The sequence below is a fragment of the Neofelis nebulosa genome, chromosome 1 (genome assembly GCF_028018385.1).
Source record: "Neofelis nebulosa isolate mNeoNeb1 chromosome 1, mNeoNeb1.pri, whole genome shotgun sequence".
Taxonomy (NCBI): Eukaryota; Metazoa; Chordata; class Mammalia; order Carnivora; family Felidae; genus Neofelis; species Neofelis nebulosa.
The window spans coordinates 85,010,389-85,061,094 of NC_080782.1; the positions used below are offsets into that span (position 1 = coordinate 85,010,389).

At 35.5% G+C, this 50,706-nt stretch overlaps 1 long non-coding RNA gene across 1 annotated transcript; it reads left to right on the forward strand.

Moving 5' to 3' along the window:
* Positions 1-1,669: 1,669 nt before the first annotated feature.
* Positions 1,670-27,347, forward strand: LOC131511091 (uncharacterized). Its single transcript, XR_009261341.1, has 4 exons — positions 1,670-1,875; positions 3,378-3,461; positions 26,515-26,626; positions 27,212-27,347. It is a non-coding gene; the product is annotated as an uncharacterized LOC131511091 (long non-coding RNA).
* Positions 27,348-50,706: the final 23,359 nt, after the last annotated feature.

Below are 50,706 nucleotides of genomic sequence, written 5' to 3' on the forward strand. Positions count from 1 at the left end.
TAAAAAAAAAAATGTTTACTTGTTTTTCTTTGAGAGAGAGAGAGACAGAGACAGAGAGACAGAGCACAAGCAGGGCAGAGGCAGAGAGAGAGGAAGACACAGAACTCAAAGCAGGCTCCAGGCTCTGAACTGTCAGCATAGAGCCCTACACGGGTCTCGAACTCATAGACCATGAGATCATGAACTGAGCCAAAGTCAGATGCTCAACCGACTGAGCCACCCAGTTGCCCCATGATTGTACCATTTAAATTCCCTCCAATAGTGCATGAGAATTCCAGTTCCTACAAATGATAGCTAACACTCAATGTTCATTTTTAAACCTTTTTTCATCTCTGTAAGTTTGAGTCAGGTATTTTGATATCTTTATATCCCTACCTAGCTTTTTAAACATATGTTATGATAAACTGTGTTAATTTTAGCATCTGTATCCGCTCAGGGTTGATTTCAATTGTTTATTTTTCCTCTTTATGGGTCTTATTTTCTTCCTTGTTTGCATGACTGGTATTTTTCATTAGATGCCAGACATAATTTAACTTTGCTCTGTGCTGGATATTTTTGAATTCCTATAAATATTCTTGTGTCTGGTTCCGTAATGCAGCTACGTTACTTAGAAACAGTTTGGTCCTTTGATGTTTTTCATTTAAGACTTATTAGCCCAGATAATTCTCAGTAAAAGGAACCCTACTACTGAGGTAAGATCCTTCTAGCTATTCTACTCAGTTCCCTGTGAATCTTGTTTTTTCTAGCCTGGCCCTGTGGTCATGCTGGGCACTGTTACCTCTACTCCTCTCAGATGCCTCTTTCCTCAGCCTTGTGTGGTTTCCTCAGAGCATGAATTGCTCAGCACCCAAGAGAATACTTTATGCAGACCCTCTGCAGATCTCCAGGCTCTCTCTCTGTTCAGTTCCCTTTGAAAGAGAACTGGTTCTGTGATACTCTGTCTTGTGAACTTTAGCTGCCCTCATCTCCCTGGTGTCTCCCCTCCATCTTCTTAACTCAGAGAATTTACTGACTTCCTCTGGGCTCCCCATATCTGCACCAAAGGCCAGAAACTCTCTCACAGCCATGACTGGGGCAAAAGTTTTGTCTCATTTGTTTCCTGTCACAGAGATCACTTGAAAACAACTGTCCATTTCTTTGTTTATCTCATATAGAAGGATAATTCTGGCCCTGTAACTTAATCTTACCCAGAAGATGAAGTTATCTATTATTATAGATGATTTTTTTTAATGTAAGTATATTGAAATTTCTAGAAAGATTGCTTCATGTGTCAGGAAAAGAAATTTCATTGTGAAGCATATCTACAACTCTAAGCTTAATTTCACAAAACATTAGAGATGATATTGAAGTTAAGATATTGAAGAAAACTTCAGATATATTCTCTGAAATGTTCTTTTTATTTCTTGTTTCCAAAAACTCTGTCACTAATATGAGTAACATATACTTAAATAAGAGCTGTCTATACTGTAATCATCTGCATGACCATGTTGAATTTAAATATAAAACATTTATTATTGAAATACATACCTGTCCTTGGTACTGTTATATTTTAGAATATGATACAACAGAATCACCATTTCTCGCTCTGAAAGAGTCATCTGTGTCTCTTGACGTGTAAATAGAACTGTGCCCACAAAGAAAGGTTCTTAGGGACATCAAATAGTCCAAGCAGGCATAATGCACTAGTTAGTCTATGTGAAGCACTTTATCTCTCTGAGATCATTTTGAGTAAAGTTTATAAATGGCATCTTGTTAAGGTCCTCATTACTCTGGTCTGGTTAATATACTCCTGTGAATCACTTACTAGCCATTGTTATTAACTGCCAACGTTCAAATCCCAGTTCTGCTCTTTATCAGTTGTGTGATTCTGGACAGGTAACGTATCCTCTCTGTGGCTTATATATCCATCTATAAAATAGAGTTTGTAATAGTAGTATTTAGAACAAAGAATAAGTGCCATATAAACTTTTGTTAAAATACATAATTAATTAATGCAGTTGATACTGAAGGAGGCTTGTTGGAAGAGGGGCATTGGATGATAATAACACTTGGAGGGTTTGCCAGTCTTCGATAGCAGAGGAAACTCACAGTTTTCTCCTAAAAAAGAACCCTGGGGTGGCAAAAAGCCTGCTGTAGAGGTCCTCTAAAGTAGTGCAGGACAGCAATGAGACATTACTTCTTAAGAAAGAAGGTTCAAGACAATGAAAGGGCTCTCAACCCTCCTGTAGCCCTGGGGAGCACAAGAGGACATCTTATAATTGTGTTGTTTCTGAGAGGTCCAGAGAAATGGCTAAAAGTTGGGTTGGGACCAAAGGGACACAAAGGATGGACTATGTGACCACAGAAGAGCTTCGTAAGTAAGCAGTCAATGCCGTGTAGACCAAGGCCAATGTCTAAATCCCAGGCTGGCTAAGTCATATCTCCCTGATGCCAATGTGAGCAGGTACCAATGACCCTGGGCCAAATGTCTGCACTTTATGTCAGGAGGGCACATGGGCCACCAGGCCAAGGAAGAAAAGTAAAAGAAGGAGAGGCCCAGAGTAGAAAGAGAGTCAGTCAAAGGTGTTTACTCATAAAATGTTTTCTGAGTAATCAGGGATTTACCTATATTTCCCTGTGTGACTATGTTGTTTCTACTCTCAGGCAGAAATAAGGTTTTAAGGAAGAAATTAAGTCCAATTAGGAGAAAAAGAAAGAGTTTGAGCCCTTAAACTTCTTGACTATGAAATGTGTACTAACAACTTCTAAACTACAATTATAGGTCTACATAATAATATGTGAATCTATAAGTTTGGAGCTCTGGAGGTGGAGAAGAATACATAAAGTCTAGTCATGATTTTGTTGCTTATAATTGTAATGATGTGAGCAATCCTTTAACCTAAGGACTTGTTTTTTTTCATGGTAAATGCATAACACCTGTCCAGCGTTCCTCAGGTTTCCCATGAGTATCAAATGGAATCATTTATGTAAAAGTGCTCTGAGAAACTATAAAGCATAATGTGATCACAAGAAATTATTATGAATTAGAACGTGAGCAATGATGAGTTTTGGAGGCATCATAGAATGCAGATTTATGTCAAAATGAGTTCCCTAAAATGAGGCTATAGAAGTCAATACATAGGGAAGAAAGCCAATCTGTTGGAGATATGAGGGAATATATTACAGTCTTCAGAGTCAGAATGACCTGATAAAGAATTCAAGAATTCGTAGCTCAGGTATTTATTATCTTTCTGGAGTAAGTAAAGTTAGTTTACCCTTTTGTCTCAACTTTGTCATTTGCAAAAATGAGTTTGTGGTGACGAATGGAAATCATCTGTGTTAGGGGCTTTGGTCATAGCAGGCCTTCACCAATAAAAGATAATTACTTGTTCTCCAAGGGTGTCACCAGTTTACATTAACAAGACAGAGCGAGGAGGTGGGGTTAGATGAGAATGTGGAAGAAATCACGAGCATAACCAGAGGTAAGTCCTATATAAGACTGTAATTTTCATTGATTAAACACTGTGTATAATGTATGAGATTGCCTTTGGAAGACAGGGAAGTCTCAAGAATCATTTTGGAGGAGGAGAGTGAATTAGCTCCTCTCCATGTACCCTGAGAAAGCATGTGGGAAGTTGAGAGTGATCTTTAAATACATTGTAAATACAGAGACTGCGTATATCCCATGATGATAAAGCTGGGATTGGTTAATTGTGGCATTTGTAGTACTAAGCTCACTGCCTGAACAGAACACACTCTTCTTCTTTTATGCTTACAATCTAGTGGGACAGGCCAGAAACATATTTCAAATACCTTAGTGATTCTGAACGTGATCAGAAAAAAAGTAATAATTGATTCATTACTATGAAATAAAAGGGTTCAGATTGAAGGGAAGCTAAAAATGTGGTTTGGGACAGAGTAGAGATCATAATTTTGTTTTATTTTGTTTTGTTTTTTGTTTTGTTTTGTTTTGTTTTAAAGCCGTGAACAGAGTGTTGACTCAAAGGGAAAAATACAGGATCTCCCTCTTCAGTTAGGTTGTTGTGAAGGATGCCATGTTAATTATGTGGAGATGAACCCCATGGAGAGTAAGGTTTGGAGAAAAGACCAGGGAGGATGACCTTGACTTAGGAATCATCTAATTAAAGATGGTTTTGGCACATGATAGAAAATCTGTTTCCGGGAAACTTGGAGCCAGGGAAAAGGTAAAAGAGAGCTAGAAAGCCATAACTGGCCCAAAGGTTAGCAAGAGGAATTTTGTTCATTTTAGGCACATTAACTTTTAGTGGCAAACTGATAATAGTTGGGTCTGTCTGTCTGTCTATCTATCATGTTCATAATTTTCCAATTAACTCTCATATGAATTAGGTCATGTAATCTGAGAATAATCCTGAGAAATAGACAAAGCATATGTCAGCCTTAATTTGCCTATTAGAAATAAAAAGTTCAAAGAGAGAGAGTGACTAGCTCAAGGTTATACCATAAATATTGGAGTCAGGACTAGAACCCATGCCTTCTGATGCCAGTCTTTCTACAACATCACTGTGGTATATTGCATCTTTACTCAGATACAAATCTTCATTTTAAATAAGATAATCGCCCCAAACCTATAGATAAAAACTAAAAACATCATGCCAAATCCAGATACTATGACTAGATCTCGTGTTTGGATGTTGGAGTATATCCCAGCTTCAGATCTGTTGCTGGTATTTTCATCTACAGGTCTGATAGGATGGAGATTTCCCCTGCGTTGTTCTCACATTCCCTATCCTGGGATTTCCTGAAGTCCTAAGAAATATTTTTGTGAACAATTTCAGTTCTCACCATCTCTCCCCCTTTTAACGAGAAAATGGAGCTGTTTGCATTGGCATTTCAAATCAAGAGGTACTTAATTAAGCAGAAAGGCTTCTACTTTGGTAAAGCATATTCTTGGCATAGGTCTATGGGGGCAAACACAGCATATCAGTAGGTCAACACTACCTCTCATCTCTGCAACGTTAGGCTGATTCATTTGGGACATTAGAGAAATTTCCTCTTTGCAAATTTCATTTATGAGACAAACTTAAAATGAGCTGATTATGAAATTGAGAGATCATGGCCTTTTGTTAAGGTCATTTTGTCCTGAGGCAACCTACACAGGCAAAGGAAACAAACCTATTTTATAAACGGATACTCTTGATGTAGACATTTTGCCATTCTAATTAAAGGCCCCCAACCAGTTCATTTTTGTGTTACAGGCTGTAGATTTTTAAAAATTTTCTTTCTTTCCTTTTTACTTTTTTGTTCCCGAACGATCAGATTAATGATCTTAAACTTATGGAGACAGCCAGAGGGTATGAGAAAGATAGAGGGTTTCTAGATCCACATAGGCTGAGTCAGTAGTTATTACTGTTTCCAAAAATTAAAAGGAGGGGATATTATTCTAGTTTAGAGGTAACTGAATCACTGCTAGATACCTGATCACTGCTAGAGCCATAAGATTCTATGAAATTCTGGCCAAAGTGTTTATCCTGGTTTTGTGCAATTTTGACCGGGCCTGACTACCTCTGGCTAGATTGTGGATGATGCCATTTCTTCAGGAGGAGGGTCATTCCCTGCTTTTATTTATGTTCCATTTTATTTAGTATGCAAAGTGGGCATGATGCCACTCTGACTTTTAACCCTAATGGAGAGAGCACACAAGTTGACTGGGAACCTCTAGGGAAAATCAAGCTGTAATGACAATTTGAGTGTGAAATCTGGTCTCTGGAAGAAAGGTCACCACATCTGCATAGCCCCTGGAGTCAGGCTTAGAGCCCGGTCTGCCTTCAAATAAAGAAGCATTTTCCTGTGTCTTAAGGCTGCTTTAGTGTGAGGTACAAGGAGCACATGACAGAATCAAGGGAACTGAGTGATGTTTGTGCATGTTTGACTGCACTCTGCATCCTAAGAGAAGACTTTGGAGATACCCAATCAATACTACAAGCATGTCCTGGACAGCAGCAATGCTGTTTTCATTCTGTTACAATAATGAATTGAAGTCTCCCAACAGCAGCTATAATAAGCACTACTCAACCCTTGATATTCAATCACCTTTAACTGGTTATATCTATCTAAAATTCACTGTTAACTGTGGTTTTACAATACCCCACTGGCAACCTTTTACGGCTCTCCCTGCACAAAAATGCAAAAACATCAAAAATGCCTCTCAGTGCCATATACTCAGGGCTTCCCTATATTTGCTAAAATGTTTTCCATTTTTTATTTAAAGTCCAGGGGAAGGCATTCAGACATTGTGCACAAAACGAAGTGGTTTTGCCTTCAGTTTGAAATTATTTTTCCCATTACTGTTAGCCTAGAGTTCATATCTTCGTCGTTTCTGGTTGTGAAGTGATTCTGTGTTATTTAGATCGCCTAAAGCCAGCTAATCTTTTACAAATAAAAATGACAAGAACCCAATTTTTTTTCCGTAAGACTCACTTGCATTTTGTTGTTGTTGTTGTTGTTGTTGTTGTTTTGTTTTGTTTTGTTTTTGTTTTTTTTGGTATATAATTACTTCTTATTTATTTAAAGCTTTTTTTTTTTTTTTTTGCTATAAAATGAGAAGCAGGAAAATAACCAATGTGGCTTTTGCTCAGTAGAAGTAAGCAAGTGCTTCTACCTTATTAACACAGATGCGACAAGAAATTAAGGGCTTGTGAAAAATCCTGGTAAAACTCACATCCCGGAGAGAATTCAGGTTTAGAATGCACAGTATGAATATAAGTAACTGTATCTTGACATAGTTTACTCAAGTTTCATTTGGTTTTCAATTAAATTTTAAATTAAAAATTTAAATACAAATAATTTACTGTTTTAGGGTTAATTCAACATTTGTACAAAAATAACTAGTCAATTTGAACTATGTTACAAGGTCATTGTTAGATTTTAAGATTTAATTTTGGTCAGTTCAGACTGCTTCATGTAAATGTGATAAATTTGACCAAATATTTTGATCTAAATATTAGGGAAAAAATCACAATATTTAAGAAAGATAATAATGGAAGCCATTCTTGTGATGAAATTTACAAATTTCTTAAATCTTAATGTTAAAAATGCTAATATCAAAATAGTTTAATAATATAACAATGTAGTTTACATATATATATGTGTGTGTGTATAAATATGTATATATTTATATACTTACCAATATGTATATTAGATTTTGTGGATAAGATTTAAAATAATAGGTTTTATATGTCTTTGTCTTATATACAGAATAGGCAAACTTCTACTTTCCAAAAAATAAAAAGCTAAAAGATTTCATCAAAGCAAGGGTGGTAAAACTAAACTTAGCTTTTATAATAAAAATAGTGTCAAATTCAATTTCCCTCTCTACTACCAAGTAATTCTGAAATGTTTTGAAGTAGCACCAGCCTACAGAGTAATGCAATCTGCAAAATATCACCAATATTTTCAAACATGTGGTAATGATTTTCCTCACACTTAAAAGTGGCCCCAATTCTAACAATAAGCACAGTTGCTTTAGAAAAAATGCCCACTTTGACAGGTTTGCTGGCCATTTTTTTTATTACATTTAATGAAAGATCACTAACGTCTTCTAATACTTCAAAAGATCACCACGTTTTTGAGAGGAAAGGTGCTGTAATCACCATAAATCCTTATTGCCTAAGCAAACCATGCATACACTAGACCAATACACTGATGAATTAGGTTACCTGTATTTAAGATTATAATTTCAACAATTACTAACTCAAAAACTGTGAAACTATATAATCTACTTTATAAGGCATATTATTAAAAAAATATCCTGTTCTCACCCTGTCTACAAGATGAAATACAGACTTTCACGTTACAAAAAATTGCTCCAAATTAAGAACCTGTACAGTACTGGTAACATGAATTATTCTAGAGAAATCTAAATTCGATCTGAATTTGGAAATGCAGTACAGTTGATATCAAAGTATTATAAAACAGACGAGTTTGCATGATGACGTTTGCAGTAGTGAAATAAGAGGAGTGGGGAGAACAATAAGTCAGGTCCGGTATCATGACCAAATTCTTTACTTTGTTTACACAGAGATTTAAAATAATATGTATTTTATATAATTAATGACCGGAGCATAAAAAAAGTTGTGAAAAACCTTAATTTTGAAGTGACAAATATTTGTCTTTTTGATATACTTTCATTTGAGAGGTGAAATTAAATTTACTGAATCCAGCCACTATAGAAAAATGTTTCATAGCTAGAACACAGAAATGATTTAATAAGTTCTACGAAAAGTCAATTTGCATGAGATCAGCACCTAGCCTATAACGGGTGGTAATGGATTGTTGGCTTGATTTTATACCACTTGACATCAGATTACAATACACTGAATAAATGTTAACCTATAATCCCTTTAGTAAAAGCGAGCATTGTTTGTCTTTCCTTGTAGAGACCACATTGATTTTCTTTTATTGGATGCTCAACCACTGCACCTTAGATTGATTACTTTGAATTAAATGTGCAGAGAACATTTTTATTATTCTAAAACAGCAGTCTTAACGTGAGGGAGATGCACTTCGTCCTATCCCTTCCCTACTACAGAATGTATACTCAGCCATATCATTTAGATTTCTTTAGTTTTCCCATTTTGTTTCAGGGCTGCTGTGATGCTGACCCCTACTCTGCCCCTGTGACCCTTGACCCAGACACATCTGACCAGTCAAGGCTCTGGAGGTGGCAAATTAATAGAAGCCCTGCTTGTTAATTGCATAAAAGAAAAGCCAAAGAATTCATCACCTCAGTCATGGCCATTGCTTCCCTTTGACCTCCTTCTCCCACAAGGCTTTTGCTGGTGGTCACATCTGTGGTTTTCCTATAGCCTACATATTTGCCATATAATTATTCAGCATCAAACCTTATTAATCAAATCGATGCTGTGTTTTAAATGGAAATTGCAGGATTAATACAAGCATTCATTTCATCCTGAAAATCTTGATGGCTTTAGCACATGAAATCCAATTGGAATATAAAAGAAGGGATGTAGAGACCTGATTGAATTAGGGGAGGCATGGTGCACATTAAATTACATATGCCAGCAGGGTTCCATGCTTTTATCGTAAAATACTGCTTTGGAGTCCATACGTCATATACCTCTTGTGATTTTCTGTTATTCACTAGCACTCTGAAGATAAGCAAATACATAAAAGGTTTCTGTATTTTTAGAGATGATTTTCAAATATCCAATATTTCCCATAGAAAACATAATTTTCTACATCTATATCATTGAGTGTGAGAGATTATCATAAGAAAATAGAGCTGAAACTAAGTATATTGGTGTTAGACATCTCTTCATGTGATAGGGAAGGATAGGTAAATCTATAAAATCAACTCTTAATAAAACCATTTTTTTTTTTTACTCCAAATGTCTTTACATAGTAGGTGGTCAATAAAAATTTAATTAACTTTCAAAAAGTACTTTATACAGGGCCTGGTAACTACCCATGTTTATTTTACTGTATTTATTACAAAAACAGTATTGGAGATTGGGACTGGGAAACCAGAATCACAGCCACACTATTATTGACAAGGACCACAAAGATATTACAAAGCTCAATAGCTTATTCTTTGGGGTTAACCCTGACCTAGTGCAAGATTAGCACTAATACATCAATAACGTAAGGAAGTAGGCAAAGCATGTTCTTCAATGCTTCATTTTGAAATTTTTGGCAAATTCTAGAAATTCTCTTCTCCCACAGAGGTTTTCTTAGTTCAGTTTTATTTTTAATCTTTGTGACAATGAGAGAAGAAGTAAGTGACTTTGTATCAGAAGCCCAAGTATGGATGAGGAGAAGCTATTAACTCATTTATACGTGAACATTTGGAAAGAATTTAAATATAACACAAATACTATTATCATAAAAAGGCAAAGAGTTGCAAAATAGTAAAACCATTTTGGTTAAGAGGCCTTGGTAAGGGGAAATGGCATTGGCTCATCATTATAAGTTAGGCAGTTATGGAAGACATTCCTTCCAAAATTTCCTAGTTCTATGTAACTTAAAGGTGAGGCTTTCCCCTTACTTCAAACAAGTTTAAACTCGCTTTTGAGATTGGCTATAACTCCTGTTTATTTTTATTTTTTTAAGCTAATGAAACAATGAGCTTTCCACAAAGGCCTCTGATAATCCATATATACCATATGTCAAAGTAGAAAAAGTCACCCCCTCTAGACAAATACAGACTTCTGGATGTCCAGTTTGGTGAAATTTTGTCTTTGTCTAAAATACAGAAACATCTTGCTAGGGCACATGGAGTGGGAGCTAGGTTTCATGCCTTCTGACAGTTATTGTTAGATGTTCTTGTACAGTAAACAACCTGTTCTACTCTATGTGGCGGACCTACTTTCTATGAATATCCAAAGCAATATAGCATTCCTTGCTTGCTTTCCATCAGTTGCTAATAGGCCAGATTTAGTGTTTAGTATTTCGTTTTGAAGAATAAATTTGAATGCAAATAAAATTAAGGTAGAAACACAATAGGGAGAAAATCCGATGAAGGAGAATTTTTCTATGGAGTACATTTAAATGTAATTATCTGCCTGATTCAACTTTGTTTCTCTTAGAGAATGGAAGTAAGTTTTCTGTACTTGATTTACTTGAGTAACTATACAAGAAGAATGCCTTTGAATGACCTCTGCTTGTGGCAGTCCCCTTTAATCTGCACTGTCATTTTAGAGTAATAAATCAAAGAATAAGGGTCCTTCCCCTTCCTTAAACACTTTTTAAAATTTTTGATGGTGCTTTTCTTTATAAATTTCATCTTAACATAAGAAAAAAGTTCATCAGAAGATGTTTATGGCAGTGTATTTATGAAATTGCATTTGACACTCGTGAAACCAAGCTGCTGTAGTATATTTTATGGCACAAATGCTTTCATTTTAATTTGTCCCTTGTCAAATTAGATGATTTTACTTACCAAACTTTATATATACTTCATGATTCCTTGTAAAGACAATTAGTTGTAAGATAAGTCAGCTCAGCATCCAGACAGAGGGCTTTAATAACAAGTTGATGGGTGCTATTAGTTAGAAATAAATAGTACCTCAGATCCTTCACTGTAATTACCATCATCCACTATTTATACATGACCTGGAGTTTGGCTCATCGTGGAATAGACTGAGAGTTTAGAATTTTTCATCAGGCTTCCAAAGGAGCTTAAATTAAAATGACAATCTCTAGGATGAATGGAACTTTTAATCCAGCACAGCCATATTGTTTGCTCTTGGCATAACTGTGTGTATCAATAAACACACACATTGTCCAAGTATGTGTAAATAGGTGTTTATACAAGCATGAGCTTCCCTGTTCCAGAGGAATGGTTTTGGGTGAGGTAGATTGCCCAAGTAGTTCTGTCAGTTTTTCTCATTAAGTTTCAGAAAGCAAAATTCTTTAGTATCAACCCTTAAGTAAACGAAAGCAATAAATCAAATTGATGTTGCTCTTCATTAATAAAAGTGCAAACATTTTCCTTGTTTTACTAAGAAAGCATTATTTGCCCACGAATGAATAATGTTATTTTTGTTCATAGGGAAAAGGAAATCTGCTAAGTATATATTTGATGTGTGAGAAATGTTTTAAAGATAGGTCAATGCAGAAAACTGAAAATTGTACACTCAGATGTCTAAGGTCACTTTTTTGAGGCCAATCATGTGAGTGATTCTCTCTGCATGCCAGGAGATCCAAGCATTGCCTGTCTGACTGAGGATGTGCACTCTGTTTTTGAAGCAAGCTAATATTTGTGATGTTTGTTCCTAGGCTAACCATAATTATTTGGTGTATCTAAATGAGGAGTAGAAGAGATCAGGAAAAACCTAGTTCTTTTCCCTATAGCACATAGTTAGGGTCTGCAGAAAATTACTGACTGCCTCATTCTATCATGTATAGAGTGGAAGAAAGTGAACACTATTAAGTACTCAGTGAGAGAAAGAAAGAAGCCTTGTCATTTTTTTTTTTTGGTGGGGGGAGACAGAGATGCAGAAAGGAGGATAAGTTTTGGTGGCAATGAGTGTGCTGTCCTCTGTAAGAGTATTTTCCATACAGAACAGTGAAAGACACCATGAGACCACATAACAATATTTTCTTACATTTCTTACACATTTCTTACAATTATACAGTAGTTTAAAAATTCATATTAATATTCTTTTAGGTTTGACAAGAAACCCATAAAGCTGAGGGTTCAATTTGTCACAACAAATTGAACTATATTGCCCTTATTACATTGAGCTCACCTGTGATTAGCTTTATTCTTATAATTATTTGTACCATTTGAGTCACAGAGAAAGAAATCCTTCTTTACAACAGGGGCCAATCTTATCTGAAGCAAGAAGCGAATGTTGTTTAAACTCACTCATATTGTAAATCTATCTTGCTTAAGAAAAGGGAAATATCTTTTCATACTGTATCAAGTTATATAATTTCCACGTAAGTATTTTTTTAAACTTGTGCATATTTGAGAAAATAACTTCTTAGCATTCATATAAAATAGATAATAAGTGTCTAGGGAGATAGTTTCAGGAATCTGTACTTAAATCTATACATAATATGTTTTTTGCCCCTGCAATTTCAGTGTAAAATCAAAAGATTAAATTATCCAAGTCATCAAATGATTGATTTTATTTGATGTTGTTCTAATCAGTTTCTTGTCCTGGAACTATGTAGCAATGATGTAATTTTGATCCACTTTGAATGCAGGTGAAAAACTGCCTTTTCTGTTAAAATCTGGACAAGTATGTGTATATTTTGACTGAACTATCTCCATACTATGAAAAGTGCTCTTTTGCAATAAGCAATGCACATTTTAATATGATGTCCTTCTCCATGACTAAAGAAAAGGCATCTCTTTTGGCCAGCTGCCTTAGATAAAAGGGAATCCCTTTACCTTGTTAATGTATTGGCCTGATAATTAAGGAAATGGTTTACTTATTATTCTTAATATATATATATATATATATATATATATATATATATATGTACTATAACACAATACCATTAAATAAATAATAAAGAATAATCCTTTCTTTCTTATATAGTTTAAAATGGTTTACTTATTCTTATTATATATATATATATATATTATATGATATATACATATTTGTACTATAACACAATACCATTAAATAAATAATAAAGAATAATCTTTTCTTTCTTAACAGTAGAGTACAATGATAATGAAAAACATGTTTTAAGAACAGTCACACAGATAACAAGCTATAAAACATAGAATAATTCAGTGAAATCATTCGGAAACAAAAAACTGATAAAAGCTAGACATTTTTCAAAGAATACATTTCTAGATGATGCTTTCTGCTTAACAAGAGCCTTTTAAAAGTGCAACTGATAGAGTTGCTCAACTGTACACGTTGTTCAATTCTCAATTAAGTGTGCCCTTTGAGTGTGCACTCAATTAAGTGTGCAAATGGGAACAATGCGAATCAGTGGACTTTTATGCTTTACTTTAAGAGTATTGAATGACCATAGGAATTGACGGGTACAGAGGACAAGGTCTTTATTTTAATGTGGGATTTTAAAATCAGGCCTGACAAATTTTAAGAAACAGAATTAAAGATAAATCCACCCATTCAATAACCTCTTTCTGAAGTATGCATTTAACGAAGAGCTAGGCATTCCTTAATGAAAGCCCATCACGGTAATAATGCACTCTGTGCTTTTACTGACCAAATCATGCCATAAACTAAAGATTCAGTGCAGGATGATATCCAACCTTGCACCAGCTCCTCAGATAGTCCAGGACATCTCAACAAACACTTGAAATGCTACCAAACCCAAGCCGCCACTTCACATGATTTATGATGTCATTAATGTCAAGCTATCAGTGGACAAGAGTAAAAGAGACAACAGCAAAGCTGACTAAAAACAAATAGTTTTGATTAAACTCAAGGACGTTCAGTACAGCTTTCAGCAAAAAGGCATTCATCATTTCCGAAGCTGACCTTGTGTGTGTGTGTTTTTTTTCCCTTCGTTTTTTAAAATCCTAAATGCAAACGTAATGCACATTGGTATTCCTGCAGACTCGGAACCCTATTTTAGCTGTGTCCAGTCTTTAAGGCAAAATGAATGAAGTAAAAGCCACAGCACCATTTTCGATGGGGCTGATGGAGTAGTTAATTGACCCCTTTCCTTAAACTCTCCCTTCCCTTCTCCTTTTATTTCCCAGAAGATTTCTGTCACTCACCTTCTAAATCATTTCCAAAGAGGAGGCTCCTCTCTCCTCTTCTGTTTTATATGCCATTTTTGTATTCAAAAGAAAGAAAGGCTAAAAATTGGATCCAACATGAAAGACAAAAATGTATGTGAGGTAAATAAGAGAAGCAAATTATTTTCATATAAACATTTCTTACTTGGCTACAAACCTTGCTTTCTAGAATCACAGTCAGATTATTCCTCAGAGTATTAGTGTGCTTACGTCTCTTGTAATAAGCGGGCATAATGCTCCTTTATCTGACGTGGGCTCTATTTAGAAGATACCAATTCTCTTTTGAACAAGAATTAAAATATAAAAATGTAAAGGAGAAACAAATGACATATCAAAGACCGTGTTCTTCATCAACATCCAATTGGATTGTTACCTTAGGAAATCTTATTTCATGCCCTTGTAAAAGCTGCCATAACTCATTCAAACAACAGGAGGAAACTAATAGTTCAGGCTTTACAAATGTATTTTAAAAAGCTGTCAGTAGCCCTCTTTTTGTCTTTTCTTTAAGGTAATAAGGTTTTCTCCGCAAGCACAAATTTTAAACACTGATGTTGTCCCCGTACATCTCTGATCTCTCTTTGAGTAGCTAGGCTTCGAATTATTTAATTCCAATAATTATTTTATTTTTGTTAACACTGTACACTTCAAAACCATGAAGTTTTATCAGCAGATATGGCTTTCAAAGACAATAATAGAAATTATATCTCAATATCAGAATAAAATTGTTTAATTATGAGATTTCAATTTTAGCTATACATAAACTTAATTAAATTTTTAAAAATCTGTATCTCATCAGACTTAAGAGAGAAGCTGTAACTTTTTTTTTTTTTTTAATGATGGGAATCGTTTTTGAAATGTTGCCCTATTTTAGCTGGAATTATTTCCTCCTATGAGCTTAAGACACTCCTCTCCAAATTAGGTATATTTCCTCTGATTAACGAAAACTTTCTGGCAAGATTTTTTTTTTATGAAAAATAAGACAGACTGTTTTATAAGTATTAACTGTGCATGGGAACATTTGTAATATCGCCCTTGGAGAATAATAAACAGATACTAGAGATTGAAATTCTGACATAGTTTACAGAACAATAATCCAAACATCTGTTATAATGACAAGGGATTCGAACAGAATAGAGAGTACATGGGAAAGCTATGCTACTTTTAGTACAGTTGTAACGTTAAATCAAAGCAGTGCAGCTCAAGGCTGCTTGCTGCTAATATAAACAATTTTCTACATATTCCTGGGCCACAAGCCAGATCTCCGGATTCAGTTACAAGCACAAGGTCAAGAGGGAATCAACAGTATAAAATTACTGCCTATGAATCAAAAGAATAAATGGATAATTAAATATGAAAACAAATTAGAAGGTATGCTCTCATTTAACTCATCTAATGAATATGTCGGGCGACTTTATGTATGGAATTTGTTGCAGGATCAGTAGATGCTTTAATGTATTTATTGATTAAACCTGAATTATTAGCATTTCCCTGAGTCAGGCACACCATATCATTTATTCTTCTATGTATATATCGAGTTCCCTAAGAAAATCCAACATCTAGTCATAATCATGAGGATAAATATATAGTCATAATTTTATTCATAGAAGAAATGATGCTGAAAAATTTTACACTAATCATATAAGTAAACTTCCTCAAACTTGAACTTCTAAGAGACACAATGTTGTGTGGAGAGACTTGTATCACTGGTGTTAAAGGATCCAAAATCTGGTTTCACTTTTGTTAATATCTAGATCATCTTGGCCACATTATGTAGCCATTCTAAAATGTAGTTTCTGTAAAATTCAGATTAGATTGGATAGACTAAGATACTTTCTGGGATCAAAAAAATACACACAAAAATAAAAACTGATATATGAAAATGAGATATATAAAAAAAAGAATGATGATGCATTAAATCCTTGGAATTAAAGTTTCTAATGGATTTCTCAGTCTAACAATATGTTTATTTCCTGATATGAGCAAAAACAATGTCATCAGGTGCTGACCATAATGACTTCTTTATTTTTGTTTAGTGCCCATCTGAATTCTTTTTTATCCAGAGAAACATCTCTAAAACTTACTTCAAATTTAACACAAAAGAAAATAATTGAAAACGAATAATGGTAGAAGTTGAGAGGAAAAAGAAATTAAGTGGTTTGCTTGTTATTCTTTAAAAGTAAAAAAAAAAGAGTAGAATTATTTTGGGATTAGAACCTGTGAAGTTCCCTCTTCCTAGCGTTCATTTTTGAAGGCTCCAACATATACTTGGGAAATAAGCTTGTATGAAAGAAGGCAGTCTTGGGGGTTGAGGAACTGAGGAGACAATCTTTCATAGAAAGTATTCCACATTATTTAATCAGATTGGTGTGGAGTTTCAAGTATGTCATCAGGTTAAATTTCATCCTTCTAAATTGTTCCATTCCAAATGAAGTCAATCTAAATGCCCCCAATAAACTTCATAAAATGTAAAAAAGAAATTACTGAAGTTTAATGATGACTTAACACTGTCCTGAAATGTATTAACTAAAGAAAAGATGGCTCCAGTTCAGTACAGATGGAGTAAACACGTGCAAAACTTTCCCTTTCACTGAATGCAGTTATCAAAACTCCACACACTGCATGAGTAGCATTTGAGAGTACTGAAAAATAAAATAGCAGCAGGCCTAAAAGGGAGGAACACCAGGATTATTTGAGGTACCACTAAATAGAACTTACCATGTTTTCCCTCTAGTATCTATTGGCCTGAGCACAATGCAAACCAAAACCTGGAAGTGAGCATTATGGTGCAGATTATAGATGTCAAGGAGAAACCCTTTAGTTCTGGTTTGAGAAACAGAAAAGGTAACCCCTAAAGCTCCAGAGAGAGTAAGCGAAATCTCTTGATTTTTTTTCCTCTCCTCTTGCCCTCTTCTATTGCATTCCATATCCAGTTGATCTTGAAGCCAAAACTGAGGCAAGGGAAACTTCTTTTCCCTTTGGTGGAACTGCATCTCCAAGAGGGTGGTATCAAAGTGTTGATGTTTCCCCCTCTCCTTCCGTCCTTCTGCCACGTGGCCCTGGAGGCAGTGCAATCACAAAAGAAGGTAATTTCTTAGCAGAAGACCAAAATGCAAAACCCAGTACCACTGGAAAGTACCAGTGATATAGAGAGGACATATCTAGGGAAATCAATAATTTTGTTTATTAATTCTTGGGAGAACCCCCTCACTAATGTAAAACATGAATCTGATCATAATTAGCATACCATAAACTTTGACAATGGTGTTAAGGAGAAGATTACCATCAAGTCCCAGACTGACCACGCGGCCATGCAAAGGCAAGATTGAAAAGGCAGCACTGCAGATGCTTTGAAAATGGAACTAACCTTGGGAACACAGCCTACAGAAGGCTAAAAGAAAATGATAAACATTCTCATAGAATATGAACAAGACCCAAAGTTTCATAGTGTAATATTTAGAACAAACACAATACAACAAAAATCACTTGGCGTATGAAGAACACAAATCTCAGCTCACATGGGAGAATTAAATCAAGAAATACACATGAAAAGATGACTTAAGTGTTGGAATTACCTGGCAAGGGCTTTAAAGTCTCTGCTGTCATACATTGCTGTCATGCTTTCCACTTATCCATAGCCTATGATTACTCAATGCATTGTTACTATAATTACCTTGAACAAGCAGGTGTTTTTCAAGAACAATTAAGAATAAGAAAAATAAGATTCCATTTTATTTTCATTTATTATTTCTCTAGTACTCTTCTTTTTAAATGTAGATTCAAGTTTAAACCTACATAAATTTCCTTCAGCATGAAGAACTAACTTATCATTTTTTTTATAAGGTTGGTCTTCTGGTGAGACAGTCCCTCAGTTTTGTTTGTCTGTGAAAGCCTTTATTTTTGTATTTTGAAGGATGGTTTTGCTGGATATAAAATGGTAGATTGGTTAGTTGGATTTTTTCCATTTTAAATATTTGACTCTCTTTTCTTGTTCTTTACATAGTTTGTGCTGAGAAGTCACTTAATTCTTACCCTTGTTCTTCTCCAGACAAGGAATTCTACCTCTAACTGAAGCTTCCTTCAAGGTTTTCTTTGTTTTGGTTTTTCTGAAGACTGATTATAATATGCTGAGGTTTGCATTTGGGGGGCATAGAGTTTTTGTTCTGCTTGCTTCTTTGAGATTTCTGGATCTGTGGAGTTTGTATCTACATGAATTTTGAAAAGTTCTCAGCCATTATTACTTCAAATATTTCTACTCTATTTTCTCTTTCTACTGCTTCTGACATTCCAGCTATAATTATGTTAAACTTATGATATTGTACCACAGTTCTTGGATGTTCTTTTTGTTATTATTATTCTTGTTTTTTCTCTTGCATTTCAGTTTGGGAAGTCTCTACTGACATACCTTCAAGTTCACTGATATTTTTTTTTTTTTTCCTCAGCTGTCCTGTGCCTATTAAAAGCATTTCTCATTTTGGTTATTGTGGGGTTTTTTTCCTAGCATTTCTTTTTGTTTCTTCCTTAGAGTATCCCTCTCTCGTTATATTACCTTTCACTTTTTGCATGCTGTCTGCTTTTTTTCTGTTAGAGCCTTTAACATATTAAGCATAGGTATTTGAAATTCCTTGTCTGATAATTCCAATATCTATATCAGACTTGTTTGTGATGATTGCTTTCTCTGTTGAAACCGTGGGGTTTTTTTCCCTGCTTTTTAGCATGCCTTATAATGTTTCTTGAGAGCTGGAATGTTGGATTAGGTAGTAGCTACTGAGGTAAGTAAGCCTTTAGTGTGAGGATTTATGGTAATCTGTCTAGGAGTTCTGTTTAATGCATGCTGTAGTTATAAGTGTCAAAGACTTCAAATTCCTATAGTATCCTTGTATTTGTTTCTCCTCTTTGCTTTGGGGCTTTCCTTTGTTCTCCTCCTCAGGTACAGTCTGTATCTTGTGGATCTTTTAGCTGTAATCCATTATGATTTTATTAGAGCTGTGTTGGTGTGGTCCTAAAGTATGGGAGAGGGAATCTTTTATTTTCTTCACATTAAATTACAGTCTTTTAATGGGTGTGTGTTTGGGGGATGCATCCTTCACAGATGTTTCTCCAGTGGCATAACTATCCCTCCCATTGTCCTCTATTCTCTTCGCTCACTGCAGTGCCCATCATCTATTTCCTTGAAGCCCTGACCCCTGTGACTAATTTTTTTTTCCCTCCTGAGGTTAGATACAAAGGCTAGAGAAGATGGGATGGGGATGAATTCCCTTCCTACTGCTGGCATAAGTCTTTGGAGTTGAGCTCTGGCAATGTCTTCTTTTCTGGATAGCAGTCCTTTGTTATGGAGAAGGTGCTAGATATATTTCACAATGGTTATTGTTCTTCCTCTGCCAGAGCCTCTAAGGAATCTTAGTTTAACACTCAGACTCTATCCATTTGTCAAAATTATTATTTAAGTGCTTTTACTAGCTTGAGACTTCATTGACTTCTGCTTTACATTAGTACCTCTCATCTGCTGTATCTCTCTGGAAACATCTTTCAAAACAGATTTCAAGGTGACAATTTGCCTTATGATCTCAGGTCTCTGACAGGTCAAAAAAGTCATTAATATTCAGTTTGTCCAGCTTCTTCTTGTTCTGAAGATGGAATGACAACTTCTAATCTCTTTACCTCATTTCATTTAGAGATGGAACCAGATGTCCCTTCTCTGCTTTTTCTCCCTGATATATATCAGAATCTAACAAGATGTGTATTTTATTTGCTTATTGATTAATTAGTTAATGGTCTTTCTCTCCAAATTGTCATGTAAGCTGCATTCAGGCAGGATTCTTACCTTTCTGTCTCTATAACATTTCTATTTACTGGCAACAATCCAAAGTGAATGCCCAAACATTAAAAGAAAAACAATTGGTTTTTAGGCAATTGTTTTTGGGATAATTGATTTCAGGGATGAGAAATAATTTTCATCTCATGCACCAACTTAATAGATGAGTAGTAAGTTGCTTAGAAAACATAAAATAGTAGGAAAAAGTTCCATGATCAATGAGATTTTTTTTTCTACTAAATAGGAAGAACAATTGTATTACCCTTGTTCTTATATGCCATCTCTGGCCATTGGCACACAGACATCAAATAATTATTTTTAAATAGTGGACAATGTGATTTCCCTCAATTGCTCTTAGCTTTCTAATTTCACTTAGAATTTTCTGTTTACACTTTCTAATTACACTTTCTAATTTAGTCAAATTCTTAAAAATATGTGTGTGTAGGGGCTCCTGGGTGGCCCAGTCTGTTAAACGTCTGACTTCGACTCAGGTCATGATTTCACAGGTTGTGAGTTTGAACCCTGCATCAGGCTCTGTGCTGACAGCTCAGAACCTGGAGCCTGCTTCAGATTCTGTGTCTCCCCTTCTCTCTGTGCCTCCCATGATCATGTTCTGTCTCTCTGTGTCTCTCAATTATAAATAAACATTAAAAATTTTTTTTAAATGTGTGTATAATTTATTTATTAACAATATATAATTATTTACACAAATAATTTCATTTTAATTTTAGTCCTTTCTAGAGAAAAAAACTTTTTAAATTTCTAGTAACTAATGTTTTTTCTACTAATATGAGTAATCTTAGTTCAACCTACTTATATTTAACTTGTATTCTCTAGTAGCTTATATATGTCAGGTTTTCCATTTTAATTATATTTCCATTAGTCTTACAAAATCAGATTCACTAGGGTCAAATACAATAAATTTGAAAGTTATTTGGATAGATTTCCTTTCTGGGAATCCAGTTTCATATTAAGTGATTGGAATTTAACATCTTTATTTTAGATGGTAAGAGCTTTCAACACTTGGCACTCTAGAGTTATCAGGAACATTACCACTTAAATCCTTGAAAAGTCTATCAGATAGTGTATCAACTCAAAATAACAAGGTGGGTTTTTTTCTCCTGTATCAGGTGAATATTATATAGAAATAGTTTAACACCTTTTTTTTTTTCATGTTGGTACACTATCATTAAAATCATTTGGACAAAGATCTTCTAAGTTTAATTTCCAGGTCTAGAAAATATTGAGGAAATTTCCTCCATTTTAACTGCAGAATGAAAAATGGAGTATTTTTTTCTCTGTGTGAAAACCTTGAAACAACACAACATATCTTCTTGTCTCTGAGACATTTCTTCTTATTATTTTTTGATGACTTTTTTTGAATGAAGTGAAATTAATTCAAATTACTGGTAGCATTTCAAAAACTGAGAACCTTAAAATAACCTCTAGGAAACAAACATTTAATATCAGACTACAATGTAGGTTTGATTTGCTGAAAGAGATAAAACACAGTGAAGTACAACAGGATGTATAGACATTGATGTATTTGGATCGGATCCAGGTCTGCTCTGGAAACTCCATTATTTTTATCCCATAGAGTAGTTCTGTATAATTGTTTGATATACTGCCCTTACTGCCCTCCAAAACCATGCCCTTTTTGGTTCCTTGAGCTGGCATTTAAGGTTTGAGAGTAAAGCATGAAGTAAAATTAGATCTGGTTATCTGTTCTAAAATGCTTTAATGCAATTGCATACATTAAGGCTTAGATGAAGAAAGTTAGAAATTTTTTTCAATTTGAAAAGTCACTAGACTAGAGCTAATCTCTAGCTTGTCTAGGGACAAGCAAGATGTTCCCTTTCCCCTCCCTTGATTTGCTTTGCCTTGGTGCCATCGAGGTGCTAATTTTATTCCATCCAGTTTTTAAATATTAATTGTACATGTCAAAACAAAAATTTCTTCCTGGAACAGGATGTCATATAAAAAATGTCATCTTGAAAGAAACTGAAGCATGAACTCTAAAAGCTTTAGCTAGCTAAATGAATATTGACTGGCTAATGCCACCTATAATGAAAAAAAGCTTTCATAAGGTCTCAAGTAATAATATGAAGACTGCATCTCAGTTACCAATGTTTAATCACATCTTAAAAACGTAAAGTTTAACTCCATTAAGAATGGTCAGGTTCATCTAAGAGTACCTTTGACCTCCTGTTTAGTTTACCAGATAGGCAGTGACTAGAGTGGAGTGAAATATGCAGTTCTTTTCATTGTATGGAGCTTGCAGCGATGACTGAAGTGCTAAAGTTTAGCAATTCTCAGCTACTTCCTATGCTATATAATGAAGAATCAAAGGAAACTGCATCATTAAATAAATCCAATAGTGATATCATTGGCAAGATCATTCATACACCATTGATTTAACAGTAGTTTGTGAGATATGGTGTATGTTAAGGGACAGCTGCAAGAAAGATGAAGCAACAATTACTGTATTTCAAGGATTTTACTGAGCACTTTGCATGGACTATAGCGTATAATCTTCGAAAGAATCCCTTGAGACAAGCCTATGTTTATCATCCTCTTTCCAGGTGTAAACAGTGAAGCTCAGGGATTTAAGTGGCTTGCCTCTTAGGGACACATTGATTAGTAAATTAATAGACAAGATTTAGTTCCATCCAGGCATGATGTACCCTCCTTTCTGCTCTCAACTACAATATAGTACATTGCTAGAAAAATGACCAGAGGCAGAGGTAGTTAAGGAAGTACAGTTCCTCTACCACAGGTATTTAAATCTCTTTGCCCTGATTTATTTCTTTTGTTGTTGCTGTGTAGATGTAGACTATGGTAGGAAGGATAATGGCTCCCCAAAGATGTCCTTATCCTGATTACCAGAACTTGTGAATATATTATCTTGTGGTAAAAAGGGACTTTGTAGATGTGATTAAGTTAAGGATCTTGGGCAGATTATCCTGGATTATCCTCATGAGGCCAATGTAACCATAAGGGCCCTTATAAGTAAAAAAGGGAGGCAGGAGACTAGAGTGATTGGATATGAAAACTCAACCAACCCTTGCTGACTTTGAAGATGAAGGAAAAGAACTATGAGCCAAAGAATACAAACAGTCTCTAGAAACTAGAAAAGACAAGGAAACACAGTATCCCCTAGAGCCTCCATAAGGAACACAATCATGTCAACAGTTTGTTTTAGTCCCATGAAAGCCATTTCAGACTTCCGACCTCCAGACCTGGAAGAAAATATTTTGCATTGTTTTAAGTCACAAAATTTTGTTAATTTGTTACAGCAACTGAAGGAAACTGACATAAAACCCCAAAGCACAATCTTTCCAAAAACTTCTTAATTCCTTTCTTTCTTCCTGCCTCCCTGTCCCTCTCCCCCAATAATCCATAAAAGATTTGGAATGTTTGAACAGCATGTATTCAGGTGAGCTTTATTTGTAACCAACCAACCTCTTTCAGAGATATTAAAACACAATGAATGCATACTCTGAATCCCCTCCACCTGTCTAATGTTTCCACTACTACTTGGTGTAGGTGAAAGGATGAATATAAATTTCATCTGTCAATGCTGATTCCTATTTAATAGTGATGTCATATTGGAGTGCAAGTTTGAGAAAAATTCTTAAGCCATGTGGAGGCTCAGTAGGAAAAAACATTGTGGTCAATTATCAATGTACATATTGGCCACAAGCCCAGGAGGAGGAAAGCAATGCCATGTCCAGAAGTGGGGGGGGGGGACCTGGAGAGGCTGTTAGAGTTATGAAGGAGAGTTAATTCATTGGGAACAGTCAGAGAGCATAAAGAAACTTGAAAATATTGGGTAAATGGTGAGAGAAGAGGTATCCCATAATAAAAGTCTTGTCTTATTTCAAATATCTTTTGTGGGCATCAACTTGCTAAACAATGGGCATGTCACAGTGAATTGGAATAAAAGTTTTACAGAGACTCCTGGTGTTTTAGCAGACCACAATCCATACATAATAATACTTTTTTAAAAAATTTTTTTAATGTTTATTTTTGAGGAGAGAGAGAGACAGAGTGTGAGTAGGGGAGGGGCAGAGAGACAGGGAGACACAGAATCTGAAGCAGGCTCCAGGCTCTGAGCTGTCAGTACAGAGCCTGACAAGGCTCTCGAACTCATGAGCCGTGAGATCATGACCTGAGCTGAAGTTGGACATTTGATGTTGGACACTTAACCAACTGAGCCACCCAGACGTCCTAGCAATACTTTTGTTTTTAATGTTATTTATTTTGAGAGAGAGACAGAGAGATGATGAGGGGGGAGGGGCACAGAGGGAGAATCCCAAGTAGGCTCCATGCTGGTGACACGGGGCTTGAACTCATGAATCTTGAGATCATGACCTCAGCTGAAACTAAGAGTTGGATGATTAACCCACTCAGCCACCCAGGTGCCCCCATACACAGTAACACTTTCTTTGGCCTAGGGAGATTTATACACTAAGCAAAACCGTGAATTATTTTGCTCGTCATTACAGTTGATAAACATATTGTAAGCAACTTTTAATAGCTAGACCAGTATCCCAAACTTAAATGGCACATGGCCAAGGAAAAACCAAGCGTTAAGTTAAACTTTGTATTGTGTTTGATGAGCCCTAATTAAATATCAGATTAGAGATCTTTCTCCTTTACTTAAGAACAAATTACCTGAAAAAAATACTTGTTAGAATTGTCAGATATTCCATTTTATCATTACAGCAATGCTTCAAAATCAGCTGAAGGGAAAGATCAAAATACTGACCTTCCTATCTGTAATAACTGGAAAGTTCATGGCTTTAGAGAATACGCTGGTCTGGAATGCACATTCAAGCAACAGATAATTTCCTTCAAATATTAAGCTTTTAAGTTTTCATTTTTATTTACATATAACCTAGCTATTTCCTTGAATCATTTTCATTTATTGTTTTTATTAGCTGAGATGGGAAAAAAACTCTTATCTAACCATAGGAAGAAAAACTCTTCTCAATTGATGTGTTCATCATTTTAATTGGGCATAGTATATAATTATACACACTTGACAAAGGACATGTTTACAATTAAGGCTTCTTTACATTAGTTGTGACATTAACTTACTATGGCCAACTCAGCATTTAAATCATGTGCTAATTTAATACTAGGTATATGCTACAGTTGAAATACTCCTAGTATCAAAATGTGAGTAGGACTAAAATAATGTACCTTCTTTATGCAATTAAATCTACTAATTAGCAATCTATTCTTGTTGGCTTTACGGCACACAAACTTGTCACCAATCACATGAGCTGTTGTCAGATTAAAAGGAGGAAAACACGACTGTTTTGTGCATGTTGAAAAAATACAGAGATTCCTAATATATAATAATCATTTAAGACAATCTACACGTCTGTGGTTAAGTATAAGTAGGATGTGACACAGAGGGAAGTAGAAAGAGAGGAGTGTTTTAGGACTGATATACAGGGAATAGCTTTGCATGAAAAATTAAGATTCATCTGAACCTACCTTAAATAAAGCATCCGGTGCGTGATAGAGATGGATCACTTGCTCTCATAAATCTGGCATTTAAACTGAACTAGTTATGAATATTCGCGACAGAAAGATTTAGCTGTATGCCTCATCCCCCCACCAGTGACTAAATAATTAGTCTTTCAGTTAATCTTCATTACCATTGTCATCTTCCACCTTGTCCTTTGAAAACAAGATTGAAATAGAAGGATATCTAGAAATTCATATTGAGAAATATGAGAGCTGTAAGCCATTCATATGACAAAGGTGCTTGAAGAGACAGCAAAAGTTATTTCATCTAATCTATAGATACACCAATGTTAAATTGATTAAAATTTCAAAGGAGATTTCAGTGCATGGTAATGCTGATGAATAGTCTATAGACAGCAAAGGGTAAGATGAAATGCAGGCTAGGAGGAAGCACTAAATTGTCTTTCACATTCCTTGTGCCTCTCTATTGTTCCTGCCCCCTGCCCTCAAACACATCTCGCTGCTACTTCAATCTTACAGTATAAAATTGTTTCTGGAAAAGAGTTTACGTGATAAGAACTAAGCTCTTGAATAGGCTTTTAGAATCCCCTTATGAATTCTATGAGGAGAAGAGAGATGTACTGAAACTTAACCTTAGGAGTTAAGTTCTTTGCCACTGGGAGGGCAACTTCATTTAGGCACTGTTCGCTCATTAATCACCAGTAGGAAGTGCATTAATTGAAAACTAAAGTTGATTGTAATACTATTTATTTAGCACCTACTAGGAACTAGGCAGTTTGATCATGTTACCTGATTCTTTCCAAGATCCTGCCCTTTTTCAGGCAAGGAAATTGGGGCCCAAGAGGTAAAGTAACTTGTTCAAAGTAATTGAAAGTTTGTGGTAGAACAGTGGCTTGAAACCGTATTTATGGGATTTCAAGAAAAAAAATTGTCAGGTCATTTTATTTGTGGATGGCATATCTCAATCACTACTTTTACTTCCTAGGTGAACCAAGGAGAGAGAAAGGGTACTGAGAAAAATCAAGCTTGTGGAGGAAAGCAAAAGTAAAGGAAGCGAAGAAATAGGCTTAATGAGAGAGACGTAGTGTTCGCTCAAGGTTAGATTTTTTTTTAAGCTGAATTTATGCTGATAATAGCCATTTTATTCATTTATTTAAAAAAAATCTTTGGGTGCTCATTCGTCCAGTAACTTGTCTGAATAGGCAAGACGAGTTGGGTTTAGCATTTGTTTAACTGAAGTTATTGATAAAATAAGATAGTTTCATCCATTTTTTTCCCCCTTTCATAGACAGATAGCTCTTTTTCACAGGTCTTCTGAGTCCTTTACCTGGCCTGGATGTAGAAAAGATCATGCTTCCTTTATTTGCTTGCAAGAGCACACAAACAGAAGCTTCATTGACATTCAACAAGAGGGAATCTTCCCAGTGAAATTTAGAGAAGTCACCTTCCTGTCAATAGCAGATTTAAGGAAGTTTTGTTTTCAATATTCATACATAACTTGAGCCACTTATTATTTGATACCTTCTTTCAAGACCCAGTATCTAAATCAAGCAAGAACATCTTGTATTGTCACCATGTGATGAATTTATTTGTGAAAGAGTTGCTCTTTTGTTTTTCATTTAGACATAAATAAATGCATTCTTCTTCCTAGACATGAATTAATTAGTGCTTTTCTGTCTCAGACATCTACAACATGAAAAGAATGTAAATCCAGAACTATCGATACAATTAACATTGGGAACACAAGAGTTGGAAAAGAGAAAGTCGTCCAAGAATAAATTTATAAATTTTAAGTCCATCATAAACTAATAAAATAAGTTGCGAATTAAAATGAAAAAAGAAAACTCACTGGACTCCAGATTAGGTACTTTGTAGTTATGTTGTGTGGTATTCCATGTTATCTTCCTGCAATGGTGAACTGTCACCCTGAAATAGTTAACTTCAAAATATAAAAATTGTGATATTTTGGGCGCCCAATTTGGAAGAAACTTCTGCTTTTGCTTAGAGATGCCTCTTTTTTGCATGGTAGTCAGATTTCTTCTAATCTTGTTAGAACATTAATTAAGATCATTATGACTCAACAGCAGAAAGTTTTGGTACCTGTTTTAAGATGTATATGCTTTGAAGCTAAACAGAAAAATTATGGCAGTCTGAGCTCTTTTCAAAAGTCAGGTTCAGGGAAGCATTGAATCATTCCTTAAAATACTTCATTTTTTTTTTTTAATGTGTATTTATTTTTGAGAGAGAGAGAGAGAGAGAGGAAAAAAAAAAAGCACAAGTGGGGGAGGGGCAGTGAGAAAGGCAGACACAGAATCTGAGGCAGGCTCCAGGTTCTGAGCTGTCATCACAGACCCCAATGTGGAGCTTGAACCCATGAACCACGAGATCATGACCTGAGCCAGTCAGAGGCTTTAGCAACTGAGCCACCCAGGTGCCCCTCATTCCTTAAAATACTTTTAACTCAAAATCTTGATTACTTTAGACCACCAGATGAGTACATAATTAGGAGAAATTACTTCAGATCAGGGAGATTAAACATGGGTGCTCTGTCATTGTCTCACCTTGAGGAAGATCCTTCTATCTGCAGCCCCACTGATTCCAGCACTGGCTAGAAACTTATTTTGGAGAATGTTTGATATCTTCCCTGAAACTATATTAACAAATGTGTATTTTATTATAATGTCATCATATTTGTTAAAAGACATTTAAGAAAGTTCAAAATAAAATTTATGTTTATGTTTGCCATACATTTTTTTGAGGGAATAGTGTTCCACATAGAAGCCTCAAGAATGAATCTTGCTTCTACCTGAGAAATTTAAAGTTTTTCCTCCTTTTTAGTGAGGGCACATAACTATGTTTCCCATTTTGATTTCACTGCTGGAAACTTCAGATCCAAATTTTAAGCATGCATAATCTTGTTAGTCATGCTGACCCTTATCACCAACAAATCTTCATAATCTTTTCCTTGGTTCTGATGTTCCATTTCTTTTACTTTTCATTAAATGTCTTTTCTTAGAATCTGCTTCAAACTCTCTGTGGGAAAAGGTGAGATTATAAAGAAATAAAAATTTAAAAATATATGTGGTGGGACTGAATATTGTTGGATAGAAAATTGCCTACTATTTTTTCAATGAAGATGTTCCCACGAAGAAAAGAAAGACTTCCTATTCCAAGTAAGCTTTCAGATATTTGAATGCTAAAATTCTAAAGCTCACATAGCCTTGTAAATATTAATGATGAGATAAGATAGGGGGTTTTGAGGTTCTTGACCCCAAGAGCTAAGTACATTTGTACACATGGATTTAGTCCTATTTAGCAGGGACTGCTCCAGATTTGCATACAGCTCGTTCTGCTTTTAGGCCCTGTGCTTTCATGCTTCAGTTCCTTCAAACTTACCTACAACTCTTGCTGTGAAAAATAAGCCAATTTTATGTTATTTCTGTTCAAAACCGTAAATGACTTGTACTTGATGGTTGAATCTAGGTGGTAGAGAGATGTAGTATACAAGCCAAATGAATAACTTGTCATTTTGGGGAAGGAGAAAGAAAAACCTTGAGAATGTTAATTTAATAAGTATGCAGGGATATAGCCTTAAGACCGTTAAAAACTGTCATTTAAAGATTTATTTACTAACTTTAAGAAAGACATTTCATTCTTTGATTTCAGATACATGCTTATTAAAAGAGTAAACATTGCCTCACCCAATACTTTCAAACTCTAGCCGTATAGGCTTACTAGAAATTTGTAATTGAAAAAAATAAAAGATTTCACTTAAGTCCAACAAGATTTCCATTTGTTTTTCAAAGTAGTTTCTTTTTCCCTATTCAAAAATGGAAAATATTGCCTTAAGTTTTCTCTTCCCAACATCTAAGACAGTAACAGGTATGAGATGGTGGCCCATAAAAATGAACTGAAAATGAACTGAAAGCCAAATAATCAATGACAATCCATATTTGGCTACTTAATAAACCAAAGTTATATTCCTGTGAATTCTTGCCAGAACTTAAAATTTAATGTTATGAATTCTCGTTATCTATGTGACCCATTTCCAAAACACCCATTTATAATCCCTCTGCTTTGCATGCATTAAAAAAAAAATAGATAAGAATTATTATTAAATCTTTGCGAGGCTGTGTCTTAAATTGAAATTTGTTTTTCTTTAAAAAAAGAGTCAAAATCAAAGAAATGTAGAACAGAAACTTGGTTGCCAGGGGTTAGAGAAGGCAGGAAGTGTGGGATGATAAAAGGACAGCACGAGGAGTTTCTTCGTCATAATGAAACAATTGTGGGGGTGGCTTTAAGATCTCTCTCTCTCTCTCTAATCTGTCATCTATGTGTGGCAACTTGTCATAGAATTATTTATAAAGACATACAAAAGTGAGTGAATTTAAAAATTAGCAAAATCTGGGGCGCCTGGGTGGCGCAGTCGGTTAAGCGTCCGACTTCAGCCAGGTCACGATCTCGCGGTCCGTGAGTTCGAGCCCCGTGTCAGGCTCTGGGCTGATGGCTCGGAGCCTGGAGCCTGTTTCCGATTCTGTGTCTCCCTCTCTCTCTGCCCCTCCCCCGTTCATGCTCTGTCTCTCTCTGTCCCAAAAATAAATAAAAAACGTTGAAAAAAAAAATTAGCAAAATCTGAGTAAGATCTACAGACCAGGTAACTGAATTGTGCCAGTCAGTTTTTGCTTTTGATAAGGCAACATAGTTATCTAAGATGTCGCCACTGAGGAAAGCTGGGTGATGGTTACCCGGGGGGCTTCTCTGTACCTCCAAATGGGTTTAAATTATTTTAAAAGAAAAAAATTTAAATATTTTTTAATGTTTATTTATGTTTGAGAGAAAGAGAGCAAGTCGGGGAGATGCAGAGAGAGAGAGGGAGACACAGGGTCCGAAGCAGGCTCCAGGCTTTGAGCTGTCGGCACAGAGCCCGACATGGGGCCTGAACTCAAGAACTGTGAGATCATGACCTGAGCTGAAGTTAGACACTTAACAGACTGAGCCACCCAGGTGCCCCCAAAGAAACACTTTTTAAAAAAAGTAATGCAATTAGCTGAAAGTAGGACAGGTTTTATTGATTTTGTTTTCAAGAAAGAGTCACCTAATACATAGTAAAACGAAACTTCTATATGAAGTAGAAATAAATACATAAAGAAGGAATTGTATTTAAGTATTTTTTTGAGATTGATTTCCTACATCTTAATTTAAAAGGATATTACAATTACCTAAAAATTTATATTCATTATTTTGCTATTACATTGTGACAGAAAATAGCATTTTTCATTCACTAATCTATTGATCTAGATGTGTGGGACCACTTCAGGTGTGACAGCACTGTTCCTAAAGAGAGTAAAAGAATACCCAGACCCCAGTCAATACTTTGTCCAAAGGCTGCCTGGCTAACTGCTTCCATACTACCTCGGTGTAGAATGGTTTAATTTATGGAGAATAATTCCTGTCAAAGTAGAACAGTGCCTCTTCTATGTACTTTATGACCACAAATTGGTAACATTTATTGAGCACTTGTTATGTTAACAGGAACCATGCTAAAAGCTTTATAAATTATCTCATTTAACAGCCATCCCCACCCAATGAAGTGAGTTAGTTTCACTGCAGTTTTATAAGACTGGCCTACGTATGCCACAGGTTTCCTTCCGAACCTGATCCTGCCGGGTATTGGTTTGAAAACCACATGTTTAGCATAAACGTCTATCTACTGAAGGGTGGACTTTGATCGAGGTCCACATTGCCTATTTTGAAACAGCCGCATCTTCTCAGGCTCACAACAATACTGCCGTGGTTCACAGTTTTCCAGTTTCAGCATTGGATTCCCCCCGGCCAAGATCTTCCTTGTCATCAGTGAACATGACCCATTAGCCCACGTTGCAGTTCACGCTCCCAAAATGAAATGTCGCTGGCCCGTCAGCTGCCAGAGAAGGGGAATCCCCGTCTTCTGCTTGGATTTGCTGCTTTTGCATTAAAAGCCTAGTGGGATTAGTATAATTGCCCTCATTTATAAAGAGCAATTTATTAATCAAGACTTCAGGAGTTGAGTGATGTCCCAATTCAGTGTTGCATGATTAAGTCAGGTCTTAAAACACAAAACAAAAGAAAAAAAGTAAACCTAAACTTTGAATATACAGATTCTCAAAGTTTAAAAAGATATCGTGGTGGTGGTGGTGGTGGTGATGATGATACACAAAGGATCAATTTACTTTTGGTGGGGATTTATTGATTCACCTATAGATTCTGTATAAATTAGGTTTTTGTGGTGAATTTGAAAACACAACATAAAACATGTGCCACCTAATTAAACTATGCTATTCCTTATTTTGTTTAACCTTAATTCATGTTTTCAAAAGGTAGATTTTCCTAAGTTTCGCTCTTTAAAGTTCCTTGAGAGCAAGAACTGTGTGATTTGTAATCACACAATAAGTTCCCAGCATAGGAGAGAGGCAGTAAGTACGTGATGGATTGATGTTTGGAGACAAGAAGTGTAACTGATCTAAAACAAACAAGCACTGTAATACATCAAAACCATTCAAATAAAACTGAATCGCTGTTATCACTTCAAATTGCCACAGATGTTAAAAAAATTCTTTATTCACATTTCTATTGTTATGTATTTCTATATGGTACGTTGTGTTATGTGTGATGTAGTCTATAAATCATTATTAGTATATTTATGTATATATGTGTATATGCATTCAACTTATTCTCCTAAAAATACAGTTTAATAACACAATTGTGATAAAAAATTAAAGCAATAGCCAGGTAGAAAATAAATGGGGTTTGGGTCAACCTTCTTCAAGAGACAAAATAGCTATTATATGTGCTTACTTTTAAGAGGAGTTTGGGAAATTTCCAAATTTTTGGTTCTTTAACCTTCTATATAAAATTAGCATAAAGGGGTAGGGAGGCAGAAAATAATTGCCATGCAAAATATATTCAACTGAAATACATTCAAAATATGTTCAACAAATCTGCTGTTTAACACTGAGCCTCATTAAAAACAGTGCTTTTACCTTAATTAGCCCTACCCCAATTATTAAGAATGCATAAGCACATGCACAAATGTATATGAAAGAAAGTGAAAACCACAGGTAATCCCAATACCCTGAGATAATTGCTATTAATGTGTTGGCAAAAACATTAATGGCCCTAAAGTAGAAATTACCTAAATGTCCATTAACTGGTAAACAGTTAGACAAAATATGGTATATCTACATACTGGAATACTATTAAGCAGTAAAAAAAAATAGTGCCACATTTTTAAGTTGTGCATGAATCTCAAATACATTATGCTAAGTGAAGGAAGCCAGAATGAAAGGTCATATATTACATGATTTTATTTATATGAAATGTTCAAAAAAGGGAAATTTGTAATTTTTTTAATGTTTATTTATTTTTGAGAGAGAGAGAAAGAGAGAGAGACAGAACATGAGCAGGGGAGGAGGAAAGAGAGAGGGGACACAGAATCTAAAGCAGGCTCCAGGCTCTGAGCTGTCAGCACAAAGCCAGACATGGAACTCGAACCCATGAACTGTGAGATCAAGACCTGAGCTGAAGTTGGAGTCTTAACCAACTGAGCCACCCAGGTACCCCAGAAAAGGGAAATTTGTAAAGACAGAAGGTAGACTAGTGGTCACCAGGAGCTGAGAATACAAAGCAGAATTAACCCTAAATAGGCATGAAGGATTTTATTGGATTTATGGTTATGGTTATACTACTTGGTAACGTTACTAAACCATTGAATTGTCTGCTTGAAATAAGTGAAGTTTATGATATGAAAAAAAACAAAACACTAAAATTGTTAAAAAGACATGTGTTGGCATAAAACTTTCCCAACTTTTTCTAATACATGTATTAAAAAGAGTTGTAATCAATATGCTGGGTTTATAATCTTTTTTTTTTAATTGAGCACGTATGATAGATATTTTTTATTTTAGTCTAGTACTACATTACCATTTTGGTAGACTGTGATATTTTATTATACCATGATTTATTATTTTTCTAATTTTTTTAACTTTAACATATGTGTGTATATAAACCATTACACATTAGTTTGTTTTTTTTTGTATCACCTAAAATCCTATAACTAGAAGTTTTTAAAGTATGATACTTTATATATTTTTGTATATAAATACTTATATATTTTTATATATTTTATCTCTATTTTTTATTAACAGATCATTCTCATAAGCATATTGCCAATTTATATTTTCATCTCTAAATAATGTGATTACTCATCTGCCATCACCCTTAGCAACCATGGACTTAATCAACCTTATTAATACAAGCCAATGCTTAAAAAAATTATAATAGTGTTACTTTAATGTGTAGTACCTACATGTAGAGGTTAACATCCGTTTGTAAAATATATGTTCATTTTATATCTTTTTGAGAATTTCCTGCTTGTTTATATTGCTTATTTTTTTTTCAATTGAGTTGTTTAGTTTTAATTTATCAGTTAAGATTTATTTACTTACATTATTGGTAATTTGCTTTTTATATATTTCGCAACATTTTTTCATAAATTTTTCTTAGATATAAAAATTGTTATGCTTGTCATATAAAAGCTCACCATTTTTATGTAGTCAAATCTACCAAATTCTCTTTGGTGTCTTTTTCTTTTTGATGCTAAGATTATGAAATTCTTTCCTTCTCAAGGGATTGTAAAAATATTCGCCTAAATTTTTTTTCAGTACCTCTTTGATTTTACTTTTAATCTTAAATATTTAAATCACTTGCAATTTAGTTTGGTATTAGTAATGAGGTAAATATGCAGCTTTACTTTTTATTCTTAGGAGTCCTTAGTTGTATCAGCAGTGGTGACTGAATAAGCTATTTCTTCCCTAAACTAGTTTGAAGTTGGCATATACCAATCAGGAGTAATAGAAATGCATTTCAGAAAATTTTAAAATATATATTTATTATAAATATTTTGCAGGTGTTCTCATTCCTGACAGACAGTTTTGCAGTCCTTAGTTATTTCATATCACCATAATCAAGTAAAACTTAGGACAAGAACTGTTTCCTGTATGAGAGATGAAGTAGGAACATTGTCTCTTCGGGTGCTGATGGACAGTTTACAGTAAGCCATCTGAGAGGAGAGACGTAATGGCCATTTTTTGTTTGGTACTTCCGAGAAAATTCTGTTTTGTCATTGACTTGGAGTGAATTCTCTCCATTTACCACTTCTTCCTGGATAGGGTGTTTTAAATTAAATGGAATCTTAGAAATCCCTATGAATTATGATAGATATAATAAAACCATAAATATAAAATAAAAGATTAGAATCACAGTCTTTAAATATGGAGTATGCACATGTTGCCATGATTTAAAATGGATCATAAAATATGTGAGTGGATTTGAAGGTAAATTTTAAAGATTTTTGAAGAAAGCACTTTCTAGCACAGGGTAGGAAGGACCCTCGGCTTGAAATAATAAATGCTGATAACTGTTGAATGTTTTCTATTTGTTAGGCACTGTTCTAAGCAATTTGCAAAGGTTGACTGCTTTGATTCCCGCACTCACTCTATGATGAGACCGCTGAAAGGCCAAGCACTCACCAAGCACTCTGGGTAACTCACTGAGGAGCTCACAGTGGTGAACAGCAGAGCCAAGATTCCCCCCTCAGGCAGTCAGCTGTGAAGCCCAACACTTAACCACGACCCTGGCTCTCTCACAACTCTACTGAAAAATACGAGTTTTTATCACTATTACAAAAATGTTGCCTTTTCCTTTTTATGGCATTTCATAAAGAACAGAGTGATAACTCTAGGCTCTATGAGTTACATACACTTCATGTATTCATTTACCCATCATTCATTCAAATAATAAATACGCAATGACCAGTATTGTGAGCCTGTTTTTATAAGTGTTGGGAGTACGGTGGTGAACACTGAAGCATGGGCTCTATTCTCATGGAGCTTCCAAAGGGCTTGGGATAGAAGAGGAGGACTTTGCAGAAACTAAGCAACACGTTAGGAGATGCAGAGTTCTGGGATGATGCTAATGAAATTAGTCCAAAGGAAGTATCATTTTCTATACTTAACACCATGAAAATCAATCCAGCTGAAGAAACCTTTCATGAAATCCTCTTCAAAATGAAAACCACATCATGTTAGAAGGCAGAGTGATTCTTTAACATAAGAAATCAATTATTATTTTAATGCTGTTACATCACAAATCACTATTGATGGAAGTTACACCAATCTAGAAAAAGTGCTTCTTAAGAATAAAACTTAGACTGAGTACTGTATTTTATTTTAGGTCTTTTTTTTTTGAAAGTTAACACTTGAGAACTAAGGTTTTGAACCTTAGAACAAACCTGGGATAGCAGTAACTGAGTAGAAACTTTCAGTTTCCAGTTTGTGGAGGAAGCACACAATCAATACCAACAAACAACTTAGCATTTCGTCCAGACTTGAGAAAAAACTACTAGATTCAACATATTAAAATTATCCAGGAAAATCATCAGAACTTACATCAGATTAGATAAACCAGTAGGATTTGTAATGCCAATAGTTCCATTTTATCATGAGATCAATAAGCTGGATGTTAATTTAAGCCAAGTCTTTTTGGTTTTATTTTTGCACTTGACTCCTGGGTTGGAATGTGCTCCAAAGCCAATGTGACCAGAAAAGGAAGGAGGCTGAAGTAGGGGTGAACTGCAAGATGTGAGCGATCTTTCAGGTAACTAATATATTATTAGGAAATATCCTGGGGCACCTGGGGGGCTCAGTCATTTAAGCATTTGCCTTTGGTTCATGGTTCACCAGTTCGAGCCCCATGTCAGGCTCTGTGCTGACAGCTCAGAGCCTGGAGCCTGCTTTGTGGATTCTGTGTCTCCCTCTCTCTCTACCTCTCCCCCGCTCATATTCTGTCTCTCTCTCTCTCAAAAATAAACAAAACATTTTTAAAAAATTTTAAAAAAAAGTATCCTGTATGGTGATGAGTCTTTCCTCTTAGCTATTGATAGAATTCCTTTTCATAGTTTATTTATAATGTATTTATTTATGGGCTTATTTATTCATTTATTTGTTTTACAGATATGTAGCAGTAACATCTCATGAACAAAGTTAAGCTATGAATTTCTAAATTTTAATATGAAAAACATGCTACCGAAACACCTAAAACTACCCCCAGATTTCTCCATCAGTCATTATTTAAATCAGATTAGCTGAGTCAACTGCTTGCAAAATACCAAATTCTCGTATCCATCCTTTTCATAGTCACTGACCCCCAAATCTGAGTAAGTTATTTCCTTAGTTTGATATCTTAGCATTTTGCACTCTCCCTGGTGCTGGGATTTGGCATTTTCTACTCAAATGTCAATGCCCTCAGAGTATGAATAGTGTCTTTTTATTTACCACTGTATCAACATCTTACAATAGGGCTGATAGAGAATGATTATTCAGTATTGCGTGAAAAGGCAACAAATACACATTTCAAATAGTCAGGTGAGTTATTTAGTAACCAGAGTTACTGAAAATTAAATTCAGTCAGATGAGTAAAAGATTTCAGAACAGGAAGAATTAATTTGGAAATGTTAGAGTTTTGTCAAGTTTGGAGTTTTTATAAAGTTTTGAATTCATATGGTGTATGGAATGCTGTTTAATGAATTAAAGTGCTTTCACCTTTAAAGTTTCCCAAATCCAATAAATGTAATATTTGCTAGAAAACAGATTGATGTTAACACTAATAATTACTACATATACCCACACACAGTGCAAACTTAGCATTCAGAATTTCTAATCGTTTCAGTGCTGCTGAAAGTTTTAAGAGGAAGCTTTTCAGAGACAGAGTTAAGTAGAAACTTTATTTCTTGTCTTTTAATCAAAGGAAGAATTCATTTCCAAAAGCTGTCCATCTGGTTCCTTTCATGAGCTCTAAATTTACATGATAAAAAGGCAGAAATATAATTAATATATTTTTTCAATAAGAGCCAGTTTTAGGCATGTCTTTAGCAATGAATTGTGAAAGCTTTGACACATCTAATTTTGAAATCTATGTCTCCACCCAGAGAGAGGATGAAGGAGAAGGCAGGGCCTGCAGCCTTTTACGTCTGAGATCTTTTTGGTGATCTATAGCTGTGAACCATGGGAGGATAGTTTCAATTTTGCTCTTGAAACATGTATCAAGCCCTATTGCCAACACATAGTCTTTCCTGTCACACATTTCACTGATTCTAAATCAGTGAAGTAGCTGTCTTCTGGCAGCATTGCTGCATTTGAATCTTTTCTCTTTCAAATCTAATCTGCAATTGCTAAACCTGGCAATCTGCATTACCCCCTCCAAAAAGAAAAAAAAAAAAGGCAGTGACTGTAATAATGTTATGCCATTAATATTCCCAAGAAGTAGACTGACAGGAAATGGAACGTCTATAGTGTAGGGAAAAGAAGACCTGGGAGAATCCAATAGTATATTTTCAAAAGCAGAAAGTCTGGGAGGGGAACAAGATCCAACTGTCAGTATGCGAAGATCAGGTGCATTGACTTAATGCAGAAGTTCAGTCACAACACCGCCAGTGTGCAGCAGACTCATAGAAAAAGAGGAAGAAATGTATGGTTGTTGGAAACTTAGGACCTCTGTCATAAATACTAGATTTACTAGAAACTGTTGCATGACAAACCGCTTAATTTCAGGCAGCATCTTCTGTAAAATATTACACGTGGGTTGAATGTACCTAACGAAGTTCTTGTGATTAGCGCCTGAACTGGAACTTGGGAGGCTATTGCAGGAATGAGGCTTAGAGTTTGGGGGTTCACCTGGACTCCTTTTTCAGAGATAATGGATGTCTATACATTGAACGCTAATTATTCTTATTGTATGGCTCATCCAAGACTTGCCCAACGTGGGTGCCCGGGATGAAAGGAGTTTCAGAGGAATGTTTTAGAACCTGATTCTGTTGGAAGTTTCCACATATACATGTAAGGCACATAGTGAAACAGATTTTTGTTCACTTGGTAATATGGAATGATTGGTAAAAAAGGCTTGAAGATAAACATCGTTGTTAGAATGTGTTTATGCAAGGAAGATGAATGTCATTTATGCCTACACATTCATGCCAGCTTTGTATTGAGTTAATCTGAATATATATGTGTGATCCCTGTTGAACACACTGAAAGGGGAAATGAACAGTGAGAGCAGAAAGGGGAGAGCAAGACAGGTATTGTTAACTTTTCTAATGATCTTCCATACATTTTTGGTAGTTTAAAAATGTTTGTGGAGAAACATTAATGGAGTTAGCAGTTTGTTTCCAAGAAATGGCAAATTACTTTCTCATTTGGCTTAGAAGGTACACTCCTAAGTATCCGAGGCTTCCATGCTCACAGCAAATTAACAGTCTTGTATGGAAAGAGAATTTTCAATCTATGCCATATCCATCCAGGAAAGACACACATTCATAGAAATTTGAACCCAGTTAACCCTTAACCAAGGGTAGGGAAAACTAATATATAAATAAGACATTGTTAAACACAAACGAATTTTACGTATTGGTACAGCCATCCTATCCAAGACCCAGAAAATTTCTTTCTAATTTTTCCCAATGGGTTTCAAAAAATATTTGAGAAACCAAATGCAGATTGAAGATCATAGGTACATCCGTATCAGTCCTTTTTCAGCATGTGTTTAGCTTTGCTGGTTTTGAAAATTCTAACTCTGGTTTTTCCCCAAATTGCCCAAACATAAACAGTACTTTAGTTTTTGAAAATATTTTCCATTCCGGGGCGCCTGGGTGGCGCAGTCGGTTAAGCGTCCGACTTCAGCCAGGTCACGATCTCGCGGTCCGTGAGTTCGAGCCCCGCGTCAGGCTCTGGGCCGATGGCTCGGAGCCTGGAGCCTGTTTCCGATTCTGTGTCTCCCTCTCTCTCTGCCCCTCCCCCATTCATGCTCTGTCTCTCTCTGTCCCAAAAATAAATAAAAAATGTTGAAAAAAAAAATTTAAAAAAAAAAAAAAAAAAGAAAATATTTTCCATTCCATACATGTTGATTTTTACATAAACTTAGGCCCGTTTTGTAATACCTGTGAGCAGTCAGAATTCCACATATTGAATAAACCATATTTACTTTTCTGTGTATTTCTGCTATCGAGGCAACCTAGAGGTCAAATTCTATCTAGGTAAGTAAGTGACTCTGTGTTAATAATTTATGTCAGGACATAGTTTATGTCACAAATTCTGCATAATCTAAATTATTTGTGCAAATCATAAGAAGAATAATTTGGGCATTCTTTGAACTCACCATATAATTTTTAGCAGATGTTCTAAGTGACTTGCATTTCCCTGGTTAACCAAATTGTATGAAAAATGTTAAATTAGGTTAATGATCTGTCAATGTATTTTAATAGCTCTTAGTATACTTATGGAATATTTTTATAATCTTGTGTTAATTACTAACTGCCCTATTCTTGGAAGAAAAGAACTAAGAATGAGAATAAGAAACTATCTAGGCATTTTGATATTTAGTCAGAATCAGTCTGGTATTTGATACTATTTGCCCTTGTGATGCCAAATACATTTATTTGTATTCACTTATAAACAGAAAAAAAAGTGGCAAGGTGGAATTTCCTCTTCTGAATAGTTATTTGCCAAACATAACTGCATAATATAAAATTTTCCAATATCGACTATTCCAAAAATGTCAACAGTGTCATTTACCACAAGATAGAATTATTTACTCCTTATGTCACTGACTGATTAACACAGTGTATGATTACAAATGTACTGTGGGCTAAGAGTTGGGGCAAATAAGTCACAAGTGGTCTTCACCTGCCTAGAGTTCATAGCGATGATGAAGTCAAGGTAGAGGGTGGTTTATTCTAGACTTGCAAAGCCTAGAAGCAAGAAAGAAAATGGCTCCATTATGCAACTACTAGGGCCATGGATGGATACAGCTACAGTTTTTAGAAGAGAAGAAGCCTCACCTTGAAGCTGACCTATCTCCCTGTTGCCAGTGAGAAATACTTCTCCTTGGACTGTACATTCCTGTTTATCACACATTCCTGTGAAAGTGTCAGTCTTCCAGGTCATCTACTGCCAGAACAAGCAGACCTATTATGTTGTGTTCATGCCCCATTCTAGTGCTCTAGTCCTCGAAGGCTCCAATCTCATAGTGACCTTCAATCCACAGAACCCCCTCCCCTGCCCCCCCACCCAGCCCAGCCTTTCAGGCGTGGCTTCATGGGTATACAAGTGTAGAGTGGCACAGCATCTCTGTTCAGACAGGCCTACCACTTAGTTTAATGCTCGACTGTCACCATGTGGACATTTTTAATAATTTTTAAACAAGAGCCTTGCATTTTCATTTTGGTCTGGTTCTAATTCTGTAACCATTGCCCACTTCTGCCGTTGCAGCCTTACATCTTTGAGATTTGCAGTTCCTTCTGCTTAAAATTATTAATTCAACTCTTCAAGCAACTGACCCATTTTCTTAAGATCTTGGCAAAACTTTCACTTTCTCATAGAGCCTTCTCTCTATCATCATTTTTAAAGAAGTCTTTGTCCAGTTTGCTCTATCCATGTCACTGGATTATCACTAAAGCATTTATGACGATATAGAACTATTTTATTTGTTTATTTACTTCCCTGCTAAAGGTATACTCCATGAAGGAAGGAGCCTTACTTAATCTCTTTCAGTACTTTAACTCCATGTCTTACAATGCTGAGTCGGTATTTATTGAATGAATGAATCAATTAATGAATGTGTGACACTCAATGAATCTGAAGCATAGGAAGCATGAGGGGGAGTGATAGGAGAATAAAGCTATTGAGGTAAGAAGGGGCCATAAATTAGGGATATTTGTCTTTATCCTCTCAAAAGGGGAAAGATATGAATTGAGGTGTAGCTATCTTTTTTCAATATTAGAAAGTTTTAAATTACATTTTTGTTTAAAATTGACTTGCCTGATAAACAATCTATTTCTCATTACAAATCATCATGTATAAGTGATATTTTACTCAAAGGAAAAAATACACTCATTAAAAGTGTAACAGACACTGTATTATGAATATATAGATAAAATAGACCAATTATCCTCAGTTTGGTCCTACCTAGAAAAATATGGCTGTTATTTGGTTAATACTCCTACCTTTAAAAAAAAACATAAAAAGGGAGAAATAATATCTAAATTAAAATCTCAAGGGTCATTGTGTATATTACAAATGTTCAGGCCATTCGGCATGTGAGAGCGATCTTTATCCAAAATTATACTATTTTCTGGTGAACATCATTTTTTCCCTGGGCATGTATTCTTTTCACAGAAAAAATTATATATTCAGTTAAAATGATCTTAAAATCAAATGAGTAGGTGTATAGAAATGTCAAATAGGAATGATAATATTTCCCACCTACCTGCCTTTACAGGATGCTTTGAGAATTGATATGAAAATGTCTTTGAAGTGTTTTGAACTCTTTAGAAGGAAGATATGATATAAATACAGGGCTATATTTTTGGAAGTATGATTGTAATGGCCTGTATGGTAAAGCCTATGACTTTAGAATTAGAAGCAATATGGCTGCCTTCTTGTCCTAACTCTCACTAGAGGTTTGAAACCCAGAGAGGTGAACATTTTTGGTGCCACTAACTATATAGCAACTTTTATTTTTCCAAGCAAAAATGAACATTGACTCAGTGAACTTTCAGCAGTGACTTCATAGCTTTGGGCATTGAAGGATGTTGTACTGGTAACTCAGTGTATTCATTTGCTAGGGCAGTCATAACAATCCTGGGTGACTTAAACAACAGAAATCTATTTTTTCACAAATCTAGAGGCTAGGAGTCTAAGATCAAGGTGTCAGCAGGATCGATTTCTTCTGAGGCCCTGTCTCCTTAGCTTGAGATGGTTATCTTCTCTTCCTGTGTCTTCCATGGTGTTTCCTTTGTATCTGTTTGTATCCCAATTTCTTTTTTGTATGAAGACACCAGTTATATTGAAGGAGGGCCCACCCTAATGACCTCATTTTAATTTAATTACTTACTTAAAGGCCTTGTCCCCAAACACAGTAATATTCCGAAGTACTGGGACCTAGCATTTTAACATACAATTTTGGGTGGACACGATTCAGCCTCTACCTGGATGTGGGCCTGGCATAAAGTCAGTAATTAGTCACTTCATGCACCCACACTTACAGCCTATTACTATTTCCCATTGCTTTTAGGGTGACATGTAAACCCCTTACTCTAATCTACATGACTCTGTATCTCATGCCCTTCTCCTTGCCCCTTACTCTTTTCCAGACACACTGTTCTTCTTCCTGGTTTTCCAACATGCCCTGCCCCTTCTCTCCTGGGTTTATGCCCTTGTTTTTGCCTCGTTAAGTGTCTTTTTAATCTCTTTATATCATTATACCTTGGGTCTTAGCTTAATGTCATCTTCACAAAGAGCTCTCTTTTGGGCACATTATGTATATTAGTGATAGTGATGTTTATCATTTTATCCTGTTTATTTTCTGAGTAATCTGTGAGGAAAAAAAAAAGAAGAAGAAGAAGCAATCCCTAATGTCTGGTCATGGATACATCACTCAAACCTAGGCCTGGATGTTGTTACAAACTGAACTCATTGCTACAACTAAGCCACATTGTTCTCTTGCTGGACAATAATGAGCCACACAGAACGTTCACGTCATCAAAATCACTAGGTAGCCCACAAAATACCCACAATCTCCTGTCACTAAATGAGTGACTACCACCTTTTAAAGCCAGTTACAGCTTTAACCTTGCCTTATCTGTCTTCTCTACAGATAAGATTTATTGAGGTATTCCATGTTAGAATTGCCCATTCTTTATGAGAACACCCAATCTACCCCTAAACTAGCCCCAGTATTACCCAGAGCTCAAATGTTATAAAAGACTTTTTCTAATGCCCTTGTTGACACCACAGGTACCAAGAATGTGTACCGACCCCCCAACACCCCAGCTGCCACCCCCAGGCCGCAACAAGTCATAGATACAACTTGTTCAACTGCAGGGGTTCCTGTTGATCTTCTTTCTTTGGCCAAATTAACTATTAACAGGATCATTGTTTATTTATTCCTTGCCCTTTCCTGTCTGTCCCTTTCATGAGGGTGTAAACTACAGGAGAGAAAAAAAAATCTAGGTTTTTCCTATCACTTCTTTATTGCTAGTAGCTCTCATAGCAGTTCCCACTGTGCCCGGCACATAATAGGCACTCAGTTCACACTGGATGAACAATGAATGGACACCAGAATCTTTATGACTCTGTTTTATATACTTCCGAAGCCTTCCCTCTAGAACTTTGAGGGTCTTCCTAACAATATTATGGCTATATGAAGGGGTTATATACCCTACATAGAGAACGATGTATTGCAAATGGTATGTGAGGAAGATAATCCCAGCTACTGAGAGCAAAACAGAGTCCAAGGGGGGGAATAATAAATATCACCATGATAGGTAATGAAAGTTAAGTTTTGAGTGGACACCTGGTTAGAGTGAGCAAATGGCTTGTTTGAGAACTCTGCTATGTGGCAGTGTCCCTCGATGTACATTGGTTAGAAGGAGCCAGGATAATAAGTTCGACAAAATAGCTTCAAGCTTGTGAGTCTCTAGAATTTTGATTAAATTTTATTTGTTGCTCTCATTAAGTATTCACTATTTGTACCTGCCACGGAAATCTATTAACAAAAGCCTCAACTGTTTTCTTCATTATAACCTTATCTTGTAAAAATGGTTTGTATGTATCCTCTTCAAATGAAGCCATTGTTATCTGGAATAGGTAGACAAATTGTTTTAGATATTTACACTTTAAGTTGTTAGACAGAAACCTTCGCTAATGGATGTGTCGTGTAGTTTTGTTGTTTTTAACATTGTTTTCTCTCAAAAAATTGAAGGATAGCTATGCTATTTGTGGAAAAGAAGCACCCCAATGAAAACACCTGAGCCCAATTTAAAAATCTTTTGGATATTGGATAAGAAACTATCAAGCATAAAGTGTGATATTAATAGAGAAGTATTTAATTTTACAAATATTTTGGAAGGTTAAGTTTTTGTAAAACAATACACAATATGAGGACTACAAAGATAGAAGAAACAATTTCTGTTTTGTAGCTGAGTGATATGGATGATCCATGCAATAAGTTCCGATGCTAAATTTTAAGTCTTAAATCTGCTTCAGTGCTTTTAGGATAATCTTACAGAAAATAGACTTTCTGAATCTTATAATTGGGTTTTGTTTTGCTGACAAAATTATAAATATTGGGTGCACTAATAATGAAAGATGTTGTGTATTATTTTGTTTATATTAGTATAAAATATTAATTTAACTTTCTATAAGTAATAATGATGTGTATCCAGATGTTTTCAATTCTACATAATCCTATGTTTTGTGCTTAATGCGTAACAAAACAAAACAAAACCCTCTGATTACTGGATTTAGCAATGTATAATTCTATATGGAAATTACTGCTGAAGTAGTAAATAGTATTATATTCATGTTTTATAAGGATGAACGTAGGCTTGCTTATGAAGCATCTACTTAGAATCTGTCCATTTTTTTTCTTTTAATTTGTAAGCTCAAATTCTTTTAAGTGGCCAACAATTAAAACTTGAAAGGAATGCTTTGTTAATTATAATTCTCCTAATACAGACGTCTAGATGTTTCCTTTCTAAAGGTTTAAATAGTAAGTTTCATGCTACTTTTCTACGGTATACGTTTTTTGTGACTCTATCTTTCACTATGAGCTATTATTTCTGCTTTTGCATCTTTAAATCTTTTGAGTTCTGAGTTACACATCTAAACATCTGACAAACATAGGCTTAAAACGCATTTTCCTATCAGAAGGGAAACTATTTTATGGAATGTGAACAGCTGTGCTAAATATGGACCTAATGTTAGAATTACCATTGAGTGCAAAAGTGTGGAAATTCCTTTTGCTTTCTTTAAAAAAAAAGTTTTTAAGTGCCACCCTCAAAGTGTGACAAGGCAACAAAAGAAAGAAAGAAAGAGAGTAGAGAACATAACTTCACGTTACTGGAAAACAAGTCACCATGAGGACCTGAAATACAACAGTGTGGGTTGTCTCTTACTATAGTTTTGTTTATTTATGTTTCTGTACACGGTATTATGTACTCAAGTGTTTACTTACTTTTTCAAATCAGGTTTCTTCCTGGCTCACATCATTTTTCAACTAGTTAGTTTAAATGGAGAAGTGGAAAAAGGATTCTGGTATGACTCACGTTTCAAGAGGCAAGCTTAAGGCGGCATCAAGGGCACACACTGGCAGGCACTGATCTTGCATGATGTTCATAGTCTCTGAATCATTTTGCTTGGAGACTAGCACAAAGAGATCTTTAATCTGGGGGAGGACAAAGGGATGGTGGAGGGAGAGCTTTAGAGCTGTCTCTTCAGTGGGTCTCCAGAGGAAGAAGGCTATTTTTTGCTTATTTTTATCAAAATATTAGGTGAGAATGGCTAGAGTGGACAAAGCTTGAGTTCTCTTGTTTGTTTGGGGGTTAAATGTGGACACCCAGGGCCTAAATATGGGCAGAAAGGATCAATTTTCCCCTTAGCCATGTTCTCCTTTCAGACCTCAAGTATTTAGGAAAAGAAAAACCAGTAGCCCTTATGCCTATTACACAAAGTGATTATTAGAATTAAAGGCAAAAAAATCTTTACTATGACCTATTTTAATCCAATTTAGAAGTACTTGGTGTAGAAATTTTGTGGAAACTTGATTTTTTTTTTTTTTTTTTTTTTTTTTTAGTATTGGATAGAATGAAATTATATTCTTGTTTTAGGCTTATCTACTAGTTATTCTAATGGACCACTCCTTCATTATATATTTCCACCATTCTTGGACATTGATTTTCTAACAAAATAAAGAAAGCATTCCTGAAGCATAGCCTATTAACCACTGAGGATTTGTAGGACAGTCTTTTTTTTTCCCTCAAAACTTTCCCCAAGTTAAATTTGTTTCCCTATAATGTAGGAAAGTAGATAAATTGTTCTGAATTTTCTATCATTTTTGTAACTTTTTCAAAATTTTATTTAAATTCTAGCATACACTGGGGTGCCTGGGTTGCCCAGTCAGTTGAGCATCCGACTTTGGTTCAGGTCATGATCTCACAGTCTGTGGGTTCAAGCCCCACATTGGACTCTGTGCTGACAGCTCAGAGCCTGGAGCTGGCTTCAGACTGTGTGTCTCACTGTCTCTCTGACGCTCCCCATTCACACTCTGTCTCTCTCTCTTTAAAAAAAAATGAATAGGGGCGCCTGGGTGGCGCAGTCGGTTAAGCGTCCGACTTCAGCCAGGTCACGATCTCGCGGTCCGTGAGTTCGAGCCCCGCGTCAGGCTCTGGGCTGATGGCTCGGAGCCTGGAGCCTGTTTCCGATTCTGTGTCTCCCTCTCTCTCTGCCCCTCCCCCGTTCATGCTCTGTCTCTCTCTGTCCCAAAAATAAATAAAAAACGTTGAAAAAAAATTTAAAAAAAAATAAAAAATAAAAAAAAAATGAATAAATAAACATTAAAAAAATAAACTCTAGCATAGAGTACAATATTGGTTTCAGGAAGAGAATTCAGTGATTTATCACTTACATACAATACCCAGTGCTCATTGTAACCAGTGCCCTCCTTAATACCCATCACTCATCTACCCCATTCCCTGCCCACCTTCCTCCATCAACCCTCAGTGTATTCTCTATTTTTAAGAATCTCTCATCATTTGTTTCTCGTTCTCTCTCCCACCCCCTCATATGCTTATTTGTTTTGTTTCTTAAATTTTGTATATGAATGAAATCCTATGCTATTTGTTTTTCTCTGACTTTATTTAACTTAGCATAATATACTCTAGCTCCATCCATGTCATTGCAAATGGCAAGATTTCATTCTTTTTTATGGCTGGGTAATATTCCATTATATATATGTTTGCACACACACACACACACACACACACACACAAGGGGTGCATGTACCCCTTTGAATCTGTAGTTTTGTATCCTTTGGGTAAATACCTAGTAGTGAAATTTCTGGACTGTAGGGTAGTTCTATTTTTAACGTTTTGAAGAACCCCTATTCTGTTCTCCAGAGTGACTCACCAGTTTGCATTCCCACCAACAGTGCAAGAGGGTTCCCCTTTCTCCACATCCTTGCCAACACTTGTTGTTTCTTGTGTTGTTAATTTTAGCCATTCTGACAAGTGTGAGTTAGTATTTCATTGTGGTTCCGAGATTTGTGTCTCCCTGATGATGAGTGATGTTGAGCATCTTTTCATGTATCTGTTCAGATGTCTTCTTTGGCAAAGTGTATAAGACAAGATTTTTAAATGTTCATGCTTATGACTTAAAAAAGTAACTAGATTCTTACTAAATACATTTCAGCTAAACGTTTCAGGATTAATGGATGTTCATACCAATATTAATTACTCAGTCTATTTTACCAGTATTAGTCCTGAGAAATCTGTATACTTTCCCTTTGTTTCTTTAGTTCAACAGGATTTTACTTCATATTTCCTAATATGTTTGACACATAGGTCCCTTAGCCAAACTTGCTGAAATGAAAACAAAATCTCCTTTAGACATAGTTCGTCTCATTGCATGAACAACATTTGCATATATTTCCTGTATCAATAGGCTTTTGGGAGAGTTCTAAAAGCAAGAATATGTAGAGAAGTTTGCCTTTTGTGTCTTCTGTTTCATCTAGTAATTTATAATGAATCTATTTCACAATCTCATAACAAGTCAGGTATTTTGTAAAGCTAGACTCATCTAAAATCTGGATTCAAACCATATATCTGGTAAAGGATTGATACCCAAAATATATAAAGAAGACATATACCTCAATAGTAAAACAAAAACAAAAACAGCCTCATTTATTTTTTTTTTAATTTTTTTTTTAAGGTTTATTTATTTTTGAGACAGAGAGAGACCGAGCATGAACGGGGGAGGATCGGAGAAAGAGAGGGAGAGACAGAATTGGAAGCAGGCTCCAGGCTCTGAGCCATCAGCCCAGAGCCCGACACAGGGCTCGAACTCACGGACTGCCAGATCGTGACCTGAGTCGAAGTTGGACGCTTAACCAACTGAGCCACCCAGGCGCCCCAAAACAGCCCCATTTAAAAATGGGCAGGGGCACCTGGATGGCTCATTGGTTAAGCATCTGACTTTGGCTAGGTCATGATCTCACAGTTCATGAGTTCGAGTCCAATGTCAGGCTCTGGGCTAACAGCTTAGAGCCTGGAAACTGCTTTCGATTCTGTGTCTCCCTCTCTCTCTGTTCCTCCCTTGCTCATGCTCTGTTTCTTTCTCTCAAAAGTTAATAAATTTAATAAAGTTTTTAAATGGGCAAAGGACCTGGATAGATATTTTTTCCAAGGAAGATATTATTTGCTAACAGGTACATGAGAAAGTGTTCAACGTCATTAATAATCAGGAAAATGCGAATCAAAAGCACAACAAGCTATTACCTTACACCTGTTAGAATGGCTGTTATCAAGATGACAAGAGATAACAAGTATTGCCAAGAATGTGGAGAAAAGACATACCTTGTATACCATTGGTGGAAATGTAAACTGGTACAGCCACTATGAAGAACAGTATAGAACTTCCTCAAAAAATTAAAAATGGAACTACTATATGATTCAGAGATCCCACTTCAGGGTGTATTTCCAAAGGACATTAAGTCACTCTCTCAAAGACATATCTGTATCTTCATATTCATTGCAGCATTATTTATATTAACCAAGATAAGGAAACAACCTAAGTGCCCACTGAAAGATGAATGGAGATAGAAAAGGTGGCATATATACACAATGGAATATTATTCAGCCATACAAAGGAGAAACTCCTGCCATTTGCAACAACATGGATGAAACTTGAGGGCATTATGCTAAGTGACATAAGTCAGAGAGAGACAAATACCATACAATCTCATTTATATATGGAGTCTAAAATAAATAAACAAACAAACAAAAAACAAAAACATACTCATAGAAACAGAGAACAGATAGTTACATTCCAGATGTGGAGGTGGGGGAAATGGGTAAAGAGGGTCAAAAGGTGCAAACTTCCAGTCATATTATAAATAAGTCCTGGAGATATAATGTGCAGCAGAGTAACTATAATTAATAATACTCTGTCATATACTTGAAAGTTGCTAAGAGAATAGACTTTAAATTGTTCTCATCACAAGAAAAAAATTTAACTGTGGGGTGATGGATGTGTGAACAAAAGTTGTTGTGGTAATCATTTTGCAATACAAACTTAGATCATCACGCTGTACACCTTAAAGTTATACAGTGTTGTATGCAATTATATCCCAATAAAGCTGGAAACAAAATCAGGATGATAATAATAAGACACAGGATGTTGGAGGATGAAACAAGACTTTAATTGAATTAACATGTTGTAAAGAAACGCAAAATGACACTATTTATTATTACTCCTGTTGTTATTATTACTCCGATATTTTTCATTACTCTGGAAGAACCTGATTTAAACACTATAAATCATTCACATGAGGTCTCGTGATGCTTTATATAGGCTAGAAAGCACACCAGTAGAAAGTTGGAGAAGAGCTCTAAAAACAATTTATTTCACTTGTTACGACAATGGACCTGACTGATCCTATAAAACTTACAGCTCTTGACTTGTGTGAAGGGTAACTATAATCATTCCTACTGATTTTTGGAGAAAGAGTAACAAATGAGATCTGGTAGGTTTTACAGGAACGCATGCAAGACATTTTTAAATCTTAAAACTTTTCATTCAGAAAGGCAGGGCTACACAGTCAAAGCGAAGGCAGTACAAAAGGCAGCACTATCTCCCCTTTACAAAATACGTGCCTGGAGGAAAAACATACCCTTGAAATTTAAGAGTTGGTTGCATCTTAAGTAGCATTAGATTGTGTTAGTAGTCTAACAGGTAGTTTGCCCAAGGACATTTTGGCATTCCTTCCATGCTTTGCACAGGCTTCCAAGTACTCTTGAGAAATCAAAGTTATGTTCAGTATTTAATGTTTGTAGTTGACTCTGTGTAAAAGATAAAGGGAAACCACTCGTCTGACTGCCCTTCCTTATAGTTTTACGACATTCGCTTTTGAAGAGTGATAATGCTATGCACAGTATATTATTGCCTTAATTTCAAGAAGTGAAATTCCAGAAGGTTGAGACCTCTTTCATCTTTAGCCGTCCTCCCTTTCCAGCCCACTTTCACACGTTGCCTTT